Source organism: Emys orbicularis, chromosome 4 (genome assembly GCF_028017835.1).
Source record: "Emys orbicularis isolate rEmyOrb1 chromosome 4, rEmyOrb1.hap1, whole genome shotgun sequence".
Lineage (NCBI taxonomy): Eukaryota > Metazoa > Chordata > Testudines > Emydidae > Emys > Emys orbicularis.
In genome coordinates, this window is record NC_088686.1 from 150,959,936 (window position 1) to 151,028,879 (window position 68,944).

A 68,944-nucleotide genomic window follows, 5' to 3' on the forward strand; every position below is an offset into this window, starting at 1 on the left:
GAACCAGCTGGTCAGGTCACCGGGATCCTCTCTCCACAGTCCATTATCCTCCCACTGGCCAGAACTGGCTGTAGCGTCCGAGCTGGACCTCCTGGTCACTAGGTCACCAGTCGCTGGGGTATCCATTTTCCTGGCCATTGGCTGGGGTCCCAAGTTCTGTCGCTGGTCCTCTGTAACAACAACTCCCTCTCCCATCACCTTGTTAAACCAGTAACGCCCAGGGAAACTGAGTCCCACCCCCTCTCCATGCAAACCATAGAAAAAACCAAGAAAATCCCCCTGTTCGTCACATCTCTCCCTGCTTCAAGTCTGAACTGAGCGTTGTCACTTAGCCAGTGACCTAGGGAAGTTTAGGGGCCCCACTCCATGATGAAGCATCGACTATAACAGGGGTGGGCAAACTTTGTGGCCCTAGGGCCACATCCGATACAGAAATTGTATGGCGGGCTGGGTAGGGAAGGCTGGGGGAGGCTATGCCTCCCCAAACAGCGAGGCGTGGCCTGGCCCCCTATCCAGCCCCCCGGAACCTCCAACCCCATCCAACCCCCCGTGCTCCCCACTCCTGACCGCTCCCGGGATCCCCGCCCCTATCCAATCTCCTCTGCTCCCCACCCCCTGATCACCCCTCCTGGGGTCCCCATCCAACCCCCCCTGCTCCCCACTCCTGACCGCTCCCGGGATCCCCGCCCCTATCCGATCTCCCCTGCTCCCCACCCCCGGACCACCCCTCCTGGGGTCCCCATCCAACCCTCCCTGCTCTCCCTGCCCCACGTTACCTGTGGGGTGGGGGAAAGGGGGGCTCAGTCCTTTCCCTGTGCGTTTCCCCTGCTCGTCTGGCTGCTCTCCCTGGCAGTCGGGCAGGGCTCGCTCCCTGTCTGGGCTTGGCTGCTGGGGACAGGGGCCAAGCACGCTGGGGGCGGAGGGGGGCCCTGGTTTGCTCTGCCCCTGTCCCCGGCAGCAGGGCCCGGGCCCCTTGACAGCCCCCCTGCAACACCCCCCCCCCCCCCGGAACTCCCCCTGCTCCCCACCCCCTGACAGCGCCGCCCTGGAGCACCAGGTCTGGCGGTGCTATAGCCGTGCCGGCCCGCCGGAGCTGCAGCCACGCTGCCCAGGTGCTGGGGGAACTGTGACTGCGAGGGAGGCGGGGAGGGACGGGAGCAGAAGGGGAGGGGCCAGGCGCGGCCGGGGAGTTGGGCTGCTCCTCCACAAGCCTGTCCTGACCCCGCTCCCTGGCAGGAGCTTGGGGGCCAAAGGGAAGGGTCCTGCAGGCCAGATGTGGCCCGCGGGCCGTAGTTCGCCCCCCTCTGGGCTATAACATTGGCACTCCCCCTCTTATGGACCACCTCCATGTCATAATCCTGCAGGAGCAGGCCACATCTCAGGAGCTTGGCATTAGTCCCTTTCATTTGGTGTAGCCACGTCAGGGGTGAATGGTCAGTGTACACAGTGAAGCGTCACCCAAATAGATCCGGCTGTGGCTTTTTAAGGGCCCACACCATGGCCAGACATTCCTTCTCTATAGCCACATAGGGCTGCTCCCGGGGCAGCAGCTTCTTGCTCAAATACACAATGGGGTGTCTCTCCCCCTTAGTATCAGTTTGCATCAGCTCCGCACCCAGCCCGGTGTCTGAGGCGTCGGTGAACACCAGGAAGGGTTTGATAAAATCCGGGTTTACCAGCACCGGGCTTTGGATGAGTGCCCCCTTCAGTGCACAGAGAGCTTCTGGCACTGCTCGGTCCAGACCACCCTGTCTGGCTTTCCCTTCCTACACAGCTCCATCAGGGGAGCTGCCAGGGAGCTAAAGTGGGGCACAAACCTCCAGTAGTACCCCGCCATCCCAGTGAAAGCCTGGACCTGCTTCTTAGTCTGGGGAGTGGGCCAATCCTGGATTGCCTCCACTTTGGCCAGCTCCGGCTTCAGGTGGCTGCTGCCCACCTTGTGGCCCAGGTATGACACCTCTGCCCTCCCCACCTTGCACTTTCCAGCTTTTATAGTCCGTCCTGCATCCTGGAGGTGACCCAGCCCCCTCTTCACCTGGGACACATGATCCTCCCAGGTTTGGCTAAATACACAGATATTGTGAATATACGCTAGAGCAAAGTCCTCCATCCCCATTAGTAACTGATTCACCAGGCGCTGGAAGGTGGCAGGTACCCCCCCTCCCCCCCCCCGAGACCAAAAAGCAGGACCAGGAACTCGAAGAGCTCTATTGGGGTGGTGAAGGCGGACTTCGCCCTGGCCTCTGGTTCCAAAGGCACTTGCCAGTAGCCTTTGGTGAGATCCATGGTAGTGAGGTACCGGGCAGCCCTCAACTTATCTAGGATTTCGTCAGTCCTAGGCATGGGGTAGGCATCAGACACAGTGATGGCATTAAGCTTCTGATATTCCACACAGAACCGGATCGACCCGTCCTTCTTGGGGACCAGCACCACGGGAGAGGCCCAGGGGCTGGAGGACGGCTGGATCACGCCTAAAGCCAGCATGTCCCCGACATCTCTCTCCAGGTCCTGGGCTGCTTTCCCAGTGACCCTGAATGGGGAACACCTGATGGGAGGGTTGGCTCCTGTCCCCACCCAGTGAACAGCCAGGTTCGTGCGCCCAGGTCAGTTGGAAAACAGCTGCCAATATGAATGCAGCACCCCTCTGATCTCAGCCTGCTGGGCAGGGGTTAGCTGGTCTGAGAGGGGAATTGATTCCAGCGAGGGGTCAGCCCCAGCCTCAGGGAGGAGACCCACCAGGGGATCCTCTCCCTTCTCCCACTGCCCACACACAGCCAGCACCAACTTCTCCCTGTCCCGGTACGGCTTCATCATGTTACATGGTACACCCAGTGGCTGTGTGCCCAGTTGGACAGTTGCACTACATAGATCACCTATTTACCTGTCTGATGACCTTGAAGGGGCCATCCCAGGCAGATTATGCTTCCTCATGGGGATGAGAAGCATCACCTGGTCCCCGGTAGCATAGGAGCGGGCACGCGCTGAGCGGTCGTACCAGACCTTCTGCTTCCTTTGTGCCCTGGCTAGGTTTCCCCTGGCCAAGCCCATGAGCTCAGCAAGCTTTTCCCAGAAGGTCAGTACACACGCCACCACTGATTCTCCATCGGGAGAGGCCTTCCCCTCCGATTCTTCCCTCATCAAGTCCAGGGGTCCCCTCACTCTCCTCCCATACAGCAACTTGAATGGGGAAAACCCTGTGGATTCCTGCGGCACTTCTCTGTATGCAAACAGCAGGTGGGGTAAATACTTTTTTCAGTCCTGCGTGGAGCAGGCAAGGCCACCTGGAAAGATGCGCTGTGACCACTGCACACGTCACCCAGCAAACAGGAAGGGGACTTTCAAAATTCCAAAGGAATTTACGGGGTGGAGATGACGCTTGGTCACCTGAGGGCAGGGCAGTAGACTTTAAACCGATGACCAGAGAGGCGAGAACAGGAATTGTGGGACACCTCCCGGAGGCCAATCACAGTGTTGTAATCGATCACGGTGTCTACACTGGCACCGCAGCGCTGTAGCCCCGGCGCAGAAAGCTCTGCGCTTCTCGTTGGGGTGGTTTTTTTACAGCGCTACAGCTGCGCAGTTTCTGCGCACTAAGTGGCTTGGCAGTGTGTACACCTCGGGAGTTACAGCGCAGAAAGCTGCTTTACTGCGCAGAAACTTGCCAATGTAGACAGGGCCTTTGTAACTCTCCTACCTGCATCTACTCCAGACAGTAAACAGCAGCTGTCTCCAGGGGCGTCCCTTGGTCTCACATTGATTGGCTCAGCTCTCAGACCTCCCCTCTTCAGGTGCTAGGTTTCGCTCCCAGGTGTCAGATTTGGAACACAAGATCCGAGTGTTCCGTAACACTACAGGTGTTTCCTGAACAAACATCTCGCAATAACCATGGCAATCAGCTCGACCGTCGCTGTCGGCAGAGACCCCACACAATCTGCATTGGGGTAAGAGCGATAGAATCATAGAAATGGAAGGGACCTCGAGAGGTCATCTTGTCCAGTCCCCTACACTCAAGGCAGGACTAAGAATTATCTACAGCGGCGGCTCCAGGCAACAGCGCTCCAAGCGCGTGCCTGGGGCGGCAAGCCGCGGGGGGCGGCCTGCCGGTCCCTGCGAGGGCGGCAGTCAGGCAGCCTGCGGCGGCATGCCTGCGGGAGGTCCACCGGTCCCACGGATTTGGCAGCAACTGGGCGGCGGGTACGCCGGAGCCATGGGTCCGGCAGACGTCCCGCAGGCATGCCGCCGAATCCGCAGGTCCGGCGGACCTCCCGCAGGCAAGCCGCTGAAGGCAGCCTTCCAGCCGTGCTTGGGGCAGCAAAAAAGCTAGAGCCGCCCCTGATTATCTAGACCATCCCTGACAGGTGTTTGTCCAACCTGCTCTTAAAAATCCCCAATGATGGAGATTCCCACCTCCCTAGGCAATTTATTCCAGTGCTTAACCACTGTGACAGTTAAGAAGTCTTTCCTAATGTCCAACCTAAACCACCCTTGCTGCAATTTAAGCCCATTGCTTCTTGTCCTATCCTCAGAGGTTAAGAAGAACAAATTTTCTCCCTCCTCCTTGTAACAAGCTTTTATGTACTTGAAAACTTTTATCATGTCCCCTCTCAATCTTCTCTTCTCCAGACTAAAAAAAACCAATTTTTTCAATCTTCCCTCATAGGTCATGTTTTCTAGACCTTTAATCATTATTGTTGCTCTTCTCTTGACTTTCTCCAATTTGTCCACATCTATCCTGAAATGTGGCGCCCAGAACTGGACACAATACTCCAGCTGAGGCCTAATCAGCGCAGAGTAGAGCAGAAGAATTATTTCTCGTGTCTTGCTTATAATACTTCTGCTAATACATCTCATAATGGTGTTTGCTTTTTTTGCAACAGCGTTACCCTGTTGACACATATTTAGCTTGTGATCCACTATGACCCCCAGATCTCCTTCCACAGTACTCCTTCCTAGGCAGTCATTTCCCATTTTGTATGTGTGCAACTGATTGTTCCTTGTTAAGTGGAGTACTTTGCATTTGTCCTTATTGAATTTCATCCTATTTACTTCAGACCATTTCTCCAGTTTGTCCAGATCATTTTGAATTTTAATCCTATCCTCCAAAGCACTTGCAACCCCTCCCAGCTTGGTATCATCCGCAAACTTTATAAGCGTGCTCTCTATGCCATTATCTAAATCATTGATGAAGATATTGAACAGAACCGGACCCAGAACCAGTCCCTGAGGGTCCCCATTCATTATGCCCTTCCAGCATGACTGTGAACCACTGATAACTACTCTGGGAATTATTTTCCAGCCAGTTATGCACCCACCTTATAGTAGCTCCATCTAGGTTGTATTTCCCTAGTTTGTTTATGAGAAGATCATGCAAGACAGTATCAAAAGCCTTACTAAAGTCAAGATATATCACGTCTACTGCTTCCCCCCTATCCACAAGGCTTGTTACCCTATCAAAGAAAGCTATCAGGTTGGTTTGACACAATTTGTTCTTGACAAATCCATGCTGACTGTTATTTATACCTTATTATCTTCTAGGTGTTTGCAAATTAATTGCTTAATTATTTGCTCCATTATCTTTCTGGGTACAGAAGTTAAGCTGTCTGGTCTGTAATCCCCTGGGTTGTCCTTATTTCCTTTTTATAGATGAGCACTATATTTGCCCTTTTCCAGTCTTCTGGAATGTTTCCCATCTTCCATGACTTTTCAAAGATAATTGCTAATGGCTCAGATATCTCCTCAGTCAGCTCCTTGAGTATTCTAGGATGCATTTCATCAGGCCCTGGTGATTTGAAGAGATCTAATTTGTCTAAGTAATTTCTGACCTGCTCTTTCTCTATTTTAGACTCTGATCCTACTTCATTTTCACTGGCATTCATTATTTTAGACGTCCAATCACCACCAACCTTCTTGGTGAAAATCGAAAAAAAAAGAAGTAATTTTCACATTTTCTGTTATTGTCTTTCCCCCCTAGTTGAGTAACGGGTCTGCTCTGTCCTTGGTCTTCCTCTTGCTTCTAACGTATTTGTAGAATGTTTTCTTGTTTCCTTTTATGTCCCTAGCTAGTTTGATCTCGTTTTGTGCCTTGGCTTTTCTAATTTTGTCCCTACATACTTGTGTTATTTGTTTATATTCACCCTTTGTAATTTGACCAAATTTCCACTTTTTGTAGGACTCTTTTTTGATTTGTAGATCATTGAAGATCTCCTGGTTAAGCCAGGGTGGTCTCTTGCCATATTTCCTATCTTTCCTACGCAGTGGGATAGTTTGCTCTTGTGCCCTTAATAATGTCTCTTTGAAAAACTGCCAATTGTCTTCAATTGTTTTTCCCCTTAGACTTGCTTCCCATGGGATGTTACCTACCAACTCCCTGAGTTTGCTAAAGTCGGCCTTCTTGAAACCCATTGTCTTTATTGTGCTGTTCTCCCTCCTACCTTTCCCTAGAATCGTGAACTCTACCATTTCACGATCACTTTCACCCAAGCTGCCTTCCACTTTCAAATTCTCAACTAGTTACTCCCTATTTGTCAAAATCAAATCTAGAACAGCCTCTCCCCTAGTAGCTTTCTCCACCTTCGGACGTAGATGTAATATTCCTGCCAGCACACGTGTGGACATCTCTGTGTCCAGATCTGTGAGGCAGATCCGGTTTGCCTCATTTCCGTACATCATGTCACTAGCAGGGCACCGGGGCATCTTGCCATGGGGATTGTCAGCAGTGAGGTGGGAGCTGCGGGTGGGAGGTGGGGTTAATGACGGTTAAGTGAAGGTACAGTGGTAGATGGCATGGTGTGCATCAGGGAAAGGGCCAGTAAAAAAGGGTTGAAGGGGTTGTACAATTCAGCAGCTGTGGGATTCTTTCAATGGAGCAGGCTCAGTATTTGAGTGTAAGGGGCTCCTCTCTGGTACATAATAACGGCCATACTTGGTTAGACCAATGGTCCATCTAGCCCAGTATCCTGTCTTCCAACAGGGGCCAGCGCCAGGTGCTTCAGAGGGAATGGCCAGAACAGGACAGTTATCTAGTGATCCACCCCCTGTCGTCCAGTCCCAGCTTCTGGAAGTTGGAGGTTTAGGAACACCAGAGCATGGGGTAGCATCTCTGACCATCTTGACTAATAGCCATTGGTGAACCTATCTTCCATGAACTTATCTAGTTCCTTTTTGAATCTTGTTATATTTTTGGCCTTCACACCACCCCCTGGCAACGAATACCACAGATCAAAAGTGTGTTGTGTGAAGAAGTGCTTCCTTTTGTTTGTTTTAAACCTGCTGCCTTTGTTTTAAACCTGCTAATTTCATTGGGTGACCCCTGGTTCTTGTGTCGTGTGAAGGGGTAAATAACACTTCCCTATGCACTTTCTCCACCCCATTCGTGATTTTATAGATCTCTGTCATATCCCCCCCATTCATCTCTTTTCTAAACAAAGGGCAAAGGCAGAGTGTGAGTGCATGTTATGGGTGTTGTGGGGCATTGCTCAAAGACGGCAGAGTTAGGGTTACATGGCACATACCTTAACTCTGGATTTCCTCATTTTCAGAGGTTTGAGTTTTGCTGAACTCGCCATTCTAGAAGGGCACAGGTTACCAACAGGCAACGTTAACAAAGCTTTTTGCCATTTCAGTTCCTAGTTTTCTGAGCAGAAAGTGAAACATTGTTGGTAGGAGATAACGGTTCTTTAGGCAGTAGTAATTATTATGTGGATGTGCAGTTTGGTCACTTCTCTGTCCAGATCATGATACTAATACCAAGCTCTTACACAGCACTTTTCATCAGGAGATCTCAAGGAGGGAAACATCATTAACTCCATTGTACAGGTGGGGAAACTGAGGCACAGAGAGGCAAAGTGTCTTGGTGTGACAGGGCGGGGTCCCACTCCTGTCTCTTTTCAAGAAACAAACCGCTCGGAGACCTTCTGGTCAAATACCTCGTGTTCTCCCCACCATCCTATACAAACTGGTGCAGCCCTGTATTTACAATCTCATCCAATCCATAGTTCACTCGGCCAAGGATGGGGGAGACAGAAGGTATCTTCCCCCTGAGAGATCTCTCCTGGCTCTGAAAAACCTGCCAGGCGCACCCTTCCTGTGCCTTTTCTACCTCTTGCGTAATGGGTACATGAGCCTTTTGTGGTCTCCTCAGCCCATCCCAATCCACCAGTCAGGTCAGGTCTGCCGAATCAGGGCTCCTCCCGAGCAACTACTTGGAGCTGCAGTGACCAGCATCAGCTGCTGTTGCCCAGCCCTATCTCACATGTGGCCAAAGTCATCCCACGGGCCAGTGGCAGAGTCAGTAGCAGAGCCCAGGTTTCCTAGGCCCTGTCTGCCATTGTCCCCACTAGGCCACATAGTTGCTATGTGACCGCTATGCGCCCCCTCTCCCCCCACACACACACACATGCTCCCTCTGCTCACATTGTTACGGTGGGATGGAGATAATGGCCGTGCTTTGAAATGTTTGGCGTGTGTAACTGCTAACAGGCCAGTGAGAGAAATCTTAGACCCGGTCCATGGCCCAAGAATTTGACAGATTTATTACATGATCGTTACAGGAACTTTAAGCTTGTGAGAGAAGACTGGTGTGGCGCTCTCCTCTCTTCCCCACCCCCACAATCCCTCACAACATATACCCCCCTCCCCACAGTTTCAGTTCACCCTCCTCTGCCCGTCCCATTAAGCCATTAGCATTTGAGGAGTCAGGTGTGCACCAAAGAAGTTGGTAGAACTTTGTGAAATGCTCTTTTTTTGAGGGGGGGGGCTATATCTTGGGAACCTCTAGCTCAAAAGACTCCAAGTCCGGCTCACTAACCCTAGCCCTCGCCCACATGAGCCGCACCAAAGGTCAAGGCAATCTGACTAGCTGGGCAGATTTTAGACCACTTAGGAGAGTCAAGCTTTAAACTGAAAGCTGATCGCTGATAGACGTATACCTGGCAATTTACTATACTAGTGGGAGATCTGAGGGAAGGGGCTGTACACATCTCTCCACAGTATGGCAGGCTCAGAGCGGTGGGACGGGGCCCATCTCCCAATGCGACGCTCTCAAATGAAGGAGAACACCCTGTGGAGATGAAAACAGCCTGAAACAATAGCTCGGAGAGGTCTCAGCTGCTCCCTGCATGTTAGCAGGTGTTCCCATCCCCCTGCGCCAGGGCTGGAGAGCCTGTGATATGCATCAAGCGTCCCCAGTCTCAGCTCCTTAGCACTGTGTCCTTGGGGCATGCTCCCAGTTTGCCTGTTCACACCCAGAGGGACAGGGCATCCCCGATCCTGGCACACATGGGGGTTAGGGAGACAGGCTCAGACCCCCATAGAGGGACAAGATCCCCCAGATCCCAGATGACATGGAGGAGTAAGAGGACACCCCCAGAGGATCAGGGAACACTAAATGCCATGGGAGAGGCAGGGAGAGGGGCTCAGACACCCCAAGAGGGGCAAGTCTCCCTTATCCTGGCTCACATGAGGCAGGCATGGATGGGGGGGATCAGACCCCCCTACAGGGGATGGGGATCCCCAGATCCTGGGACACACACAAAGATAGGGAGAGATGACCAGACCCCCAAAGAGAGGTAGCCCCTATATCCTGACACCCATGGGAGGGTAATGGGGGGCTGGCAGCTGCCCCTATTCTCCTCCAGCCCCCTATCACTCACTCCCATGTCTACCTTCCCAGTGCCTGACCCCTCCCTTCCATCTCCACCTAACCCCCCTCCTCTCCCCTCCCCTGACCCACCAACTCTCTCCCACCCATCCAGCTCTATGTACCCCCCTTCCTAGAGTCCCTCCCTTCACTGAACCCCAAACCCTCTCCCACTATTCCCACCTATTCCTCCACCCCCAATCACCTCCCAGCCAACATTTGCATGTTTTGGGGGGGGGGGGAATCAAAAATAGTGCCAACACCTTCTGAATATTTAGCAGCCTTCCGATTACATTTCCCCCCCCAATCAAAACCCTGTGCCCATCTTGGAGCAAGGTGCCTCCTTTCTTCATTTCAGATTTCTGTCCGGGGCAGAGCTGAACTCTTAGTGCCTGGGTGACACTGAGATTTAGCAGCCACAACAGTCCCCCTTGAGCCACTCTCACACAACAGATCGCCGCCACATTTCCACCCCCTTAGCCGCTCTCTCCGCAAATGCACATCACTATCCATTTAGGCCAGGCCTACACTAGCATTTACGTCGGCAAAACTTCTGTCGCTCAGGGGTGTGAAAAACACACACACACACACCCCGAGCGACATAAGTGTTGCCGGCATAAGCACTCGTGTGCACAGTACTGTGTCGCCGGGAGATGCTCTCCTGCATCTAAGGTGCCACAAGTACTCCTGTTCTCCTGCAAACAATGTTACCGCTGCTCGTTGAGCTGGTTTTATGATGTCGACAGGAGAGCTCTCTCCTGTTGGCATAACACGGCTACATGAGCGCTCTGACAGTGGCACAGCGGTGTCGGTACAGGCAGCTGTGCCGCTGTACGCTTGTAAGTGTAGACATGGCCTTAGCCCTGCTAGGCATGCACCTAGCAGGAGAACCAAACCCTTTGACTCAGAACATTGTAATTTGATTCCCCCCCCCCCCCCAGGCCTGGGGGTACCGTGCACTCAGTTGGGGTAACTCTAGAGCATTTGAGACCCTGGTGTGATGATCTCAACTCTGGTTTGATCTCCAGCTATCTACAAAATTTTTTTTGACAAAACATGTCAACTTTAAGACAAGATTTTTTTGGGCTGTATCTCAGGACCCCCCAGGGTCAATCTGCCACCACATTGCCTTGTGATCTCCTCAGATCTCCTAAACTAACCAGCCATGGGCCTGGCTCTCCTGGAATGGCAAACCTCCAACAGGCGCTGGGAAATTGGAGAGGGGTTAGAGAAGAGCCCCAAGAATGATTAAAGGATTAGAAAACCTGCCTTATTAAATGTCTGCTGTATCACAACAGTTAGGTAGCAAGTGGTTAATATATTATGAGAAGTTTATGTATGTTTTGTGATGTTTGTTTTTTCTATACATTTTTCTAAAAAATAACAAAAACTTGAAAAGAAAAGAAAAGAAATTGTATAGTGGTAGACTGAAGGAGTTCAATATAGTTTAACAAAGAGAAGGTTAAGGGGTGACTTGATCACAGTCTCTAAGTATCTACATGGGGAACAAATATTTAACAATGAGCTCTTCAATCTAGCAGAGAAAGGACTAAGATAATCCAATGGCTGGAAGTTGAAACTAGACAAATTCAGGCTGGAAACAAGGTGTAAATGTTTAACAGGGAGGGTAATTACCCATTGGAACAATTTAGCAAGGCTCCTGGTGGATTCTCCATCGCTGACAATTTTTAAGTCAAGATGGGCTGTTTCCCTACAAGCTCTGCTCTAGGAATGATTTTGGGAAGCTCCCTGGCCTGTGTTATCCAGGAGGTCAGACTAGATGATCACAGTGGTCCCTTCTGGGCTTGGACTCTCTGAGTCTGAAATAACCCCCAATTTGGCTCAGTAACTGAACTCTGCACCACCACCACCCCAGGGGGACACCAAATTTCGAGGCAATCTGAGGATGTGTGGCCCTCAGAGCACTTACAAATGTTGAGCTGTAAATAGAATGCTGGTCTTAATCTTAACTACAGCAGCGCTGGTGCTCCACGACTGTCTGCCTGCCTATCTATTAAATAGCAAAACTCTTCGTTAATGCAGAGTGACGCATGCCCGGTGCTATCTCATGCCTTTGCAGAACTTCAAGTTCAGCTAAACTTAAATCTCAGAAAACCCGCAGCTACAGTGTGAAGGTAAACGCCCCTGCAACCATAACTCTGACCCCTGGAGCCAGCTGGAGTCACTGGCAATTCTCTGCCTGCGGTCACTGGGCTAGGTGTCGCTGTACTGAATGGCGAAGGGGTTGGCTGAAGCAGCTTGGCAGAGCTGTGATTGTGACGGGAGGTGCCCTGGGGGGCTGTGCCCCTCTGGGGGTGTATGTGAGCCCCTCTCCCTGCCCCCCATGTGTGTGATCACAGGAGTGGTGCATGTGCACCTGGGGAGATCTGATCTGCCTCATTTCAGGGCTGAGTTGTGTACGTCAGCAGTGAGGCAGGAGCTGTGGGGTTAATGAAGGTTAAGTGAGTGTATGATGTTAGAGAGCATCATGTGCAGTATCAGTCCACCGATCCATCTATCTCCATAGCTATCCATCAATCAATCTTTCTATCCAACTATCAGTCAAGTGCACATCTATCCATCCCTCCATCTCAAACACGACAATGAATCTACCTACCCCATACACACCTGTCTAGCTGTCTTTCTATATGACCTTCTAACTGTAGCATTCACCTCTTCCCCTTATACCACCTCTATCTATATTGATCTATCCCATACATGTCTGTCTGTCTCTGTCCAGCTCAGGTACTGGGGGACAGCTCACCTCATGTTGACACAGGGGTCAGAGGTCAGTGCCATGGATCCTTTCAGGGGCATTATCCCTCACCCCATGATCACAGAATCATAGAACACCAGGGTTGGAAGGGACCTCAGGAGGTCATCTAGTCCAACCCCCTGCTCAAAGCAGGACCAATCCCCAGGCAGATTTTTACCCTGGTTCCCTAAATAGCCCCCTTGAGGATTGAACTCACAACCCTGGGTTTAATAGGCCAATGCTCAAACCACTGAGCTATCCCAGGATATTGCACTTGGGCCTTTCCCATCCATGCAGAGACCATACCTGCCCTGGTGCCAGGGGAGTGGCTACAGTGCCAGAGGCTGCGGGTCCCCACCACCACATACTCCCCACCTTGCCCGTGGGGTGCCCAGCTCCACAGCCTGCTCCCCTCTGGGGGGCAGGAGGAAGACAGCATGAGGCTCTGCATGTGGGGGTGAGGACATCTCTGCCCCACACAAGGCTCCCAAAGGATGCTGGGAAGCAAGGGGATTTTATCTCTCACAAATAACCCATTGGGGGCCAGACATGGAATGGGGGTGTGTGGAGAGGGTGGGTAGCTATGTGGGGTGGGGGGCACAGTGGGGGTTGGGTATGCTGGAGGGGGTGGGTAGTTCTAGGGAGGGGGGCATAGTGGAACATTGGGTATGCTGGAAAAGGGGGCGTGGAGGGCATTGGGAAGCACCCAGCCTCTGCATGGCCCATCCCTGCTTGGGCCCCTGGTGCATTGTGGGTCCCCCTCGGGCACGGAGCACATGGCCAACAGCGGATGACAGCCCCCTGAGTCAGCGCCCACCGCCCACCCGCACCCGCAGCGTCTGTCTCTCCATCTTGTGATATTTCGCTCCCCGGGAGATGCGCCGGAGGCAGTGCAGCAAACAAATCCTGCGCCAGCTAGTGCCGCAGCAGCCTGGCATAGCCCACCAACCCAGCCCCCCGCCCCCCTGCCCAGCCCTGGGCAACATAGCCATGGGCAGCGAGGCACACAGCCCTACCAGCCACAGGGCACAGCTCATGGGCCATCAACCCCCCCCCCCCCCGGGGCATAGACTGCTGGGCTGGAGGGGGGGCTGGGACTGTGAATCCTGGTGCTGGTGCCACAGGGCATGGACCCCACTGGGGGCCTGGGAGTGTGAATCCTGGTAGGTGCCCCTGGGCATGGATCCCTCTACTTTCCGCTGGGCATATGGCTCCAGAACTGCCCCGACAGGAGAAGGGAGGCAGGGTGGGCACAGGGCCAGAGTTGCTGGTTGGTTTCCTGGGAGCGTGTTGCCTGTTGGCAGATGAGTCCCTGGCAACGCCAGCACCAGCTGGTACCCATTCCCAGTTCTCTGGCAGCGGCTTCTCCTCCCCCTCCCACCCAGCTCTGCTCCCAGATGTGCCCGTCAGAGACCCAGAGCAAGGGAGGGGTTGGACGGGGGGGGGGAATCCCTCTCTTGGCTACGCCCACTTCCCACCTTAAGCCCCGCCTTCAGCCCCCAGCTCCCTTGCCCTGCTAGACGGTGAGCCAGCCCGAGCCAGCCCAGCCCCCAGGATGGCTGGCTCAGGGGGGCAGGGAATGGGGCACGGGGCCTTTCCCCTCTCTGGGGCGCTGGCTCTGATCTCACCCAGAGCAGGGGACTGGCTGGCTCAGGGGGGTGGGGAATGGGACGTGGGGCCTTTTCCCTGTGGGAGCGCCGGCTCCCATCTGCCCCGCGGTGATGCCCCACCAAGGATGGGGAGGGGCTGGGGGGCGGTGTCCTGCCCCCCGATCTCGCCTGTTGCAAGGGGCACTGGCTGCCCCGCTCCCCGCCCTTTGTTGGCATCTGGAGCCCAGAGCCCTTGGGCTGCCCCCGGTGGGGCGGGGCGGGGCGGGGCGGAGCCCGGCCCTTCAAGGGTTAAGCGGCGGCCCCGCGGCAAGGGGAGGAGCCGCCGGGCCGGGATAAGGCTCCGTGGCGCGCAGGGCTCATTCCTCCCCGCGAGCGGCCGGGAGCGCAGCTCAACGCAGCGCAGGGAGCCCGGAGCGCAGCGCCCCCGCCCCGCCCCGTCCGCGCCCCCACCGGCATGAGGCCGCCGTGCGCTCGCTGTCGCCGGCGCAGCGGGGGCTAAGGCGGGACGGTGCCCTCCGAGGGCGCCGGGTGCCAGCGGGCTGAGCGCACCGGGCACCGGCATCGGAGAGGGCTGTGCGCTCAGCGCCCCTGCCCAGGCGCGGGCACCGGAGTGAGCGCACCAGGCACTGGCATCGGAGAGCGCTGTGTGTGGAGTGCCCCCTGCCCAGGCGCGGGCACCGGAGTGAGCGCACCAGGCACTGGCATCGGAGAGCACTGTCTGTGGAGTGCCCCCTGCCCAGGCGCGGGCACCGGAGTGAGCGCACCAGGCACCAGCATCGGAGAGCGCTGTGTGTGGAGTGCCCCCTGCCCAGGCACCAGCACCAGACTGGGTACTGGCACGGAACCGAGCGCCCCGGCACCGGCGAGAACTGTGGCCTGAGAACCCAACGCCCGGGCACCAGTGAGCCCTGCGGACTCGGCACTGGACTGTGTCCCCCGGGCATTGGTGTTGAGCCCCTGCAGGCTGGGCATTGGCAACCCCCCCCCCCCCTCCGTCCAGCTGGATCGGCGCTGGGCACCTGCGCGCTGCTGGCCGGGCGTCACTGAGGCTTGGATCTGCCCCTGCCCTGCTCCGTCCATCTGCCCTTCTCCTCTCACCTTGGCAACATGCTGCCCCGGCCGGTCCGCCTTCTGCACGGTAAGCGCCATTACCAGAGGGCACCTAGGATTCACCCCGGGGCCGGTGGGACCCGATGGGTCAGCTTGGGAGCCACTGCTGGCTTGGCAGCATGGGGAGGATGGGATGGTGCTGAGGGGTGGTTCCAGGTGGAGGGCAATGCTGGGGGGGGGGGGGCACAGATGGGGCGGTGTCGGGGTGGGAGGACACAGTGTCCTGGGTGAGGGGGACACAGACAGGCGAGTGCTGGCAGGGGGAGAAGGATAGTGCTGTGGGGGTACAGGTGAGACATTGCTGAGTGGGGGACACAGCACCCTTGGGGGGCACATGACAGGGATGGAGGTAACAGTGCCCAGGCACTGACAGCACAGCTTCCTGGGGTGGGGTCTGGGGGACACAAGCACCCTGGACGGGCATGGAAGGGGAGAGCGGGGCAGAGGATGGGAGGGTGTGGGGCAGCTGTGGACGAGAGGGTGCCAGGGGGCAGCAGGACACACAGCATTGGGTGCATGAGCAAGACAAGCCCTGGAGTGGGTGGGGATTGTTCGTGCCCAGGCCGGGGGGGTGCAGGGCAGTGTGATGGGGAGGGGGAAGCCAGAGCAGCTCAGGCCACACTCTGTCTCCCCCACCCTGCTAGCACAAGGACAGGGAAGGAGGGAGCTGAGCACCAGGGGTGGTGCCACCCTCCTCGCCACACACCCAGCTGCTTAGTTCCCTGGGGGAGGCAGGCCAGGGAATGGGACATGGGGCCTTCCCCTCTAGGGGGCACTGGCTCTGATTCAGCTGTGGAGATGAGGGGCTGGCTGGGGGGTGTTCTCCTCGACCCCCAAATGCACTGATCTGGTGGGGGGAGTTCCAGCTGTGCCCCCTGCGGGACAGGGCTGGGGTGGATGGGGGGCATGTTCTTCTCTGGGGTATTTGGTGCCCAGGGGCTGGTGACTCCAGCGCTGACTCAGCTGATGAGAGGGGGAGTGAAACAGATGGGTCGAGGGAGGGGGCAGATGGGGAGGGATTGGCGGGGGGATACGAGGGGGCGAAGCGAGGATCAGAGGTGCTGAGCACACAAGGGGTGGGTCTGGTGTTGCCGCTCCCCTGGCACTGGGGGGTGGGGGTAGGCTTGGCAGCGCTGCCCCCTGCTGGCTTGGTCCTGGTGCCCCAGGCGACTGATGCCATTTATAGCTGTTGCATTACGGAAGAGCTCCCAGCGCAGCCAGCAGCTTATTTTGGGGGTCTTAAATTATGGACAAGCACGGAGCAGCTCCCGGCAGCACGGAGCCCCCTCGCCTGCATCACTTGCTGCGTCACCACCCCACAGCCTCCCTGCCAGCCTTCGCCCTGCTGGGGAGGGGGGGCGGATGTTCCTGGGGTATTGCCCCCCTCCCCTTCTGCTCCCCAGAGCCTTCTTCCTCCCCACCACGCTCCTCTTCGGGGGGCCGCTCAGCTGTGGAACCTTCTTTGCCAGCCAGCTGCCTCCTCGTAGGGCTCCCCCCTCCACATCTGTCTGAGCATCTGATCCAATGGGGACCACCCCTCACCCTCCATCCCCACCATCCTCTTCTTCTGTGGGAGGCTGGACTGCTCCCCCAGGCCTTAGATCTGCAGTTTCTGCCCCTCCGTTTCCCCTCCCCTTTTTCTGATCCCCTTCACCCCAGGACTCACTGCCCTGGTGTTGAGCCCCCCCATGCCCAGCAGATTCTATACCCACCTCCCTGCTCCCCTCTTACCATGGCCAAGTGCCACATCCTGGGGACCCCGCTCCCCCAGTTCCGCTTCCTGGGTCGGTGGTTCCCCTGTTGGCTGGTCAGATGCTCAACTGGGCATGAGCTGGTGGGTCACAGATGCTGCCCCAGCCCTCAGCAGGGGAAAGAGGGGGATCGGACAGCCACATGGGAGCTACCTACAGTCACTGCAAAGAGCCAAGAAAGTGGCTGGAGGCCTGGAGATCTGGAAAGTCCTGGGGAAGGGCCTGGGGCATATGCCTGGGCAGGCATCTGGGGTGCTGGCATGGGGCCCACCGGGTAAACAGGAGGGGAGAGGTGGCAGCTGTGCCAAACCCCCACCCCACCCCGGGGCCAGGCGCTGATGAGGCAGGAAGGCTGGTGAAATGCAGACTGGGTGAGGGGTGCTATCCTGGCCTCCCTTTGAGGAGTGGAGTCGGACTCCAGTGAGGGACCCCTGCCCACTGGCTGGTAGCAGGGAGTGAATGGAGGGGGCAGCCCAACTAGGGCAGGTATGGGGGGTTGGGGCAGGGAGAGAGAATAGGGCAGGCCTTGAGGGAGAGGAGCCCAGGGGCACAGACCATGCTGATGGCCATACAGGAGTAGGGGGGGGGTAGGCTGAGAATCTTCCAGCCCTCCTCCCCCTCCTCCCTCCCTCGACCTGCACTTAGAGAGAGCCACAGGCCTGAATTATGGATGAGGCTCCTTGGGTTACAGCTGGCTGGCTGGGGGCGGGGGCCCAGAACAGCCCCCCCCAGGCACTGGGCATTGCTGGACTCCTGCCCAGCCCCAGAGGAGTGCTAAGGAGGCACTGCTGGACCAGTGCTAAGGGGACACTGCTTAATCCTCTGAGCAGGATTAAGAGATCAGAATTCGGCTCCTCAAATTCCCAGAGAGAGACAGGAAGTGCCCCATACAGGGCCTGGGGGAACTTTCTCAACACCCCTCAGTGAGAGACAGGGAGTGGAGTGGGCAAGGAATGCTCATAGGCACTACCACACTGGGCCAGACCAATGGTCCATCTAGCCCAGTATCCTGTCTGCTGACATGGGCCGATGCCAGGTGCTTCAGAGGGAATGAACAGAACAGGGCAATTATCGCGTGATCCATCCCCTGCTGTTCAGTCCCAGCTTCTGGCAGTCAGAGGCTAGGGACACCCAGAGCGTGGGGTGATTGGGGTTGTCCTTGGGGAGCTCTAGGACTGTCCTGTACCTGACTGAGCCTGGGGGGTCTGCGTGGGGGAGGTCCTGCCCGTGTGAGTGTGGGGATCTCCTCTTGAGTGAGCTATAGAGTCTCAGCCCAGCAAGGACACACACACTCTCTCTCTCTCTCTTCTCCCCCCCCCCCACCAAGCCCAGTGAGTGTGTGGCTGGAGCTGCCTTGTGGGGAGAGGAGCACGTGTGGGTCCTGAGTGGGGAAGGGGAGAGGAGGAGGCAGCGGAGGTGGTGTGAACAGGAATGGCAGCAGCTTGTCACTTGCTCTGGCATCAGCTGCCCACCTACACACGCTCTGGGCACATGCATTTGCACATGGGACACGCGCACAGAAGTGTTCACACGAGAACACACGGGCGTGTTTGCTGCCTGGGGTCAAGAGCACCCATGGCCCCAGGCCTGGGAATACCCACCCGTTCCCCCTGGGAACGGGAACTCTATATGGGAAGGTGCCCAAAGGACACACACACACACACACACACACGCGCACGGGATCACACGCTTGCTTGCTTGGGTAGGAGAGCATGTGGGGGGCAGGGACGTGGCCCCCTGCCGGGTGGGGGGTGGCCCTGGCTGGGTGGAGGGGGGGGGGGGCTCTGGTGCACTGGATGGTGCTGGTACAACAGCCCCTCTCACCTCCTGCCTCTCTGTTTTGCAGGCTCCGTCACTCCCCTCTTCTGTCTCCTGGTGCTGCTGGTGACCTTGCCCCCGGGGGCACCCACCTGCCCCATGTTGTGCACCTGCTACTTCTCCCCACCCACGGTCAGCTGCCAAGCCAACAACTTCTCGTCGGTGCCCCTGGTGCTGCCCCCCAACGCCCAGCGCCTCTTCCTGCAGAACAACCTGATTGGGGCACTGCGGGCTGGCACCTTCGGGCCCAGCACCGTCACCCTCTGGCTTTACTCCAACAACATCTCCTCCATCCAGCCCGGCACTTTCCGCCACCTGCCCGCCCTGGAGGAGCTGGACCTGGGGGACAACCGCAACCTGCGCAGCCTGGACCCCGACACCTTCCGGGGGCTGGAGCGTCTGCAGTCCCTGCACCTCTACCGCTGCCAGCTCGGCAGCCTACCCAGCACCCTCTTCCGCAGCCTCTTCAGCCTTCAGTACCTGTACCTGCAGGAGAACAACCTGCTCTACCTCCAGGTGGGTGGGGGCAGGGATCCCGGCCACAGGGATGGAGCCACTGCAGCCGGGAACCCAGCTTGGCCTGGGACACTGGCTGGCTCTGGGGGTGGGGAATGGGATATGGGGCCTTTTCCCCCTAGGGGGCACCAGCTCCAGTCCTGCTGAGCTGGGGCTTCGGCTGCGCTCCCCACCTGTCCTCTCTGGGCGTCCAGCTGCCCGGCGGATGCAGCTCCCCTCCCCCACTCTCCTGCAGGCAGGCCGGGGGGAGCAGAGGGGCTCTTTGGTGCCTTGCCAGCCAGCTACTCTCAAACCACAGTCCATCCGGCCCCGGGCGCTGCGGCTCCTCCACAGAAAGAAGCAGCCCGGCCCTGCAGCCTGCCCGAGCGGGGGGTGGGGGAGGCAAGGAGAGGAGAGGGAGTCCCTGCCAGACAGCACTGCCTCTAGCATAGCGTGCCCTGCCCTGCAGAGCTCACAGGGCTGGGAGCTGGGTGGTTAGGGGGCAAAGCTTGTGCCATGTCATCTGACTTAACTACCATCCCTCCCTCCCTCCCTCTCACTGTCACCTCGCCCCTCCTCCCTTCCTCCAACCCCTCTCTCTCTCCATCCCTCTGTGTCCTCTCTCTTCCTCTCCTCCTGCTTTCCTTCCACCTCCCTCCATCATCCCTGGCTCCTTCCTTCCATTCCTCCCCCTCTACTCCACCATCCACCCTTCCCTTCCTCCATCCACCTTCATCTATTCCTCCATCCATCCATCTCTACCCCTCCTCTCTCCCTTCTTCCTACCCCCTCTCTGTCCATCTGTCCTTCCTTCCATCCCTCCCCTCCTTCCTTCTACCCCCACTCCATCTATCCATCTCTACCCCTTCTCTCCTCCTCTCTCCCCTCCTTCCTTTCTTTTTTCTACTCGGCTCTCCATCCCTCCCACCTTGATCTCTCAGGATGACCTGTTTGTGGACCTGGCCAACCTGAGCCACCTCTTCCTGCACGGGAACAAGATCCGTGTGCTGTCGGAGCACGTGTTCCGGGGGCTGTGGGGGCTGGACCGGCTGCTGCTGCACGTCAACCGGCTGCACTCGGTGCACCGCTGGGCCTTCCGGGACCTGGCCAAGCTCACCATCCTCTACCTGTTCAACAACAGCCTGGCGACGCTGCCGGGCGAGACGCTGGCCGAGCTGCCCTCGCTGGAGTTCCTGCGCCTCAACAACAACCCCTGGGCCTGCGACTGCCGCGCCCGCTCCTTGTGGGCCTGGTTCCAGCGCGCCCGCGTCTCCAGCTCGGCCGTGGCCTGCGCCACCCCGCCGGAGCGCCAGGGTCGCGACCTGCGGCACCTGAGCCAGGCTGATTTCAGAGACTGCCCCCCGGCCAATCACGCCCCGGCCCGGCCTGCGGGGGGCACCAAGCCCAAGTGGGGTGGGGAGGCCGAGGCGGGCCGGCCCCGCAGCAACAGCTCCTCCAACCACCTGTACGGGCTGGGGGAAGCCGGGGCGCCCCCTGCCGACCCCTCCTCCTTCTACCGGGACCTGCCGGCCAGCGACATCCGCAGCCCCAAGTACGACTCCCCCACGGAGGTGGACTACTGGGCCGGCTATGGTAGTGAGGAGGGCCGGCTCAAGGAGGGCTGCGCCGGGCCCGGCTGCTCCCCGCTAGACTCTGGGGCCTGTCGGCCAGGTATACTGCCCGCAGCCCTCCCCCCACTTCTGCTGCTGCTGGGCCCTCTCCGGCTCTGACCCGGCCCCACCAGACTGAGCAAGGACAGCGACGATGGGAGGAGGGGAGAACAGGCCCTCAATAACCCCCCGTGGCACTGAGACTGAGGGGGGCAGCCCTGAGCCCCCCTTCCGGGCCTGAGCCTGCCTTGTTTCTCCCCACCCACCCCCCTGCCCTTGTGGGCAGCTGGCTCGTGGAAACGTGGACTTTGGGTAACGAGGGCTTTCCTGATGCCCAGCGGGTTCCTGCTGCTTGTCTGCTTTTGGATGGGAGCCCACCAGTGCAAACAGGACCCCCAAGGAACCCTCTGCTGGCACCCCCAACTTCCCTCCCCATTGGGCCCCCACACCTCCAGGGAACCCCACCCACCAACACCCCCATCTGATCCCCTACCCCTAATGGACCTTTCCATGCTAGCCCCCAACCCCGTTGATGTTGCTCACTGCCCCCCCCCCCCGCACCATCTCTCCACCCTGGGTAGAGCCCCCCCACTTCCTACCTGACAAGCTGTGCAAGAGGACCAGCTGTTGGATGCCTCCTCCCCCCAGGGGCCCACAGCATGGCCCTTAGGAGTTAGAGCCCCCCTCCTGCTGGAGAGAGAGGGGATCAGTGTCCTTCTAATCCCCCCCACTGTCCCCTCCAAGCCACACCACCCCCTGCTCCCACATGCCCACAACTGTCCCCCCAGCCCATTGCCTGCACCCCTATAATCCCCACTCCAAGCTACTGCCTCCCCCCCAACACCAACCCAGAGAGAGAGCGCAGTGTCCCCTCCCCCGCAGTGCACCTCTCCAACCCACTGCCCCCAGCCCCTTCTTTCCCTCTCCCACAGGACACCCCCAGCTCCATGTTCCTGGACTGGCCCTCAGGGCTGCAAGCTCGTTTCTTCTCCCCCCTCCCCTGAGTCTGGTGGGGTCCCCCCCAAACCCTGCTCTGTGGCTCTGACCCCCCCCCCTTTGCTGACACGTCTGATGCTGGATGTTTTTCTGCTGCTCGCCCCGCCCCCCTTCGAACAAGCAAAAAAAAAAGGGGGTTGGAAAATTATTTATTAAAAAAATTCTATTATTTTAGACCCGTTTGTCGGACTTAGTCACTCGGGCGCGTGGGCAGCAGCTGCTTCGGAGTCCAGTTCCTGAGCGTGGCCGCTCCTGCCCGGGCAGCACAGGGGTGTTCAGATTGCTGGCTCCCGGCTCGCTCTCTGGATCCCATCTCAGGCCAGGAGGGTGCCAAACCCAAGACTGGTGGGTCTGAGAACTGATGGGGTAGGTGCCCTCCTTACCAGTACCTCATGCCAGCTGGCACAGATTCCCCTCTCTTCCCCCCCCCCACCCCTCCAGAGCGGGAACAGACTCAGCAGGCAGAGGAGGGGAGCAGCTCTGGCAGCTTTTGGTCGCCTGCCCCCCAAAATCTCCACTCTCATTTCAAAACAGCAGCTTCTGTCTCCTGAAGCTGGTAATGATTTGGGGGGATCCTGGTGGCCCCCCACCAGTCCCTGCCCCTTCTGACTATCCCCATTGCAGGCTCTCGCTCTCAGCATTGTAGAGAGAACCTCAGAGTCGTGACACATGCGTGATGCTGCCTGAGTCTGCAGCCAGCCTGAGCCAATTGCCTTGGGGGTTTCCCTTTCAGCTGAGTAGGCTGTTAACTCTGGAACCCAATGATGGTGATCACACGGCAAATGACATGAACTTGGGGGTTGCTGCCCAAAGCCCCCTGCCAGGCATCCACCTTCAGGGGCCTGGCACACGTGGACCCCATGTTTGCTCATGTTCTCTTTCCCCACTGCACTTCTGTCTCCCCCATTATTGGGGTCGGGGCAGGGTGAGCATGAGGTGGAGGTGAGGGATGGGGTGGGGGTGGTCACATGGGGATGGGGGTTAGAGGTCAGTTGCTGGTGTGGAGTGAGGCGGGGTCTCTCTGGAGCCCTGGGCTGTGGAGGTGTAGGCAGGCCTGGCGCTGCACCAGAGGGTGGGCCTCTGCCTTTCCAGGTCATGTCATTCTCCTCATGAAATATTCAGGACCCCTCTTGCAGAACAACAGCACAAGCCCGGGAGCAAGGCTGCGTGAAAGACCCTTCCCCCAGGGCACCCCGGTGCTCCCTTCCCCCACCTGCAGCCAGGGGGCGCCTCATGTCCCACCCCTGCCCCTCACGTGGCTCAAGGGGGCCTGGCCAGCGATGGGGGGAGAACAGAGCCCAGCCCAGAGCAGCTAGCCAGGGGGGACGGGTCTGGCCTGGTACAGCAAGCGAAGGGGCACAGCTTTTGTGTTTACAAGAGAAGTTAAAGCTGCACGGGGCTGGGACCGGCTCAGCCTTCCCTCGCCAGCTGGCTGGTGTAAGCCACCGCGTGAGGGGCTCTAGCCCAGAGCTAGCTTCTCCCCTCCTTCCCCCTCCCGAAAAAACCCCACTTGGCTGAGGGGCACCTAAGGTAGCTCAGTGCATCTGTCTCTCTCAGCACGTCTCTGGCCCCCTCCCATCTTCATCTGTAATGTAGTTACCAGTTACCATGCAGCAGGGCTATCCTCCCCATCGTACAGAGGGAAACTGAGGCACAGCGAGGCTCTGTGTGCTGATGCAATTCCCCTCCCCCCAAAAGGAAAGTTTTCTGAAATAATGCCTCTGGGTGGGAAGCTAATGGGAACGGAGTCTAACCAGAGGGAGTGCTGCATGCCTGAGTCTTCAGGCAGCCTGAAACAACAGCCCTAGCATGGGTACTAGCCACCCTGATTCATCACATGGGAGCTGTTGACTCTGGAGCCTACTGATGACCCTTGTGGTGCCAACCCAATGAAACACGGCTCTGCTGATGATCAAAGTGAGTGAGGAAGCAGAGGAAGGATGGAGAGAGACTCGTTTTCCTGGGGGTGGGGCTTGGTTTGGGGGGCGGGGCTTGGGAGGATGCAGCTCAACCACAGTGCAGCGTGGTGGAGTGGTAAGCGAGGTCTGCCCAGCCCCTGCTTTGGCAGCTGCTGCCAGCCCCAAATTCACTCGCCCTGTCCCTCCCACAATGTCACACTCTCCTGCACAACAGCTGTGAACACACGTGCAGCTGAAGGTGGGGAGGCAGGCCCTTTAAATCAGGTGGGGGAGGAAGGCACCAGAAAGGCAATGTGGCTGGCCCTTTAAAGGGGGGAGGGCATGGGCGAGGCAGCTGGGAAGGATGGGGCTGGCCCTTTAAACCCTTTAAATCAGTGAGACAGGAGGCAGTAACGTAGCTAGTGGGGTTCAGGGGAAGCGGCCGCTTCCCCTGACCACATTCCCCAAAAGTGGCGCTGGCGGAACGGGGCCGCGGGCTGGCTCCTGGCGCTCCGGGCGGCCGGCAGAACGGGCCCGTGGGCTCCCGGCGCTCCGGCCGGGACTCTGGCCCTGAGAGTGTGGCCGGGGGTCTCAGTGCCCTGGACAGCGCTCTGGATGGGGAAGCGGGGTGGCCCTGCGCATGCGCCGCTCCGTCTTTCGGCGGCATTTCGGCACATGCGCAGGGCCGCCGAAATGCCACCGAAGGACCGGCGCCTTTTTTCTCCGCTGCTCCTCCTCGGCTGCAACCCTGGCTACGCCACTGACAGGATGGAGCTTGCACCTGGGGTCAAGGCCAGGCCCAGTGCCTGCCAGCAGGGAGCACAGCCACATACCATGGGGAGCAGCAGTGGGGATCTGGGATCCCTGTAGCACCCCAAAGCTGCCCCCAGCAGATCACATCGAACTCCCTGTCACTCAGCCACGCAGAGCCCGGCTCAAGCCAGTAACCACCCAGCTGGTGGCTCCCAGGCTGCTACCTTGTTCTCCAGAGACTGGGCCAGGCGCCGGCGGTGCAGAAACGCCTGGGAAATGTATCGGGGACAGGGAGACACATAACACAAGGGCCCAAGGCAGCTCTCCATGGCTATGTTCTCTGGCAGGCCAAGCCCCGGGAATAACGTCACCGCAGAGCCACGAGATGGGAAGGTGTGACTGAGCTGTGAGCATTCAGGATCAGCCCAATGGGCAACATGGCCCAGTGGCTAGAGCACTCAGGACTCCTGGGTTCTATTCCTGGCTCTTCTGCATGACTTCAGGCAAGTCACTTTCCCTTCTGGGCCTCAGTTTCCCCTCCCACTCCTTATCTATTCAGGCTGTGAGCTCCTTGAGGCAGGGGCTGTCTCTCATTGTGTGTCTGTGCAGCGCCTGGCACAAAGAGGACCCCGATCTTGGCTCAGGTCTGTGCAGCACCCAGCACAACAGGGACCCCAACCCTGGTGGGGGTCTGGGCAGCACCTGGCACAAGGGGGGCCCTGATCTCGGGGGGTGGTCTGCGGAGTGCCTGTCATTGCACGGTGCCCTGGCATGACAGGGGCCTGATTTTGGTTGCTGCCTTTAGGTGCTGCAAATAGTAATGTTCTCTCCCACTCCCTGTGACAGGAGAGAGCCGGGCAGCCTCTACCGGGGGTCATCAGGGAATTTGGCCTCCTTGCCACAACCCATTGGGCAGTCATGCGATCTCCCATTGGTGAAGTTCCAATTTAATGGCCTGAACAGCTGTTCGCTGGGGGGATCAGGGGGATTAAGCGGCAGGAAAGCAAAAGATAAACATCTTCAATGGTTTTATATCTTAAAGCCATAAGGCTATTAGAGAGTATGGGACACGATTCAGGGAGACAATGGCACTGTAGGGATCCCCTTAGCTGGTGGGACCGGCCAGGGGTGCTGATCAAAGCTACGGTCTCGCTGCCTGATGGGACCAACCCCCCTGTGATAATACCAGGGGGTAGATCCCCCCTGGTGGGGCTTGTGAGGGAACAAGAGCCGTAGCGCAGGCCCAGCCTAGCCAACGCCCCTCACGCCCCAGAACATCTCCTGTGAATGCAGCATGGTGCCTGCCCAGCATGCTGGCATGGGTCTCCCCTGCCCTATAGCACCAAGCCAAGGTGGTCTATAGGGGCCGGGGCCGAGGGATGACTCAAAGAAGGGGGAAGATGGGAGCCTCTTAGCCCGGCAGTGTGGGTCTGTGCTGGCAGCTGGGGGGGGGCGGAGGGGGGTGAGGAAAAATGGCCCATGCACCCAGATTCTGAGCTGGAGAGCAAGCACATGGGGCTGGGGGCAGCTGATGCCCATACAGGGGTGTGAGGAGACAGGCAAAGGAAGAGCAGGTATTTAGCTTAACAAAGAGCAGGTTATGGGGGTGACTTGATCACAGCCTAACTGTACTCATGTGGGGAACAGATATTTACTAATGGGCTCTTCAGTCTAGCAGGGAAAGATCTAACCCGATCCAATGGCTGGGAGCTGAAGCGAGACAAATTCAGCCTGGTAATGTTTAACAGAGACAGTAATTAGCCATTGGACCTTGTGCGGTGGGTTCTCCAGCCCTGGCAATTTTTCAAACAAAAGGGGCTGCTTTTCTCAGCTCTGCCCTGGGAATGATCTGGGGGCAGGTCTCTGGCCCATGTTTACACAGGAGATCGGACGAGAGGATCACAATGGTCCGGTCTGGCCTTGGCATCTAGGAGGGAGCCAGGAGTCCAGGGACCCAGGCCTTGGGATGATCAGGTATCAGAGTCTGGGCAGGAGAAGAAACCAACTGCAACTGGACAGCACATTGGGGCTGCCCATGTCTGGGCGTGCCATGCCCAGGGTAACAGGCTGAAGGGTAGGAAAGAGACAGGCCCCCGGGGGCAGACCGATCCCACCTCCCCCCACGACCAATTCACGCACTGCGATAAGAGTCAAGCCCCTGCTCCCAGTGATCCTCTCTGTGATCATGTGTCCCAGGACTGGGCCTGCTTCCCCCTCCTCACTTCTGGGGGAGAACCCCTTGGTTAGCCCACCACTGCCCTCCGCTGTGTGTCATGGGCCCCATACTTCTCCCACCGATTGACGAGGCCCGGATTGTCCCAGTGCCTGGGGTGTGGGAGGGGCAGTCTCTGGGCAGGGGGCACTGGCAGGGCAGGTTACAGCCACGCTCTCCCTGTGCCTGGCCCAGATTCCCAGGCCCCCTGTGCCCAGAGCACAGCACCGCCTGTGACATCACAGCAGCTCACTGACCCACTTTCCAGCCAGTCAGCGAGCCCCACAAGCGCCAGGTCCCTGGGACGCAGGGCACTTCCCGCACGCACCAATGCACACACACAATGATACACACTGACACACACACACAGTGACATGCACACACACACCGATGCACACGCACTCACGATACGCCCAGAAACATTAGATACACATGCCCACACACGAAGAGACACGCAATGGGCACTGCTGCGGGGAAGCTCGCAGCGCTGTGATCAGGCTGGCACTGCTGTGGGGAAGCTCACAGCACCATGGGCAGGCTGGCACTGCTGCGGGGGATGATCGCAGCACCATGGGCAGGCTGGCACTGCTATGGAGAAGCTCACAGCACTGTGGGCAGCTGGCACTGCTGCGGGGAAGCTCACAGCACCATAGGCAGGCTGGCATTGCTGCGGGGGATGATCGCAGGCAGCACCATAGGCAGGCTGGCACTGCTGTGGGGAAGCTCGCAGCTCCGTGGGCAAGCTGGCAGAGCTGAAGTCTGTAAGGTGACCCATGCCAGCGGCTGTGCAGACAATGCAGTGGGTCAGGTTACCAGCATGAATGTTTAATGCCCCACGGCCCTGTCAGACCTTCCGAAACCCTAGAGGTGCCACTCACCTTACACCCCCCACACACACTCCAGCTGGGCCCTTCCCCCCACAACCAAGCAGCTGAGCCCCCCCCGCCGCCCACCTCCAACTGCCTCCATGATTCATTGCCCCTCCTCCAGCTTCTGGGCTCTCCCGATCCTATCTCTGTGCCCCCCCACACTGCCTCTGTACCCCCCGATCTTGTCTCTGGCCCCCCTCCCCACAACCGCCCTACACAGGGACACAGAGAAACCATTTTGCCCCAAGTAATGGGGGGGGGGGCAGTAGGGCCCAGCCTGCCCAGAACATAGCCAAAGGCCCTCTATCCCCCCCTTTCCCTCTCTCTCCATCCCCCGTCTCTCTCCTGCCCCCCCCTTGCGGGGTGACCCCTGGTCTTGCGGGCTCAGCTCTTTCTCTTCCCCGGGGACAGTCCCTTCATCATCCTGCCCAGATCTGCACACCAAGCCTGGCCTGTCCTCCGCTGTCCCGCGCACACACCTGCCTGCCCTCCTCCCCCTGGGGAGCACAACGGACTGGCCCCGCACCCCCCACTCCAAAGGAGATGAGGGGGAGTTAACCCTTCCCATGCTGGTCGGGGCATACCAGGAAGAACCCTTCCCTCCAGGGGTGGGGGGAGCAGTCAAAGACGAGGCGATCCCTTTGGGGGGGGAGAAGACCAGCCTCAGTTATTGATACTATTGGATGCCTGACCCCGCCCCCCATGACCTCTGGTGCCCACCCCATGCACCCAGAACACCCCTTGCCAGTGTGCGCCTGCCTGCTCAGTGTGGGGAGGGCGGGAGGAGAGGCATAGGCTGGAGAAACGGGGGGCAGGCACATTGGGGAGGAGAGATGTCCCTAGGACACTGGAGTTTACACCCCACAGTGCCACCCTTCTCGGAGCGATCAGCTCAGGCTCTGTGCAGACTCAGGCAGTGTGTCAGTTACACACGGGGCTGTTCACACCCCTCCCAGTGATTGGCTCAGGCTCTGTGCAGCCCCAGGCAGGATCACTGCATCGCTCACACCGGGGTCACAATTTGATGCATTTCCCGAAGGCAAGGAACTTGCTTCTTTTTTTTTAACTGCCAGCGGAGCCGGATGCAAACCCAGGAATCCTAGGCTGGGGCTGGCTCCGCAGCACCTGGGCCTGAATCCAGAGGCCCTCACCTAAAGTGATGGACGGGGGGGGGGGGGGGCAGCTGAATCTCCTCCCTCCCCTGCCCTGTCACCCAAGACCCGGGCCTGGCTGGAGCTAAGGCAGGGCCATGCCGGGAGCCGCGCTGAGGTGGGTGCCCCCACCCAGGATCCCAGCCATGAAATGGGCAGGCTAGTGCAGGGTGTGCTGGGCAGGTGGGGTGAACCCAGGGCACGCTGGTGGGCACTCTCCTCCCCTCTCTTCCCCCCCATGGCCCCATGCGGGGTAGGAGGGGGTTGGCAGCCCCTGAAGTGCCCACCTGGCACACGCAGGCCCCTGCCCTCCTGCTGTGTTACTGCCTGCTCCCCATTGTCTCCCCTCCCCCCTTTTGTGCCCCTCCCCCTGCCCTCCCACCCCTCTATGGTCCCTTCCCCCAGCTCACGCCGCCCCCCTCCTGTGGTGCAAGCCCAACACCTTGCCAGGCGTTTGCAGCCCTGACTAAGCGAGAACCTCCCACTCGCAGCGTCTGGCCTGTGTTAACCCTTGCCTGACCCCACTCCAGCTGTGCTGCTGGGGGGGGTTCCCTTGCTGGGAAGGGGGTGCGATGACACAGAGAGCTCAGGGGAGGTGCTGTGCCCCCCTTCCCAACCAGGACAGGGTATGCTGGGGGGCACAGGCAGAAAGAGCCATGGAGGGAGCGGGGGGGGGGGGAGCCATGTGTATGTGGGGCAGAGTTTTCCCCCTGGCAGAGCTGCACCAGGGCCCCCCAGTGCCCACTGACAGGGCAGTGCCCAGAGGGCTCAGATCCCCTGCTCAGGGACCCCTATCTCGATGGCCTTGGGCAGTGAGGATGCTTAGAGGGGGCAGCCTCACCCCCTGGATTCTTGGGGGGGGGCGGCAGAAGTGTTGGGGGAGGGGCTCAGCCCTGCTCCCTGGCTTCAGTCCTCCTCGGTGATCCCTTTGCCATGGTCCACCCAACACGCAGCCCTTTTGCAGCATCTGTTAGCTGCAAAAATCCCCTTTCCCTTTTCTAGCCCCTCCCGGCGCCTTCATTTGCTCATCGCTGCCTCCTGCCCCCATGCCAACTTCGGGGGGAGGAGTCCAGCCCTCCCCCCTCTAACAACATCTGGGCTCTTCCCCACATGTCCAAGCCCCTCCTCCCCCAGCCAGCCCTCCCCTCCCAGCCCTGCAATGAGCAATCGGGAGTCCCTACGGGAATGGGGTCCCTTGCCGCACCAGGGTGTGGGTTGCAGGCAGACAGAGCGGGGTGTGGGGGGCATGCTGCTGTGAGGGAGACCCACCACCACGGCTGATCTGACCCCCAAGGGCACAGGGGCCTGTCCTGGTGCCCTAGGCATTAGTGCCCAGTGCTGCTCATCTCTCCCTGCCCTGACCGCAGACGGTGCCCATCTACACAGCAGCCAAGTGGGAGATGCCATTCCTGCTCCCTGCCTGCCAACATCCAGCTCTGCTGGGCCTGACCCCTCAAGGGTTAATACTGGGGGCTGCCTTCCCAGGGAACCAAGACAATCCGGGGGCGGGGCGGGGTGCCCTGTGGCCTGGGGACCCCAGCCCGATTGCCCCCTCCCCAGGAGGGTAAGTTTCCTTGTGCCCCTGCTTGGAGAGAGACCACACCACATATGTGGCTGTGCCAGCCCCAGATGGGGGGGGCTGGGGCCCCCACACTGACCCCCCCAGCCCCTCCCCACTAGGCCCATGGCCCCCCCTCGGGTGCTGGGATTAGAAGGGGCGCAGTCCGGCTTCTTCTAATAATCTTCCCGGCAAGGGGAATTACTTCCTCCTGCAGGGATTAGCATGGGTAGGGAGAGGGAAGTGAAGGGCTCTGGCTGGGCTGGGGGGGGGGGCGGTGTGGGAAGGGGGCCTACCCCGATTGCCTGCCTGCCTCCCCACGGCTCTGCTGCAGATCGGGGAGGTGTGGCACGGTGCCACGCCCCGGGGTGGTCTGTCCCCAACAAGCAGCGTGGTGCTTCCACTGCCAGGCGGGCGGCCCAGCTCTGACCACTTGGGCTGGGCCTAAGGCTGCCGGGTGAGACCCCCCTCACCCCTCCCCCAACTGGTGTCTGCGCTCCCCAGGGCTGCGGCATGGCAGCCCCCTGTGCCCATGGGAAGGTGGCCCACCCAGGATGGGCAGCATGGTCGGTCTGGTATGGTGCTGCAGCACCACCGGCATGACATGCACCCGCTGGCATCCACAGCTTCACCCATGGATTGACTGGGCACCAGCCAAGCCCCTGCCCCTGCCCAGCTGATGTTGTGGGTGGAGATCTCCCTGGACAACCAGCCACTCATGGCCCATTGCTCCTGTCCCCTGCTCCCGCTGCCCCCACGGGCAACGGGCTCTGTGCCCCATCCCCAATGGGCTCTGGGTACAACTGCTCTGGGAAGAACTGGGACAGGATCCTGGCCTCTCGGCACATGAAATAACCTCAGTGCGAGACAATGGTGAGAAGGGACGTATAACACAAGGGGTCACTGTGGGGGCAGCCAACCCTAGTGTGGGGGCACAAGGCCTAGTGAAACCCAACCAGTGAGAGAGGAGTGGTGTCTAGTGGGTACAGTGGGAGGAGGGGCTGGGAGCCAGGATTCCTGGGTTCTATCATTAGCTCTGGGAGGGGAGTGGGGTCTAATGGATAGAGTAGAAGTGGGACTGGGAGTCAGGACTTCCTGGTTCCGGCACTGACATGCTATCTGGCCTTGGGTAAGTCACTTCTCCTTTCTGGGCCTCAATTTCCCCATCTGGTCCATGAGGAGATCAATACTTGCCCACCCCACAGGCAGGATAGGGAGGCTCCTTTCATGGGTATTTGCCTTGGGCCCTTTGTGTAACCTGCCCTCCCTGCAGGTGAGTGCATTAAACCCAGCAGTGAAGCAGGCTTTGCCCTGGAGCCCATCCTTTAACCGCGAACATGGATCTCACCCCTGGACTTATTTCCTCGGAGCAGTGCCAGAAAGGGGAGCAGAGCGTTCCCTTCTTGTCCCTGTGGTTGGGGAAGCAGCCAAGGTGTTAGTGGGGCCTGTCCGTGCCCTCTTCCTGCCCAGCAAATAGGAGCACCCACCCCATCTGATGGAAGGCTACCTGCTGCATCTCCCTGCCATCCATTGGCATGAACTGAGATGGCAGCCACCAGCATGGTGCTGGATTAGAGAAAAGACGTGAGACAAGAACTTCAAAGAAAGAAAGAAAGAAAGAAACGCTGCATCTATTAACGTATAGAATCATAGAAGATTAGAAGATTACGGTTGGAAGAGACCTCAGGAGGTCATCTAGTCCAACCCCCTGCTCAAAGCAGGACCAACCCCAACTAAATCATCCCCGACAGGGCTTTGTCAAGCCGGGCCTTAAAAACCTCTAAGGAAGGAGATTCCACCACCTCCCTAGGGAACCCATTCCAGTGCTTCATCACCTTCCTAGTGAAATAGTGTTTCCTAATATCCAGCCTAAACCTCTCCCCCTGCAACTTGAGACCATTGCTCCTTGTTCTGTCATCTGCCACCACTGAGAACAGCTGAGCTCCATCCTCTTTGGAACCCCCCTTCAGGTAGTTGAAGGCTGCTATCAAATCCCCCCTCACTCTTCTCTTCTGCAGACCAAATAACCCCAGTTCCCTCAGCCTCAGTAGATGGCCTTTAGACTCAGCCCTAGCCGATAAATCATATTTCCCTTTGCCCCTCTCTAGCCTGTTCCAGCCCAAGAGCTCAAAGCTCTTTGTCATTAACAAATTAGCCACACGACCCTCCCATTACTCCCTTTCGACAAATGGAGAAACTGAGGAACAGAGCAGGGAAGGGACTTGCCCAGGGTCACCCAAAAGGTCAGAGCCAGGAATAGAACCCAGGAGTCCTGGCCCCCAGCCCAATGCTTTAATCTTCTTCAATGTATCACATCCTTGCTCCTAACCCTGATCCTCTTCTGCCAATGAGCAATGGGCAAGCCCCTCCCCCACCCCCTTTTTTTTTTAATTTAGTGTGTGCCGGAGGATTCGGTACCGGGCAGGAGAGGGGTCTGGGATTGCCATGGGCATAGGGTGAGGTGGTCTCAGGCCTAGGGAGACTAGATGTTCTGTTTTAAAGGGACAGTCCCATATTTAGGCCCTCCTGACTTTTTCTTTAAAATGGGCAAATTGTCCTGTATTTTCTGTCTCCCCCAAATCTGTACTGTCAGGTCCTGCTGCTGGTCAGATCTCTGCTCGCCAGCTGCCCAAAAACCAGTGGCGGGGAGGGGGGATCCAGTGGCCACGGATGTGGCTGCGTGTGCAAAGCTGGTGGTGGGGGCATGCGGGGCCGGCCACCCCCTCCTGCTGGTCCGTCAGCACAGCCCCCGCTGCGTGCTGGCTCTCAGCCAGCAGGGCTCCAGCCCCCGTCCCGTTGCCAGCTGACGCTAGCTGCACACTGCGAGCTGCAGTGGCTGGTGAGTGTGGGCAGGCGCTAGGCGGTGGCCAGTTACATGTCGCCTCTGCTGCCCACCCATTGGCCCTTTATATGCTCCCCTCTCACTGTCCTCTCCCTGCTTTGCCCCTTCACCCCCCACTTTCCTGGACCCTGTCCCAGGGGGCGCAGGCTGCTCCATCTCCTAGACACCTGCTGAGCCACCTCTCTGGCTGGGTTTGCTGAAGCCCCTGTAGTCAGGCTCCCTGGTCCCTGGTGCACAATGCATCCTTAGGGCTGTAGCCAGGGGGCAGGAAGGGGCTGGGTTATGTTGGTGGCCAGCAGCAGCCTGGAGGTGTTAGCTGCCTTTCGACAGTGTGCGGGCAGGAAGGGACAAGCTGCTTCCAGCCACAGGGGGAGGGGGAGAAGAGACAAAGACACAGGCCAGGGCATCCCTCCCCGCCCCTACCCTGTGGCTGGAAGCAGTTTTGATCCCTTCCCTCTTGCACAGAGCCGAAAGGCTGCTGCTGGCCACATTCTGGTGTGAACCCTGGCAGAAATCTGAAGAGCTGGGGCATGAGACCCTGCGTGTGTTCCCCCACCCCCCAGCCCCATGTGTTGCCTCGGGAAGATGTGGCGCCACGTACCAGGAGAGGCGGGTCCATCCCGGGTCTCCAGCCAAGCATGGAGGGTGGAGAGCACTGGGAAGGGAGCGTTGGGTCAGTCGGTCACCTCCACTGCGTGAGAGAGGTGTATAGGAGTGTGTGTGTCACCCCTCCCCATGTGAATCTTAAAGGCTTAAAGATAAGAAGAGAAATAAAAAGAATTCAACGATTCAGTATTTCTTTTTAACGGGCTCAGTCAGCTTGATGTTAATGTGAACGCTTGTACTGCATAGTTCTGATCGATTACTGTTGAACTCGCTTGAAGACGAATAATGTTTCCAGGTGTCCGGTATTCAGCACAGGGAAATATGCTGAAACCCTACTAAGGGCTGACTGTTCGGGTCACTGGGCCGAGGGCACGGCTGGTGTTACCTCACTGAATTCTCCTTTGATTTGGGGGAAAAAAGAAAAACGAAGGAAATTTTCCCCTCCCTCCCCCTAGGCAAAACTCCTGCTGTTAACCCAGATCTTCCTGCAGGGTTCGGCTGCTCTGACCAGGGCACCGTCCAGCCTGGCTTTGCATTGCAGGAGAGAGAGCGTGAGAGTATGTGAAAGAGAGACCCCAGCCCCCCGCATATGGCATCCAGCAGCTGGGGCCTGCAGCAGGGAAGGAAGGGGCCAGGGACCCCACACAGTGTGCACAGGCTAATAGGTAACTGACCCCAGCCCCGGCCCTGCTGCAGCTGGCTACTACGGAGACACAAGGGCACCAGTGTGTGTGTGTAGCTGCGGGGGTGGCTGGACCCACCAGAATCGCCACGGATGGCACAGGTGCTGGGATTTCCCCACAGAAGTTGGGGAGACAGAGGCTGGCGGCTGCACCCTGACACAGACCCCTGTGGTTGGAGCCTCACCCTCCACTTCCCCTTGCCCCCCAGCCATGAGCCCCTCTACCCACCCCATCCCAGAAGTCTCAGCTCGGGAGGGAGCCCCCTACCTTGCCCCCCCAAGTGCCTTACTCCCCCCACCCCGCTCCTTCCCTTACCCTGCCTGCTGGCAAGCCTCGCCCTCGGCCGGCGGGCCTATCGTGCTTGAGAGATGCAGCCCACCGTGCGGCAGAGTGGGATCCAGATGCCGCGCCTATCATGGCTGGGAGCGCACTGCGGCTACCAAGATATTGGGGGACAGAGTCCCTAAACACAACCCCAACTCTGGGCAATCACGTGGGGCTGGGCTTCAGCTCCACCAAGAGGGCCAGACCCCAAAGGGGATGGGGCAATAACATCCGTGTCACTGATACTGCAGGCCAAAGGACCCCCAACAGCACTTTCCAGGGGCTGCACGCCCTCGGCACGCAAATGCAGCCACCTCTGGGGGGAGGCCCAGCAGCTGTTATTAACACCACAGCAGAAGCATTTAGGCCAAGAAACAGACCAAAGGGCTGCCCAAATGAAACTCCAGGGGCAGTGAGGGGAGGCAGAAGGTGCAGACAGGGCTGGAGTTTGGGGGGCACAGTGCAGAAACGCCCCTGTGCTTTTGGAAAGTGCAACAGGCTCCTCCATTATTGCACTAGGCCAGGGCTCATTTTTCAGTCTCATCTGAAAGCTAGAACCTAAAACGGCACAGAGCCCCCTAATGCCACATTGGGGTCAGCGCTGACTGTGAGGGGAGCGCGCCCCCTCTCTAGTCACCCCAACCCACTCCCTGCAGCACAGCGCCCCCTAGTGCTGTGCTGGGGCATTGGGGGCTGCATGGGCTGTGAGGCGAGATCGAGCCCTACAGTGCCCATACCCTGCTCTTTGTAGAATGGCATGGCCAGCACCCCAGTAGGGCATTGGGGCCGGCCTGGAGTGGGAGGGAAGAGTGCTCCCTACTGAGCCCCCTGTGACAAATATAGGAATTTTTGTCATATTTGTATGACTCAATGCGTGCCTCAGTTTCCCTTGGTGCTCCATGCGGCTATGCATGGCATGTAAAGCACAGAAGACCCGAGGTGTTTGGCACGTGTAAGTGCATGGGGTGATCTGAAGGACTTGTAAGGGCAGACTGGCACCAGCGCCAACCACTGGCAGAGCCTACAGAGACAATGTCAAACCCAATGACCCCCCCCCACCACCACCACCACCAAAGAGCCGTGGTGGCCAGGTGTTTTGCTGCACACGCCGTCCCCGGCAAGTGAAGCTGAACGCCTCCCTGCAGAGGCAGCTGAACGTGTCAGCGAAGCCCGGTGCCGTCCAGAGCAGCGCGGTAGCAGGAACCTGTGGTGAGTATTGGCCTCCCAAAGACACTGGCGCTCGCCCCGGGGACCGAGCCGAAGCCGGGAAGCCAAGGACGGTTCCTAGAGCAGCACGGCGTGGACCAGGCTGAGCTCTGTCTCACCTGCTGCCCCACGTGGGGGGGCAGCTGAGTAATCACCCTGGAGATGGCGGCTGCGGTCACTGCAGTAAGTGTAGAGGCGCGCTGGTCACTGGCCAGGCGTCTGGCTCAACTGGACGCAGTTCGCGGGGTGAAGGAGGAGGGCTGGAGCCCAGAGGCTCGGTCTTGGAGGCGTTGAAGCCACATGGCCTGTCCTGGTGGAAAGGTCTGACCCTTTGGGGACCTGACGTGCTGACGGCGTCTTCCCAAGGGAGGGCTTCCAGGCCAGGGCGTAGCACAGAACCTGTAGATCCGTGACACCCCACCCGTGCTCCCTGCAGCACAGCGCCCCCTAGCACCGCGCTGGGGCATCGGAGCCAGCACTGACTGCGAGGGGACAGCACCCCCCACCACACTCCCATCCCAGCACTAACCAGACCCAACCCTGTTCTGACTGGGTGATCACAGGGTGGCATGAGGCTGCAGCAACTGGTACGGCCAGTCACCATGGAGGACACGGAGCCCAGCAGACCGGAGCAGGGCCCAGGGCCATCTAGCCCGGTTTCCCGTCTCTAATAGTAGCTGGAACCAGCGGCTGCCCTGGAAAATGTAAAAACCCTGCGGGGTCCGATGTGGGATAATCTGACACACACACACACACACACACACACACACACACTCATCCTCATCACTAGTAATCAGAGATTGGCTTAAACCTCACAGCCGGAGCTCTAATATCCCTGCCCCAATGCAGGCAGCATTCACTAAAACTCAGCCTACTCTTGTTACCCACAGAAATGGCCAGTCCCTCTTTGGAGCCCTGCTCTTGGCCTCACTGCAATCTTGCGGCAGGCAGTTCCCCCGGTTAACGGTGTGTTGTATTAAATAAGCCTTTCCACTCTTGTGGTGGGAATTTGCCCCCTTTCCACATCTCCAACTGTCCCCTTGTGTCAGGAGACAAGGAGAGGAGCAGCTCCAGCTCTCCCTTTGGTATTTTATAGACTTCCATCCCGTCCCCGCCCACATCCCCTCTCAGGTAACAATCCCCCATCTTTTCAATCTCTCAGCGCTGGAGCACGTTTCCAGGCCCCCGGATCATTCTGGTCACCCTTCTTTGAACCCCTCAAGATCTGCACCATCTTGCTGGAGATGGGCCGACTTGTGCGGCGCATGGTGTCCAGAGGAGACTGCGCCATCCACTGATATGAAAGCGCTATAATATCCTCACTATTATTCACCATCTCGTTCCTTCGGCATCCTCGCAGCTTTGCTGCTCTGACCGTGGCTGCGCATTGAGCAGAGCTCTCCACTGATCTGTCTGCAACGACACCCAGGCCCCTTTCTGAGCTGCAACAGTTATTTCAGACCCGTCAGGTGGGACGCAGGGTTCAACTTCTTCCATCTCCTTGCATTGGGCAGACACTGAATTCCAGCTCCCGGCATGCTGCCCGTTCCTGTCCCTCTGGGCTCCAGGGCCGGCGCAATCCATTAGGTAACCTAGGCGGTCGCCTAGGGCGCTACAATTTGGGGGGCGGTGACCGCGGCGGCATTTTGGGGCGGGACCTTCCACCGCCTAGGGTGGCAGAAGAGCTGGCAGCGCTCCTGCTGGGCTCCCTCGCTACACCTTGACTGACCTCCCGCACTGGGTGTGCTCTCCGTTGCAGCTGCTGCCGCTTTGCCACTCACCTTCTCTGCCAGCACGCGAAGAGCTTAGACACGGGAACCCGTGCAGAGCCGGCAGACCTGGCATTAACCCTCTGCCAGGATGGAACCTGCCTGGCTGATCTTGCTCTCCGATTCTTGCCTCTTGGCCCGTTTTTGATCTGGGGCAAGACTTGAGCCCCTGTTCTTTAGCCGACACCTCCTGAGGGGCCTTGTCCTGAGATTCCTGGAAGCCCCAAGAGAGCTGGGATATCACTGGGGTGGGGCCCAGATCCCCTAGACACAATCACTACCAGGCCTTATATTTGCCTTTTTATTTCCTCTGAAACATACAAACAGAACAATAAATTAAATCCCCCACTGGCTGGGGAGCACCGGCGACGGGGGAGGGGAGAGAGAGGGGCTTACAGAGAGGAGGGGGCAGGGGCCCATTCCCACCCCTTCCTGGCCAACCCCTTCGCTGGTCCCCGGGAAGGGGGGGCAACACCACCGAGAATGGATGCAACGATGTCACTGGAAGGTGGCCAACTGCGATTGCTCCCCAGCGCTGCCCGGAACGACAGATGTGATTTCAAGCACCTCCCTCCCGGCCCTTGCACCCATTCCCCGAGAGGTCCGCAGCCAGACTCAGAACTCACGGTCGGATCGGACCCACTCTTAGTACCATTTGTGGACATGCACGTTTGCGCCCTCCCAAATAAGAGACCAATCGGAGCACCTGAGAAATACGCCCCCCGCAGCCACTCGCCCCAGACACCTCCCAGGGCCTGGCTCTACTGGGGTGGGGTGGGATCCACAGCCACCATACACAGCGAGATAGCTTATAAAATAGGGAAGGGGAAACTGGATCAACACCTCAGTGTCAGGAGACAGAGAGTGTCTATAACAGAAGGAAACTTGATTGACATCCCAGAGTTAGCAGATAGAGGGTATCTTGGTGTGGGGTGGCCTGAGAAGGGAGGGGAAACTTAATCAACACCCCATATTGGCAGATAGGGGATGTCCTAGAAGAGAAAGAAACTTTATCGACATCCCAGCGTTGGCAGACAGGACATCCTAGAAGAGAATATAAGAACGGCTGTACAGGGTCAGACCAAAGGTCCATCTAGCCCAGTACCCTGTCTGTCGACAGTAGCCAAAGTCAGGTGCCGCAGAGGGAGTGAACAGAACAGGGAATCATCAAGTGATCCATCCCCTGTCGCTCATTCCCAGCTTCTGGCAAACAGAGGCTAGGGACACCATCCCTGCCCGCCCGGGCTAATAGCCATTGATGGACCTGTCCTCCATAAACTTATCTAGTTCTTTTTTTAACCCCTGTTAGTCTTGGCCTTCACAACATCCTCTGGCAAAGAGTTCCACTAGGCTGACTGTGTGGAGAAATACTTCCTTTCATTTGTTTTAAAGGAAACTTTATCGACAACCCAGCGTGGGCCAACGAGGGACGTCCTAGCAGGGTGAGGAAAGTTTGACCCCTCCATGTTAGCTGATAGGCAAAGGCTCAGGCAGGCAGGGCAGGGAGGGGGAAGTTACGATTCAAACCCAGGACTCGGCAGCTAGGCAGTTTCCCCATCTAGAACATGGTGTGGGGGGGAATTCTGATACTCACCCACCACAGTTTGACAGATGAAAGTGGCTAGGTAAGTGCTAGAAATTATTATCCTGAATGCCCTGATCCAGCACCAGCAGATCTTTATGGGAAGGGCGCGTCCTGACTTGGGGCTTAGGAGCGCACCCCGATCTTTGGTTAGTTATTTACAGCATAGAGCTTTATAAAGTTCCCTGCAAAAATATATAGATCTCTCTCTCTCTCTCTCGATATATATAAAAAAACTATTAGAAATTCGACGCAGCTCGGCTATTTCCATGGCTCCCGCGTATTGAAACCTACAAGTGTTTCTTTTTCCTGCTCTTAGTGTCTCATCCCATCTGTTCGGCAATCGTCTGATGAGCGGATCTGGCATTTTGTTCTATGTCACCCACGCTCTCCCCCCCCCCCCCGTTCTCCAGCCCCCCCTATGCCGCAGTGTCGTCAGCACTCAGCATGCCATTGAGGGCCACGCTGTCCTGGAGTTTGACTTGGGCGCCCTCAGCCAGGTCCGGGATCTCTCCCAGCGCCGGCTGGTCCCGGAGCAGGGCGCGCCGGAAGTAGCAGAGGTAGAAAGGCAGCAGGAAGCCCAGGAGAGAGAAGATCAGGAGGCCAAAATTGACCTGCGGGGGGTGGGGGGGGATGCAAGGCAAGTGGGAGAGATTTGGAGGGGGGAAATCAGTGATTTCATCTCACAGCTGAGCTACCCACTCAGTGATTCAGCCACCAAAATATGTTCCTTCTCCACCCCCTATTAACTGCACAGCATGCTGGGAAAGGGGCCCGCTCCACAGCCCTGCACTCCTCCCCCGGGGGGGCAACGAGCTCGGACTCCAAGACCTTTTTAGTGCCAACTGGGCAGCTTTGCCAATCTGCACACAGGCACCTGCCGCACCAGGGACTGTCCCACTCCCCAAGCCAGCCAGGCGCAGGGACCAGCGCTTCCTAGAGGGGAAAGACTCCCACTCCCCCCGGCCCCCGAGCCAGTCAGTGACCCCATCCTGGGGTCAGATCAGAGCCAGCGCCTCCTAGAGGGGAAAGGCCCTATGTCCCATTTCCCTCTTCCCTGAGCCAGCCTGTTCCTTCCCCCCCGTATACCAAAAGATGCTCCTTTTCTCCAAGGGCAGGGAGGTCCCTGTGACCCCTTTCAGGATGGTAGGAGGAGCCTGGGTCTAGCCCCACCCCTCATCTCTCCAATGTCAGCTAACGCATTCAACTGGGACAAATGGCAACCTCTGGTCTAACGGGGCCAGGGGCCTCCGCAGAGCCCCCTGCCCAGCCAGGGGAAGAGGCATCAGATCCATCCCCCCGACTCCAGCCTCCCTCACCCCTTGGTGGATCAGCCCCGGAGCGGGGCAGAGTCTAAGCCCTTGGGGGCGGGGTCAGGCACTGGTATTGCCCCGCCCCTTGCCATATGCTAGCTCCATGGGGTGGGGGCGGGGGCTCCCCAGCCTGAGGTCTGTGGGGAGGGGATCCCGGGATAGGGTTGGCCCGGGGTCACAGCCCTTTCACTTACCCAGAAGGGGTCGCCGGCCAGGGGCCCCACCACGACCATGAAGAGCGGCTGCTGCAGCAGAGCAAAGATGGCGCTGATCAGCGACTGCAGGCCAGTTAGCGTGCCGAAGTGACTGGACGGGTACCTGCCAACCACAGGCCAAGCGGCCAATGAGGGCTCTGCCCACCTGGCGCCCCTCTGGGTAACCAGGCCCCGCCCCCACCAAAGTCCTAGGAGTGAGCCCCCCCCTTGATTAGTGACCCCAAACCTCTGCCATGGCCCCAGCAGACAGGAGAACCGAATGGGATCGAAGGGGTCACCCCCCATCTCCCCTCCCGCCTGCCCCACATCCCAGCTGGTGTGTACCCCTCCCCCCATATATTTGGCCATCAAAAAGGACTGACCCTCACCCAACTCCATCAGCCTTGGCCAGCTGGGCTTGGCCCCCCAGGAAGATTAAGGAGGGAGGGAGATGGGGTCCCCGGCTGCTGGGTCACGCCCCTGTGGGCATCCCCAGCGAGCACTCCGGGCTCTGGGTGTGGCAGGGGCACGCAGGAAGGATGGGGCAAGCGTGGGGGGGGGGGGGACTCACACGGCGGCGTAGAGACCCCCGCAGGCAGAGTGGAAAAAGCCTCGTACCATGGTGTGAAGGACAAAGGTCAAAAACTGCAGAGAGAAGAGACGGGGGCATCAGAATGTGGGGGGGCACCACGGGGGATCAGCAGCAGACAATGACCATTGGGCCTGGGGCACATGGGAAAGGACAGGAGACTCAGGGCGGCACCAGCTCTGGCGGGCCATGTGGCAAGTGGGAGTGGGCCAGGGGTGGCACCTGCCTGGGGCACCGTGGGGGAGCAGAGCAGGGGGCCGGCAGTACCTGCAGAGGTAGGTTATTGATGAGGCAGGTGACCCCGAAGCCCATCAGCAGCAGGTTGGTGAAGGTGAAGGCCCGGATGGCGTTGGTGAGCTTCTGGATCTTGCGGTAACGGGGCCTAGCAGGCGACTTCTCAGCCCCGGCCCTGGTAACGGCAGGGGGAAGAGTCACCAGCCAGCCCAGCGGGGTCCGCGCCCCGGGGCCTGAGCACCAGGATTCACACACACACCCCAGTCCCCCCAGCGGGGTCCGTGACCCGGGGCACCAGCACCAGGATTCACACACACACCCCAGTCCCCCCAGCGGGGTCCGTGACCCGGGGCACCAGCACCAGGATTCACACACACACCCCAGTCCCCCCAGCGGGGTCCGTGACCCGGGGCACCAGCACCAGGATTCGCCCTCCCAGGCCCCCAAGCTGGATCCGTGCCCCGGACACACACTCTCACCCAGCTGCCGCAGTGGCGCCCGTGCCCAGCGGCCCGTCCACACAGTCCTTCATGCGCCAGTCCATCACGTAGCCGATGAAGGGGCAGGTTACGAGGCAGAGCAGCTGCATGACCCCGAAGATGGAGGCGTAGAACCCAACTGTCCGTCGGGGAGAGGGTGAGAACTCGGTGCCCAGGCCCCGTCCCCAACCCCACTGCCGGGGAGACTCCCAGGCCCTGTCCCCACCCCCATCAGAGCAGAGACCCCTGTGCCCAGTACCCACCCCCAGTCCCTGATCAGGGAGGAGACCCTTATGCCCATGCCCTTCCCCATCAGGGGGAGAACCCCACACCCAGGCCCCATCCCTCTGCCCTATAGCGGAGAGCACAGCGCCTGGGGAGGGCATCGCTCCATCGGCCACTGCATGTGGGAGACCCCACTCCCACTTCCTGCCCCATAGGGGACCGGGGCTCCCTAGTCTCTTGGCAGCTCCGGACATTGCCGGAGCTAGCAATGCTGGAAGGGCAGGGGGCAGGGCTGGCCTCGGCTACCCCGCAGCCGCTCCTACCTGTGTCCTCAACCTTCTCCATCAGCTCCTCTGGCACTGCGGTCAACGGGGGGGAGAGAGACACAGACAGGGGATAAAGGGCCTGGAGAGAAGGTCCCCGCCCCCATTCTAGCCTATGTCCCTCCAACACCTTCGCCCCCCCACACCCACACCCAGCTCCTCCTGCTGGCCTCTGCCTCCCCCCTCCTACCCCAGCTCCCCCCAACCCCCACCCCCAGCTCCCCTCGGTCTCCCTCTCCTACCCCAGCTCCCACACACACACACAGCTCCCCCCCCACACACACACAGCTTCCCCTGATGCCCTATGCCCTCCTGTGAGGAAGTGATGATTTTCTGAGATATTTTTATGCATTACTCAGTTTCCCTCTGTACTTTGCCTTGCTACTTGTGGGCACAAAAGGATTAAAAGCGGTTCTGGGGGCAGGAGGTGTTGGGTCCCGTAACAGTCTGGGGCCTGGATGGAGGGTCCGTAAAACCAGTGGGAGCCCCAGGCCTATGTCCCCTTGTGACCAAGTGGGAATTTTGGTACTATGTTTATGAGGCGTATGCGTGCCTCAGTTTCCCTCTGTGCTTTGCACTGCTCTGCACGCGAGTGCAAAGGGTTAACCAGCTGTTCTTGGGGCAGAGCAAGAGCCGCGAGGTGTGTGTCCCCCGTGGCTGGCTGGGGTGGAAGAAAGGTCGGCAAAGGACTGGCGTAAACCAACCCATCAATGGAGAATCCAGCAAGAGAGCGGGAACCCCAGTGGCCGGGCCGTTCACCCCTAGCAGCCACCAGCCAGGAGGAAGGAGACGTTCCCCCAGCCCTCAGCTGAGAAGCAACACAAAGGCCCCAGCGGGAGAACAAAGGGGAAAGGAGGCCGGTGGCCAGGCCTCGGGGCTGACAAGGAGCCAGATGGAGATAGAGACCATAACGGCTTGGCTGGCTAATTGCACCGGTGCTGGCCAGGCTGGACTATGGCTCAACCTTTGCCTCTCTGTGCTAACCCAAGGCCTTTCCGATCCCGTGGGCCAGGCAGCTAATGTTCCCCCCCCGTGTCTGGGAAGGCTGCTGCTGTCGCTGCAGATATCACTGACAGCACGGCGCCCCGAAGGGCACAAACCTCCCGGGAGCTGAGGAGACAGACAGGGATCGCTGGGGCCCTAGAGGCCATGGGCCTGCCCCTGTGGAACTGGGTGGGGCCTTGGGAGCCAGGGACTGGTGAGAGGCTGGGCATGGAGCAGAGCCAGTGGATCCAAGACACGCTCCCCACCGGGCCCTCACCGTCTTGGCTGCCGCCCGTCACCTGGAACTCCAGCATCTTGTTCATCGCTGCCATGTAGAAGATGACGCGCAGCTGGGTTATGCTCATGGTGATCAGGCTCCACAGGAAGATGGGGGAGCAGACGCTGCGGCGGAAGGGGATCGAGTCTGCAGGCAGGGGCGGGGGAGGGAGAAGGCAAGGAGGAGACGTCACTGTCAGCCCCAGACAACTCCCACATCTCCTCCACCAGACACGATAGTACCCCCACATCAGAGACACCATCCCCCCGACAGCCTCAGCCAGAGTCATCCCCAGGCTCCCCCCCAATCAGAGACCCCCATCCCCCCGACAGCCTCAGCCAGAGTCATCCCCAGGCTCCCCCCCCAATCAGAGACCCCCACCCCCCCCGACAGCCTCAGCCAGAGTCATCCCCAGGCTCCTCCCAATCAGAGACCCCACCCCCCCGACAGCCACAGCCAGAGTCATCCCCAGGCTCCTCCCAATCAGAGACCCCATCCCCCCGACAGCCTCAGCCAGAGTCATCCCCACGCTCCCCCCAATCAGAGACCCCATCCCCCCGACAGCCTCAGCCAGAGTCATCCCCAGGCTCCCCCCCAATCAGAGACCCCATCCCCCCGACAGCCTCAGCCAGAGTCATCCCCAGGCTCCCCCCCAATCAGAGACGCCATCCCCCCGACAGCCACAGCCAGAGTCATCCCCAGGCTCCCCCCAATCAGAGACCCCCCCCCCCCCGACAGCCTCAGCCAGAGTCATCCCCAGGCTCCTCCCAATCAGAGACCCCCATCCCCCCGACAGCCACAGCCAGAGTCATCCCCAGGCTCCCCCCAATCAGAGACCCCCATCCCCCCGACAGCCTCAGCCAGAGTCATCCCCACGCTCCTCCCAATCAGAGACGCCATCCCCCCGACAGCCTCAGCCAGAGTCATCCCCACGCTCCCCCCAATCAGAGACCCCATCCCCCCGACAGCCTCAGCCAGAGTCATCCCCACGCTCCCCCCCCAATCAGAGACCCCCACCCCCCCCGACAGCCTCAGCCAGAGTCATCCCCACGCTCCCCCCAATCAGAGACCCCATCCCCCCGACAGCCTCAGCCAGAGTCATCCCCAGGCTCCCCCCCAATCAGAGACCCCCATCCCCCCGACAGCCTCAGCCAGAGTCATCCCCACGCTCCCCCCAATCAGAGACCCCATCCCCCCGACAGCCTCAGCCAGAGTCATCCCCACGCTCCCCCCAATCAGAGACCCCCATCCCCCCCGACAGCCTCAGCCAGAGTCATCCCCATTCTCCCCCCCAATCAGAGACCCCATCCCCCCGACAGCCTCAGCCAGAGTCATCCCCACGCTCCCCCCAATCAGAGACCCCCATCCCCCCAACAGCCTCAGCCAGAGTCATCCCCAGGCTCCCCCCAATCAGAGACCCCATCCCCCCGACAGCCTCAGCCAGAGTCATCCCCAGGCTCCTCCCAATCAGAGACCCCACCCCCCCCGACAGCCTCAGCCAGAGTCATCCCCAGGCTCCCCCCAATCAGAGACCCCCATTCCCCCGACAGCCTCAGCCAGAGTCATCCCCAGGCTCCCCCCAATCAGAGACCCCATCCCCCCGACAGCCTCAGCCAGAGTCATCCCCACGCTCCCCCCAATCAGAGACCCCATCCCCCCGACAGCCTCAGCCAGAGTCATCCCCAGGCTCCCCCCCAATCAGAGACCCCCATCCCCCCAACAGCCTCAGCCAGAGTCATCCCCACGCTCCTCCCAATCAGAGACCCCACCCCCCCCGACACCTCAGCCAGAGTCATCCCCACGCTCCCCCCAATCAGAGACCCCATCCCCCCGACAGCCTCAGCCAGAGTCATCCCCAGGCTCCTCCCAATCAGAGACCCCATCCCCCCGACAGCCTCAGCCAGAGTCATCCCCACGCTCCCCCCAATCAGAGACCCCCATCCCCCCGACAGCCTCAGCCAGAGTCATCCCCAGGCTCCTCCCAATCAGAGACCCCCATCCCCCCGACAGCCACAGCCAGAGTCATCCCCACGCTCCCCCCCAATCAGAGACCCCATCCCGCCGACAGCCTCAGCCAGAGTCATCCCCAGGCTCCCCCCCAATCAGAGACCCCCATCCCCCCCGACAGCCTCAGCCAGAGTCATCCCCATGCTCCCCCCCAATCAGAGACCCCATCCCCCCGACAGCCTCAGCCAGAGTCATCCCCACGCTCCCCCCAATCAGAGACCCCATCCCCCCGACAGCCTCAGCCAGAGTCATCCCCAGGCTCCTCCCAATCAGAGACCCCATCCCCCCGACAGCCTCAGCCAGAGTCATCCCCACGCTCCCCCCAATCAGAGACCCCCATCTCCCCGACAGCCTCAGCCAGAGTCATCCCCAGGCTCCTCCCAATCAGAGACCCCATCCCCCCGACAGCCTCAGCCAGAGTCATCCCCAGGCTCCTCCCAATCAGAGACCCCCATCCCCCCGACAGCCACAGCCAGAGTCATCCCCACGCTCCCCCCAATCAGAGACCCCATCCCCCCGACAGCCTCAGCCAGAGTCATCCCCACGCTCCCCCCAATCAGAGACCCCCATCCCCCCGACAGCCTCAGCCAGAGTCATCCCCAGGCTCCTCCCAATCAGAGACCCCCATCCCCCCGACAGCCACAGCCAGAGTCATCCCCACGCTCCTCCCAATCAGAGACCCCCATCCCCCCGACAGCCTCAGCCAGAGTCATCCCCAGGCTCCTCCCAATCAGAGACCCCCATCCCCCCGACAGCCTCAGCCAGAGTCATCCCCAGGCTCCCCCCAATCAGAGACCCCCATCCCCCCGACAGCCACAGCCAGAGTCATCCCCACGCTCCCCCCAATCAGAGACCCCCATCCCCCCAACAGCCACAGCCAGAGTCATCCCCACGCTCCCCCCCAATCAGAGACGCCATCCCCCCGACAGCCTCAGCCAGAGTCATCCCCACGCTCCCCCCCAATCAGAGACCCCCATCCCCCCGACAGCCTCAGCCAGAGTCATCCCCACGCTCCTCCCAATCAGAGACCCCCATCCCCCCGACAGCCTCAGCCAGAGTCATCCCCAGGCTCCTCCCAATCAGAGACGCCATCCCCCCGACAGCCACAGCCAGAGTCATCCCCAGGCTCCCCCCCAATCAGAGACCCCACCCCCCCCGACAGCCTCAGCCAGAGTCATCCCCACGCTCCCCCCAATCAGAGACCCCCATTCCCCCGACAGCCTCAGCCAGAGTCATCCCCAGGCTCCCCCCAATCAGAGACCCCATCCCCCCGACAGCCTCAGCCAGAGTCATCCCCAGGCTCCTCCCAATCAGAGACCCCATCCCCCCGACAGCCTCAGCCAGAGTCATCCCCAGGCTCCCCCCCAATCAGAGACCCCATCCCCCCGACAGCCTCAGCCAGAGTCATCCCCAGGCTCCCCCCCCCCAATCAGAGACACCATCCCCCTGACAGCCTCAGCCAGAGTCATCCCCACGCTCCCCCCAATCAGAGACCCCCATCCCCCCGACAGCCACAGCCAGAGTCATCCCCATGCTCCCCCCAATCAGAGACCCCATCCCCCCGACAGCCTCAGCCAGAGTCATCCCCACGCTCCCCCCAATCAGAGACCCCCATCCCCCTGACAGCCTCAGCCAGAGTCATCCCCAGGCTCCTCCCAATCAGAGACCCCCATCCCCCCGACAGCCTCAGCCAGAGTCATCCCCAGGCTCCCCCCAGTCAGAGACCCCATCCCCCCGACAGCCTCAGCCAGAGTCATCCCCAGGCTCCCCCCCAATCAGAGACCCCCATCCCCCCGACAGCCTCAGCCAGAGTCATCCCCAGGCTCCCCCCCAATCAGAGACCCCCATCCCCCCGACAGCCTCAGCCAGAGTCATCCCCACGCTCCCCCCAATCAGAGACCCCCATCCCCCCGACAGCCTCAGCCAGAGTCATCCCCACGCTCCCCCCAATCAGAGACCCCATCCCCCCGACAGCCTCAGCCAGAGTCATCCCCACGCTCCTCCCAATCAGAGACCCCCATCCCCCCCGACAGCCTCAGCCAGAGTCATCCCCAGGCTCCCCCCAATCAGAGACACCATCCCCCCCGACAGCCACAGCCAGAGTCATCCCCACGCTCCCCCCCAATCAGAGACCCCCATCCCCCCGACAGCCACAGCCAGAGTCATCCCCAGGCTCCCCCCCAATCAGAGACCCCATCCCCCCGACAGCCTCAGCCAGAGTCATCCCCAGGCTCCTCCCAATCAGAGACCCCCATCCCCCCCGACAGCCTCAGCCAGAGTCATCCCCAGGCTCCCCCCCAATCAGAGACCCCCATCCCCCCGACAGCCACAGCCAGAGTCATCCCCAGGCTCCTCCCAATCAGAGACCCCCATCCCCCCGACAGCCTCAGCCAGAGTCATCCCCACGCTCCCCCCAATCAGAGACCCCCATCCCCCCGACAGCCTCAGCCAGAGTCATCCCCACGCTCCCCCCAATCAGAGACCCCATCCCCCCGACAGCCTCAGCCAGAGTCATCCCCACGCTCCCCCCAATCAGAGACCCCATCCCCCCGACAGCCACAGCCAGAGTCATCCCCAGGCTCCTCCCAATCAGAGACGCCATCCCCCCGACAGCCACAGCCAGAGTCATCCCCAGGCTCCTCCCAATCAGAGACGCCCATCCCCCCGACAGCCACAGCCAGAGTCATCCCCACGCTCCCCCCAATCAGAGACCCCATCCCCCCGACAGCCACAGCCAGAGTCATCCCCATGCTCCCCCCCAATCAGAGACCCCATCCCCCCGACAGCCTCAGCCAGAGTCATCCCCATGCTCCCCCCCAATCAGAGACCCCATCCCCCCGACAGCCTCAGCCAGAGTCATCCCCACGCTCCCCAGCCACGGCAGCTCCCATCACCCCCCTACACACAGACAGGGGCGTCTGTCACAGCCCACCTCTGCTCTCGCATGGGAAAGGTGAATCTCAGCACTGTTGGATTCCTGGCTTTTACCCCAGCTCTGGGAGGCGGGGGAGTGGGGTCTAGTTGGGAGGTGGAAGTCATGACTCCTGGTGGTAGCCCCGCTCTGGGAGGGGGAGGAGTGGGGTCTAGTTGCGGGGGGGAAGTCAGGACTCCTGGTGGTAGCCCCGCTCTGGGAGGGGGAGGAGTGGGGTCTAGTTGCGGGGGGGAAGTCAGGACTCCTGGTGGTAGCCCCGCTCTGGGAGGGGGAGGAGTGGGGTCTAGTGGGGGGGGGGGAAGTCAGGACTCCTGGTGGTAGCCCCGCTCTGGGAGGCGGAAGAGTGGGGTCTAGTTGGGGGGTGGAAGTCAGGACTCCTAGTGGTAGCCCCGCTCTGGGAGGGGGAGGAGTGGGGTCTAGTTGCGGGGGGGAAGTCAGGACTCCTGGTGGTAGCCCCGCTCTGGGAGGGGGAGGAGTGGGGTCTAGTTGCGGGGGGGAAGTCAGGACTCCTGGTGGTAGCCCCGCTCTGGGAGGGGGAGGAGTGGGGTCTAGTGGGGGGGGGGGAAGTCAGGACTCCTGGTGGTAGCCCCGCTCTGGGAGGCGGAAGAGTGGGGTCTAGTTGGGGGGTGGAAGTCAGGACTCCTAGTGGTAGCCCCGCTCTGGGAGGGGGAGGAGTGGGGTCTAGTTGCGGGGGGGAAGTCAGGACTCCTGGTGGTAGCCCCGCTCTGGGAGGCGGAAGAGTGGGGTCTAGTTGGGGGGTGGAAGTCAGGACTCCTGGTGGTAGCCCCGCTCTGGGAGGGGGAGGAGTGGGGTCTAGTTGCGGGGGGGAAGTCAGGACTCCTGGTGGTAGCCCCGCTCTGGGAGGGGGAGGAGTGGGGTCTAGTTGCGGTGGGGAAGTCAGGACTCCTGGTGGTAGCCCCGCTCTGGGAGGGGGAGGAGTGGGGTCTAGTTGCGGGGGGAAAGTCAGGACTCCTGGTGGTAGCCCCGCTCTGGGAGGGGGAGGAGTGGGGTCTAGTTGGGGGGTGGAAGTCAGGACTCCTGGTGGTAGCCCCGCTCTGGGAGGGGGAGGAGTGGGGTCTAGTTGCGGGGTGGAAGTCAGGACTCCTGGTGGTAGCCCCGCTCTGGGAGGGGGAGGAGTGGGGTCTAGTTGCGGGGGGGGAAGTCAGGACTCCTGGTGGTAGCCCCGCTCTGGGAGGCAGAGGAGTGGGGTCTAGTTGGGGGGTGGAAGTCAGGACTCCTGGTGGTAGCCCCGCTCTGGGAGGCGGAGGAGTGGGGTCTAGTTGGGGGGGGGGGAAGTCAGGACTCCTGGTGGTAGCCCCGCTCTGGGAGGGGGAGGAGTGGGGTCTAGTTGGGGGGGGGGAAGTCAGGACTCCTGGTGGTAGCCCCGCTCTGGGAGGCGGAGGAGTGGGGTCTAGTTGGGGGGGGGGAAGTCAGGACTCCTGGTGGTAGCCCCGCTCTGGGAGGCGGAGGAGTGGGGTCTAGTTGGGGGGGGGGGAAGTCAGGACTCCTGGTGGTAGCCCCGCTCTGGGAGGGGGAGGAGTGGGGTCTAGTTGGGGGGTGGAAGTCAGGACTCCTGGTGGTAGCCCCGCTCTGGGAGGGCAGTAGGATCTAGTGGTTAGAGCGGGCGGGGGTTCTTGGAGCCAGGACTCCTGGGTTCTCTCCAAACTCGAGCTCAGTCTAGCAGCTGCGCAGGAGGCTGGCCGCGTGGGGGCCTGCGTGCTCCGCTCCCCCATGGGTTAGGGCCGCCCCAGATCCCGCAGGTAGAATCCAGCGCGACGGGCCGGGGAAGGTGCAGCTCCCCGATCCCGCCAGCAGGTGGAGCAAGATCCCCAGGCAGCGCCCCGCGGCCTGCAGAGCCACTGCCAGATGCACGAGATACCCGGCCTTGCACGGAGCAGCTGCCGGCCATAGACCGGCCGGTCGGGGGCACGGCTAGCACCGCCCCCACACCGCCTGCTGCTCCAGACTGCACCCCCCTACATACCCCTGTACCCCCAGCCTAGGAGAGCCCTGCACCTCTCTACGGTCCCCTGTACCCCCAGCCTAGGAGAGCCCTGCACCCCCCTACATACCCCTGTACCCCCAGCCTAGGAGAGCCCTGCACCTCTCTACGGTCCCCTGTACCCCCAGCCTGGGAGAGCCCTGCACCCCCCTACATACCCCTGTACCCCCAGCCTGGGAGAGCCCTGCACCCCCCTACATACCCCTGTACCCCCAGCCTGGGAGAGCCATGCACTGCACCCCACAGTCTGACAGAACCCCCTCACACATACTGCTCCCCTGGGGGGGTATCAGACACCCTGAGCCCCTCAGATACTCTTGGGTGGCCCTGTCACACTGCTCTCCTCAGGAAGCTCTGCACCCCACCTTGGCAAAGCCCTTCCCCCTATACACCTTGAACCTCCCCCCCCACACACACACACTCTGGGGAAGCCCAGCAGCCCCCAAACCCTGCCCATCCAGGGCACACACAGCCCAGCAGGGGGCGCTGCAGCAGGACTTCCCCCACCCGGAGACCCTGCCCCCTGCAAGGTACCCTGAGCACTGCCCCCACGGATGCTGGGTCCAGCTGGCACCCTGAGCCCAGGGGGCATGTGGCACTCACACTCAGCAGGGACCGTGGCCCCGTGGCACAGGTCCTGCGTGGATGGGCAAAGCTCCTTGCCCTCCTGCGGGCACGGCCCCTTCTGGCTCAGGCGCTGCCCCACGGTGGTGACATGGGTGTAGAACCGATCGCCTGTCACCCTGTGATCCAGTGCCAGCTCGCTCAACTTGATCTTCTTCCTGACCCGGGAAAGGGGGGGGTGAGAGGAGAACCAGCGCCCCCTGCTGGGGGAGACCTGCCACTGCCCCCACAGCGCCCCCTGCTGGGGGAGACCTGCCACTGTCTGCTGGGAGCTCCCCCACCCTGCTCTCTACAGCGCCCCCTGCTGGGAAAGGCTGGAGCTCCCCCACCCTCACTCACGTGTAGTTGGCCTCCTCGGGCGCCGGGAAGGACTCCTTGGGCCAGTTGACCAGGCAATTGAGGAAGATGAGGCAGGCCAGGCCCGACCAGGTCAGCATTATGGTGCTGAAGGAGACGCCGGCATCGTAGATCAGCTGGGAGCAAGGGAGCAGGAGGTTAGTGGGGCAGATGTGGTCAGGGAGGGGGGCAGATGGGACAGGGAGGGTCTGGCTGGCATCTTGGGCAGGGGTCACCCTGATACCCTTCATTACTCCCCACGTAACCCAGAGGCGCTGATAGGCTCTCTGTGAGCCCCCCCCCCTCCCTAATCCAGCAGTCAAGGCCACCCACTGATCTGGGGCAGGAAAGGGGGGGGTTGAACCTGCCCCCACATCGAGAGGCCCCCGTACCTTGACTGCGGGGAAGGTGACGGCCGAGGAGGCGTAGGAGCCAATCATCAGCGCCATGAAGGTGGAGCGCAGGTTCCCAAACATGTTGGGCAGCTGGGGAGGACACAGAGCAGAGATGTTAGTGGGGGGAGAGGCGGCGGGGCGGGGTGGAGGGACAACCCTGGCGCCAGGACAGGCCCCTGGCCCTCCCCAATCTCTTCCCCCCTCCCCCCATCCCAGCCCATCGACACCACCTCTCCCTGCTGCAGGCCCCTCCCTGCTGCCCAGCTCAGGCTGACTTGCCCTGAGGGGCCCAGATCTACTCAGGCCTGGGGGCAGCCATTTCCCTTTGACCCCCACTGAGGGGGGGGTCTCACTAGAGGAGCAGTGGGTGGGGGAAGGGGAGAGGAGGCCTGGATTCCCTCTGGGGAGGGATCCTAGATACAGGGTTAGGGTGCCATGGGGGGAGGGTTAGGGCTGGATCCCAGCTCTGGACAGTGTTGGGGCCCCATGGGGGAGGGGATCAGGCCTGTTCCTCCCCTCCCCCAGATGCAGCCGCAAGCAACAGGGCACCTTGGTTTAGAAAACAGGCCAGCTCCAACACGTGCCCTGCCCCCCTCTCCCCTCCCAGCGCTGGGGCAGGGGGTGTGCTCCGAGATCCTGCCTTCCTATTGGCTGCCCAGCTACCTGCCCAGGTCACGTGACTGCTGGCAGGTTGGGTGGGGGGGCTGTGCCTGTGCCAAGATGCAACACGGGGGTGGGGAGGGTGTAACCCTAACCCCTCATGTGCTGGATGGAGAGATTTCCCCCTCCCTGCAGCGCTGCCCACTTTGCTCCGCCCAGCCCTTTGCCAAGGTCACCCGGCAGCCTGGCCCCGAGGGCTCGCTGGCACCCAGCGCTGGCACCCTTCCCGGCTCAGAGCGCTGCGTGCAGCATGTGCACAAGCCCTGGGTCAGACCCCATCACGGAGCGGGCGGTGTGCAGGATCACGCCCGGCCCTGCAGCTGGTATGGGGACATGGCCCCCAAGAACACCCCAGCCTGTCCTCCGGGGCCCAGCTCCACCAACTGGGGACCCAGCCCCGACGGAAACCCTGCAGTGACATTCCCGCCAACCGGCCTCCCCTGGGAGCCCAGGACTGCAGTGCCCAGCTACCCATCCCTCAGCAACCAACGCAGACAGGAGCATTCGGCGTGGGGCGAACACAGCCCCAGCTGTCACCTGACCCAAGCAGGCGCACAAGGCCCTCCTGTTCCAGGCTCAGAGCTTAGCCCTGTCCCTACCCCACAGGGCAACCAGCCCCACCCAGCCACGCTGGGCACCAGGCCAGTGCCCCCTCCCCCCCGCACCGTGCAAGCCGCCAGTCAGGCCCATGCAGAGGCAGCCAGGAGGCAGATGGCTCAGCGCCTGGCCCAGAGCAATGGAAGCCGTGGACGTGGAAGGCAGGCGAGTGGCACATCAGCCCAAAGCAAGGAGGGGAGAGCGTGCTCAGCCCTGGGAGCTGGTGAGAGACGGCACAGAGCCCCCTGCCAGCGAGCACCACACACCCCCACACAGCCCCCTCCCCACACACTGGGGACCCAGGCTGGGCCCGACCCTGAGAGCTGGGTGCTGCGCCATGCCCCTGGACCAACCCCCGCGTGGGGCAGGAGTGGCTGAGCAAGCTGTGACCCCCACTCTCGGGCGCAGGCCTCCTCGGCAGGGCAGGGCCCGGCAGGGAGCCGTGGGGACCCAGAAATAGGCAGGGGAGCTAGTCACTCCCCCGCCATGTGACTCCAGGCCAGAGTCCTGCCACGCCACCTGCCTCCTCGGTACTCAGCTGTGGGGTTCAGGCCCCCGCGGCCCAGGGCCGGGAAGAGACTAGGGCACTGACCCCTCTGGGCATCCAAGGGGGAGCCTTGGGACCAAAGATGTTTTGTGCCCCTGAGGAGGGCTGGCATGGTACCCCTTCCCCCACTCTGCTGCCCCCAGGGACATGCACAGCCCTTCCTCCACTCTGCTGCCCCCAGGGACAGGCACAGCCCTTCCCCACCTCTGCTGCCCCCAGCCTGCCCTCCCAAGGGGCTCAGCACTCCCTACTGCCCCACAGAGACAAGCACAGAACCTCCCCACCTCTGCTGCCCCCAGCCGGCCATCCCAAGGGGCTCAGTGCTCCCTCCTGCCCCACAGTGACAGGCACAGCCCCTCCCCCCAGGGGGCACAGGGCCCACACTCACCGTCAGCGAGGTGAACGTCAGGCAGATACCCCCAAAGCCATTCAGGGACAGGCCGAGGAAAATCAGTGGGGAGAGAACTGGGGGAGAGAGAGGCGGGGAGAGTAGATGAGTCTGAGCTGGGGGGATGGGAGATCAGAGGAGCGCAGGGCTGGGGGTTTGGCGGGATGGGAGAGCGGAGGAGCGCAGGGCTGGGGGTTTGGCGGGATGGGAGAGCGGAGGAGCGCAGGGCTGGGGGTTTGGGGACGGGAGAGCGGAGGAGCGCAGGGCTGGGGGTTTGGGGGGATGGGAGAGAGGAGGAGTGCAGGGCTGGGAGTTTGGGGGGACGGGAGAGCAGAGGAGCACAGGGCTCAGGGTTTGGGGGCACGGGAGAGCGGAGGAGCGCAGGGCTGGGGGTTTGGGGGGATGGGAGAGCGGAGGAGCGCAGGGCTGGGGGTTTGGAGATGGGAGAGGGGAGGAGCGCAGGGCTGTGGGTTTGCGGGGACGGGAGGGCGGAGGAGCGCAGGGCTGGAGGCTTGGGAGGACGGGAGAGCGGAGGCGCGCAGGGCTGGGGATTTGGGGCGATGGGAGAGCGGAGGAGCACAGGACTGTGGGTTTGGAGATGGGAGAGCGGAGGAGGGCAGGGCTGGGGATTTGGAGATGGGAGAGCGGAGGAGCGCAGGGCTGGGGATTTGGGGGGATGGGAGAGCGGAGGAGCGCGGGGCTGGGGGTTTGGGGGGATGGGAGAGCGGAGGCGCGCAGGGCTGGGGATTTGGGGCGATGGGAGAGCGGAGGAGCACAGGACCGTGGGTTTGGAGATGGGAGAGCGGAGGAGGGCAGGGCTGGGGATTTGGAGATGGGAGAGCGGAGGAGCGCAGGGCTGGGGATTTGGGGGGATGGGAGAGCGGAGGAGCGCGGGGCTGGGGGTTTGGGGGGATGGGAGAGCGGAGGAGCGCGGGGCTGGGGATTTGGGGGGACGGGAGAGCGGAGGAGCGCGGGGCTGGGGGTTTGGGGGGACGGGAGAGCGGAGGAGCGCGGGGCTGGGGATTTGGGGACGGGAGAGCGGAGGAGCGCAGGGCTGGGGATTTGGGGGGACGGGAGAGCGGAGGAGCGCAGGGCTGGGGGTTTGGGGGGATGGGAGAACGGAGGAGCGCAGTGCTGGGGGTTTGGGGGGATGGGAGAGCGGAGGAGCGCGGGGCTGGGGGTTTGGGGGGACGGGAGAGCGGAGGAGCGTGGGGCTGGGGGTTTGGGGGTATGGGAGAGCGGAGGAGCGCAGTGCTGGGGGTTTGGGGGGATGGGAGAGCGGAGGAGCGTGGGGCTGGGGGTTTGGGGGGACGGGAGAGCGGAGGAGCTTGGGGCTGGGGGGTTGGGGGTATGGGAGAGCGGAGGAGCGCAGTGCTGGGGGTTTGGGGGGATGGGAGAGCGGAGGAGCGCGGGGCTGGGGGTTTGGGGGGACGGGAGAGCGGAGGAGCGTGGGGCTGGGGGTTTGGGGGTATGGGAGAGCGGAGGAGCGCAGTGCTGGGGGTTTGGGGGGATGGGAGAGCGGACGAGCGCGGGGCTGGGGGTTTGGGGGGATGGGAGAGCGGAGGAGCGCGGGGCTGGGGGGTTGGGGGGACGGGAGAGCGGAGGAGCGCAGGGCTGGGGATTTGGGGGGACGGGAGAGCGGAGGAGCGCAGGGCTGTGGGTTTGGGGGAATGGGAGAGCAGAGGAGCGCAGGGCTGTGGATTTGGGGGGACGGGAGAGTGGAGGAGCACAGGGCTGGGGATTTGGGGGGATGGGAGAACGTGAGATAAGCAGTGGAGATTGAGGACTGTGTCAGTGGAGGTATGGATCAGGTTCAGGAAACAGGTTGAGGGAATTGTGGGGCTGCTGGGAAGACAAGGGGGTGCGGAGCTGTGGGCTGTGGGGAGGAGCCCTCACCTCACCTGGGGGGTCGTAGGCAGCCAGGGCCATCAGAGCGCAGGAGACAGCAAAGCTGAAACTACAGGGGCATAGGGCAGTAATCAGCACCCCCAGCCTATGGGCCCCTCCCCAACCCTGGGATCCCTCCATTCCCATGGACATCTCCCCCAGTGCCCACACCTTGAGATCTAGCCATCCTACGCATATCCCTGAGGCCCCCACCCCCACAAGACTCAGCCCCCGCCATGGGCACCTCCGGCACCCCCCACCTTGGGACATTCCCAGTGGACATCTCCCCCTCCCTTTACCTTGTCCCCCCACCCTCCCAGCCACCTCTCCCATCTTAGGACCCAGCCCTGTTTCCTCAGGGCCACAGCTTCCAATCCATGGCCTCCATCCCCATCTCCACACAACCCCTACTCCCCCCGGGGGTTCCTGACCCCCGGGCCGCCCCGCACCTGCCGAGGAGGCGGAGGGGCCGGGGCCCCAGACGGTCCATGAGCACCCCCAGGGGCAGGGTGGCGGCGCTCAGCAGGAAGGACCCGATGGTGAAGCCCAGGTTCAGCATCTCCTCCTGCTCCACGCAGCTAGGCCAGTGGTGGGGGGGAAGCCCCAGAGCCGAGCCATTGGTCCTGTTTTCACCTGGGGACATTCGCAGCGTCAGACCCTCCCCAGCCCTGGGGGGAGACCCCCACCCTGACCTCCCTTGCCCCGGGGGCCGTACCCACCTCTCACTCCATGGCTGGGCAGGGGCCCACGGGGGAAGCTATTGGGGGAGCACAGAGTCTCGTCAGGAGGCTCATGGGGGCCAGGGAAGCTCTCAGTGGGGGAACAGGGGTCCCATGGGGGTGAGGTGGGTCCCATGGGAGAGCAGGAGGCAAGAGGTTTCATTGGATTCAAGCGGGGCTCTCAGGGGGGGTCTCACTAGGGGTTGAGGGGGCCCCATGGGGGGGACAGGGGGCAAAGGAGGAGCAGGGGGCTCTCAGTGGAGGGTCAGGGTTCCCATGGGGGGACAGGAGGCAAGGGAGAGGAGGGGACTCTCAGGGGGAGGGTCAGGGTTCCTGTGATAAATAAAGTGGGGGGTGTAGCTCCCTTGGATGGACACCCAGCCAGCCAGTTAGCTGTAAAATCCCTCTTGGTAGCTGTTCTTTACTTGCTTTACCTGCAAAGGGTTAAAAAGTCCCCCAGGTAAAGGGGGGGAAAAGTGGGCACCTGACCAAAAGAGCCAATGGGAAGGTAGAACTTTTTAAAATTGGGAAAGAAACTTTGCCTTTGTCTGTTGTTCTCTGGGCTGGAGGGACAGAGCAGCCATGCTATCAGCAGCTAAGCCAGGTATGATCACAAATCATCAGATCATGCCTAGAACTACTTCTCTGAACTCCAAATGTGTAAGTAGATCAGAGTGTTTAGCTAGATGCGATCAGGTTTATTTTCTTTATTTTGGCTTGTGGATCTCCTCTGTGCTAACCCCAGATGCTTTTGTTTGCTTGTAACCTTTAAGCTGAACCCCCAAGAAAGCTGTTTTGGGTGCTTGATTTGTATACTTGTTTCTTTTAAGATCTAGCAAAAAGTCTAAGTTCCAGATGTATTTTTTCCCTTTTTGTTTTTAATAAAATTACCTTTTTTAAGAACAGGATTGGATTTTTGGTGTCCTAAGAGGTTTGTGCATGTTGTTTAATTAGCTGATAGCCACCGCTAATTTCCTTTGTTTCCTTTCTCAGCTCTTCCCTGGAGTGGGGGTGAAAGGGCTTGAGGGTGCCCCACAGGGAGGAATTCCCAAGTGCTCCTTCCTGGGTTCAAAGGGGGGTTTTGCATTTGGGTGGTGGCAGCATTTACTAAGCCAAGGTCAGGGAGAAGCTGTAATCTTGGGAGTTTAATACAAGCCTGGAGTGGCCAGTATTAATTTTTAAAATCCATGCGGGCCCCCATTTCTGCACTCGGAGTGACAGAGTGGGGATTCAGCCTTGACCGTTCCCATGGGGGGACAGGAGGCAAGGGGGGATGGGAGGGGCAGGGGTTCCCATGCGGGCAGTGGGATCCCATTGGGGGCAGGGGTGAGGCAGAGGAGTCCCTGAGGGTCTCCAGCCTCCCAGCCCTGGCTCAGGAATGCTGTATGGCGCCACACCTGGTGGGGTCTGTTGCAAGCGCCGGTCTCGCTGTCACACTGTCCATGGGCATGCTGCAGCCCCATGGGGTGGGTGTCAGGGGGGCCAAGGCAGGATGAGTCCCAGCACAGCCTGGCACGGGGCAGACGTGTACATCAGTGCCTGGGGCCCATTGAGGGGGGCCTGGCCCTAAGCAGCTGGGGTTGGTGGGAGGCACCAATGGCATGGTGCCTGTCAATCCCCCACAGGTCCATCTGTCCCTCTCCAGGCTGTGCGTGGCTGGCTGTCTCTCGCGGCAGGCAGAGCGACCCAGACCCTGTCAGACCCATCCACCCCGCAGGGCCTGTCCCACCCACCTGGGACAAGGGGCCAGAACCAGCCTGGCTGATCTGGGGAGGAACCCAGCTCTGTGGAGCCTCTGCAGGGTCTGAGCCCTGGCCATGCCCCAAATACACCCACATTCCCACACGTCCCCATTCCAACATCTTCCCATGGCTCTACCCACCCCATCTCAGGCTCCACCCCTCCCCTGCTTGGCCACGCCCCTCCTAATCTCGGTTCATCCCCTGATTGCCCACTCCCATTACTTCCCTTTGCCCTCCACTCCTCATATCATCCCCCACCCTTCTCCTGCTTGGCCCCTCCCATGTTATTGTCCTTCCCCTTTCATGTTTGGCCCCTCTCACTTTCTCTTTGACCTTCCCCTCTCCTCTCCAGCTTGGTCCCTCCCACTCTCTCTGTGCCCCGCCCTTCTCCCACTCAACCCCACTCACTTTCCCTTGCCCCGCTGTCTCCCTGGGCCCTTCCCCTCTCACCTGTGCACATGTTGGAGTAGAAGCCTTCATGCTTGAGCATGATGAGCAGGGAGCCCCAGCCCAGCAGCACGGCGGAGAAAAAGAGGTTCTCCAGGACGGCGGTGCACGCCATCCACCAGCGCCGATTGTACGCCTGATGCAGCGTCAGCGCCATCCCGGCTCCACAGGCTGGGGACACAGAGCGACTGGCTCATTCTTTGCCCTCCCATCTCCTGCTTGCCCCCTCCCACTTTCTCTCCTTGCCCCCTCCCCTCTCTAAATAAATGGCAAAGCATAGGAGGGTGGTGCTGCAGGGATCTGGTTTTATTTAACCTCTGCTGTACCAGTCTGGAAGAGGGAGTAAACAGCACAGTATCCATCTGTCTTACAGACTTACCTGGCCCATTGTGTCTGAGCCCCTCAATGCCTTTGTATCCTCACACAGACAAGCCAATTATCCCTATTGTACAGATGGGGAAACTGAGGCACGGAAAGGCCAAGTGACCTGCTCCAGGTCTGTGGCAGAGCAAGGAACTGAATCTAGGTCTACCCAGTCCCAGGCTAGCACCCTAACCCCTGGGCCATCCTTCCTCCTATTGAAAGTCACAGATGCTACAAGTGAGGCCAGGGAAACACCCCCCAGGGCCGGGAGAGCTAGTCCACCTGGGCAGGAAATGGAGACTGACTGTTTTTCTAGATCTGCTCTAGCTCAGCCGTGTTTGCAGGGTCACAGTAGCTGTGCTGGTCTCTGTAGAGCTGGAAAACTGGACAGAAGTCGGTCCAATGAGTGGGGTTACCTCACCCACCTGGTCTCTCTCTCGTTCAAACACGAACTCGGTCAGGGCAGCTGGAGGTCAGACGAGCTGGTCGCAGTGGGCTGGGCTGGCCTTGGGATCTCTCTCTCTGAAATACCAACACGGGATTTCACATGGGAAAGCCAGTGCTTGATTTGTAACGAAAGAGGTGCCGGGGCTCAAGCAATTGTTTTGCTTTCTTAACTGACAAGGCAAACTCAGAGGTGCGATGCGGGGGCCATGATCTGCCAAGCCCAGCGATGCGGGGGCCATGAACTGCCAAGCCCGAAGGTGCCAGGGCACAAATTAAGCACTGGGGGAAATTGAGCTCTGGCACAAATTAAGCACTGAGGAAAGCGACAGCCAATCCAGCTGGAGCAACCCGATCCCAGAGCCAGGCGCCCTCCGCCCCTCCCCCCCCCCGCTGGGGCTGGGGGCAGAGACTGTGAAGGAGACCAAGGTGGGGGAGTGGGGCAGCGCTCCCTGAAATGAGGCACAAGTTTGGAAGCTGGAGTGAAGAGGCCGGAGGGACATGGGGCTGGAAACCACACCATCCCGCCCAGGCTTGCCCTTGGCCCGGGGCTGATCCTACACGGGGCTCATTTCCAAGGGGAGATAAAATGTTTGGGGCTCTGTTGAGTTTGCAAATCTCCAAAGGTGGGATGAGAAAACGTTAAGAAAGAGGAATTTAGGTGGGAAAATGGCTTCAAAAGGGAATAGCCCCCGGGGGAAGGGCCAGGGGCCCCACTGTTCCCTCTCAGGGGGATGATCCAGCCAAAGATTTGTGCCCTGGGGGAAGATCAGCCCCGAGGGGCTTGCCCTGCCCCTGGGCTGTCCCACGACACCCTGGCGGGAGTGGAGGTGCTGGGCTCCAGCTGCCAGGATTCTCATGTCAAGCTTCTCTGACAGCTGACAGCACTCTGGGGTACCCCCATCGCAGGGGTCTCCCCTCCAGTGCCCCCATCCCTCCAACGTCCCAGCTCCGTAATCCACTCAAGCCCCCTCTCCAGCATGGCCTCCCCCCACCCAGCAGCCTCCGCGAGTCCCCCTCACCTTCTCTTCCTGTTCCAGCACAGCCAGCCACATGGCCCTACCCCTCCCCAAAAATAGCCCAGAATCAATACAGGGCTGGGCTGCGCCTGGCCTGGCTGCCCTGCCACGTGGGCTGCACAACGATCGCTTTGCCCCAGTCACACACATGTGACACACTCCAGTTCCCTTGGCCCAGCTGGCCCCATCCCCAGCCACCGCTCCCCCTTGCCAGATCTCCCCCAAACTTACCCTCCTGGTGAAAGGGGTCGGGGCCGGGGGCTCGGTGATCCGGAGGCAAGGAGGGATCGAGCAAACTCTCCCTCTGCCTCAAGCCACTGGCTAAGCAGTTTGTTTTTTTGCCTGCTGTTTGCCAACAGCTGGGGTTACAAACGGCTGAGCGGGAGTTGAAGAGCGCTTGTGTGTGCAGTGCAGGAAGTGAAAAGAGCATGTGTGGTCTGCTTTATAAGGGCATCAACTCTGAATGTATGTGCGAGAGAGAGCGAGAGCCAGGAGAGGGATATGAAGAATAAGGAAATATGAAGGAGCTAAAGAGGCAAAGAACAAAATAAAGAGGGAATTGAAGAATGAATTAAAGAATGAACAAGTTAAAGAAAGACTGGAAGAACGAATGAGCAAAGAAAGAGTGAATTAAAGAAAGACCAAATTAAAAAAAGAACAGGCAAAAAGTGAATTGAAGGAGGAAATAAAGAATCAGTGAAAGAATTAAAGAAGGAATGAAAGACGGAAGAAATGAAAGAACAAACTAAAGAAGGAAAGAGAGTGAGTTACAAAAAGAATGAAAGAAAGAACGAACTGAAGAAGGAAAGAATGTATGAGTGAAAAAATGAATTAAAGAAAGAACCAGCAACAAAGAACAAATTGAAGGAGGAAACACAGAATGAGCAAAAGAATTACAGAATGAATGAAAGAGAAGAAATGAAAGAACAAACTAAAGAAGGAAAGAATGAGTGAAAAAGAATGAATTCAGGAAAAAACAAGCAAAAAATGAATTGGAGGAAATTCAGTGTTGATAAATGCAAAATAATGCACATTGGAAAACATAATCTCAACTCTACATACAAAATGATGGGGTCTGAATAAGTTGTTACCACTCGAGGAAGACCTTGGAGTCATCATGGTAGTTCTCTGAAAATATCTGCTCCATGTGAACTGGCAGTCAAAAAAGCGAACAGTGTTAGGAACCGTTAGGAAAGGGATAGATAATAAGACAGAAAATATCATAATGCCGCTATGTAAATCCATGGCACGGCCACACCTTGAATACTGCATGCAGCTCTGGTCGCCCCATCTCAAAAAAGATACATTAGAATTGGAAAAGGTACAGAGAAGGGCAACAAAAATTATTAGGGGTATGGAACAGCTTCCGTATGGGGAGAGATTAAAAAGACTGGGACTGTTCAGCTTAAAAAAGAAACGATTAAGGGGGTACATGATAGAGGTCTATAGTATCAGGACTGATGTGGAGAAAGTGAATAAGGAAGTGTTCGCATAACATGAGAACCAGGGGTCACCTAATGAAAGGAAGTATTTTTTCACACAATGCACAGTCAACCTGTGGAAGTCGTTGCCAGGCGATGTTATGAAGGCCAAAACTACAACTGGGTTCAAAAAAGAATTAGGTAAGTTCATGGAGGATAGGCCCATCAATGGCTATTGTCCAAGATGGTCAAGGGTTCAACCCCAAGCTGTGGATGTCCCTAGATCTCCAACTGCCAGAAGCTGGGACTGGACGACGGGGGATGGATCACTTGATAATTGCCCTGTTCTGTTCATTTCCTCTGAAGCACTGAATACTGTTGGACAACAGGACACAGAGCTAGATGGGCCATTGGTCTGACCAAGTCTGGCCATTCTTGTGCTCTTGTGAAAGAATTAAAGAATGAACAAAAGACGGAAGAAACAAAATACAGAATGAACTAAAGAAGGAAAGAAAAATGAGTGAAAAAATGTTAGAAAAAACAAAGGAATGAAGGAAAGAACTAAAGGAGGAAAGAATGAATAAGTAAAAAAGAATGAAATAAAGAATGAGCAAAACAGAAAAGGAATTAAAGAAGGAAAGAAAGAACAAGTGAAAGATGGAATAAATGAAAGAAAGAAGGATTAAGGAAAGAAAACAAAGGAAAAAGAAATGAATGAGAAAAAGAATTAAAGAATGAACTATAGAAATAAAAGAATGCACTAGAGAAGGAAAGAAAGAACAAATTAAAAGGAGAAAGAAAGAAGAAAAGAATGAAAGAGTGATGGAAAGGAAAGAATGAACTGAAAAAAGGAGTGAGAGAAGGAAGGAGTGGTTAGAGGAGAGAGACTGGGAGAGAGCAGAGGGAGAAGGATGTGGGGAAGAACAGAGTGGAGATTTCCAAATGGGACAGAAGAGAAGAAAGTGGGGCAGGGAGAACAGAGGAAAAGACCAGGTTGGCTGGAGCATATACTGGGAGCAGGCAGATCTCACCAGTGTGGGTTGCCCTTGAGAAGCGCCAGGATCACACTGGGGAGGGGGGGGGGGGGTGTCTCACCCTTCCCTTTATGTCTCCCACAGCCCCCTGGTGCAGTTGGAGCCCTCCCCCCTCCCAGTTTCTCATTGGCCACTGACCAGCCTTTGGCTGCTGTGATGAGTCCAGCTGCGCAAACACAACCTACAGCTCAACCTTTAACTCCCCGGGTGCCACCCACAGGTGCCCCCTCCCCTGGCCGGCCTGTGTGGTTGTGCTGCATGTGCACATTCATGTGTGTGTATAGCTGTGCGTGTGATTGTGTGTGTGTACGTATGGTTGTGCATGGAGAGTGGGTGTATGTGTGGTTGTGCACCGTGGGTGGTTGTACATGGTGTTTGTGTGTAAACATGCATATGTGGCTTTGTGTGTGAGGTTGTGCATGTGCAGCTGTGCCTGGTGTGGTTGTGGTAGCATGTATGTGGCTGTGCAAGGTGTGTGTCTGTCCCTGTGTGGGTGCATGGGGTATCTGTGGTTGTGTGTGACACCGCATGGTGTGTGGTTGCATGTGTGGTTGTGCATGGTATGTGTCTGTCCCTGTGTGATGTGGATCCACAGGATCGGTGCTGCACCCCCAGCTTTGGAACAGTCTCTTGAAGGAACCCTTTAGTGTGCCAGACCCCCAAAGGGTCTCACCCTTCCTTAAGGGAAGGCCATCAGGCCTCACCGCCTCCTGGGACTGACCCTCCTTCCCCACCCTGTGAGCTCAGTTCAGTGAGCCCAGCTGGGACAGACTCCCGGCACAGACTTGTCTGCTCTTAATGCCCCTCATTACATATTTGTGGTGACACTCAGTGTTGTCAAAACAGCCGGGTTCAGCAGTCAGCTGTTGCACAGCACAGGAGGGCCGTAGGTGAGCACAGAGAAATGAAGGTTAAAGCACGGCCCAAGTCCGTCCTGCTCAGCCCAGAGCCCAGCCAAGCTGCGTTGAACACCTCTGTTCAGGCTCTGTCTCAGTCTAACCTCCGTTGTCAGTTCCCAGGTGAGAGCCCCGACTCCTTCCCACAGCCAGCTCCTAACCCCACCTTCCCAGCCCGTTGTTCTCCAGCTGGGGGGTTTGCTCAGCCTCCCTGCTGAGTGGTGGGGAAATCCATCCCCCTCTGGGGCGCAGGCTGCTAGGTGTCCGTGTCCTGGTGAGTGGATTTGCTGTCTTAGGGGGCCGCCCTCAGCCAGTCCTTCCTTTTTAATGACCCGCTCAGGCAGCCACATAACATTCACACTGATGTCTCCCAGCCTGTCCGGAGAGCAAACTGTCCTTTTTCCCCACTGGGTAACAATGCAACATAAAAGGGGGTGTTTGTGACATTCTATGCCTAGGGGGAGTGTGCTGTAACCCCCATATTCCTCGTTTTAATATAATCGTGATCTTACGTATAAAAGATGCCTTGTAAGGTATCAGGGGAAAGGTTATGATCTGCTGAAAGTCATTTCTCTATCCATATATGTATATCATTAATGCATATGAAGTTATGAGGACTGTGTAGTATGGTTGTCACCAAAACATGCTGTAAGTTGGGGGAATCAGCCAGATATTAGCTCCCCAGAGACAACAGCAAGGAAAGTAACCAGTGCCCAGGTGGGGTGTCAAACAACCATCAACAACCATTGTCCAGCAAGGGGGCCACAATGCAATGACTCACCTGCATGAGGCCACACCAGTGGAATTGTTCAACCTTGCTTGGAGAGACTCCAAGTAATGCTTACCTGACTCTGAAGGGGGTGGGGGCAAAGCGAAGAGGGAGGAAAGAACATGATAAAAGGAAGAGACGTTTGCCATGCTCTTCCGCTCTCTTCCACCTACATCTACAGCCATCACCACCAAGTGACTGAAGTGCTGATCAAAGGGGAGAGCCTGGCTGAAGAGCAACCAGCCAGCCTCTGGTGAGAAGCATCTAAGTTTGTAAGGGCATTGAGAGTGTCAAGATCAGCTTAGAATGCGTTTTGCTTTTATTTCATTTGACCAACTCGGACTTGTTATGCTTTGATTTATAACCACTTAAAATCTATCTTTGTAGTGAATAAATTTGTTTTGTTTATTCTACCTGAAGCAGTGCGGTTGGTTTGAAGTGTGTCAGAGACTCCCCTTGGGATAACAAGCCTGGTACATATCAATTTCTTTGTTAAATTGACAAACTCATATAAGCTTGCAGCGTCCAGTGGGCATTACTGGACACTGCAAGACGGAGGTTCCTAGGGTTGTGTCGGGGACCGGAGATATTGGCTAGTGTAATTTGGTTGCACAATCCAAGCAGCTTACACGCCAGAAGCTGTGCGTGAACAGCCCAGGAGTGGGGTTCTCACAGCAGAATAGGGTAAGGCTGGCTCCCAGAGTCAAGGACTGGGGTGACCTAGCAGATCACCAGTCCAGATAACTCCAGAGGGGAACGTCACAGTGTTTAAGGGCTATAGGGGGTCAGTTCCCCAGTCCTGTGACCAGAGACACTCAAGGGTATTAACTGCAAGGAAATAGGCAGCTGTCCTTCCCAAGACAGTCTGTGGAACTCCCCGCCACTGGATGCCAGAGGGTTAAACGCTGCGGTGGGGTTTGTGAAGGGGTTGGGGAACACTGGCATCATTCCTGCCGTGCCTCCTTCCCTGTCCCTCCCCACGGCTATTGCCCTCCTAGGCCGGCTCCTACACATCCCGGGAGAGAATAACCACAGCCACATGGCTGCCTGTATTGTTATACCAGCACCACCCTCAGAATGGAGAGGTGCCTTACAACAGTACAGCTTAGCCCCCTTCCTCTACAGCAGAGGTCCCTAAACTGTGGGGCGCAGCCCCTAGATGTTCGGGGGGGGGCACAGTGGGCTAGGCCAACCCCCACAGGGGGCAGTGAGGGAGGGCCACCCAGCCCTGACCTGTCCCCAGCTCCGCTCCTGCCCCACCCCAGCTCCATGCCTGACCCCGTCCCCAGCGCAAAGGGGCAACAGGGGTGTGTGCAAACAAGGCTGCTTCTGCTACCACTATGAATGCCCGGTTTGTCTGGCTGTCCCTCCATCCCAGCTGTGTCTGTCTGTCTGCAGACCGTGATCAAAGTAGGGATTGGACTATCCCTTCCTGAACGTCTGGGAAGCCCCCAGCACCCAGGGGTTACCACAACCTAGCAGCCAAAGATCTAACAAGGGGCAGTGGCTGGAAGTTGAAGCTAGACAAATTCAGACTGGAAACAAAGCACAAAATGTGACCAGCGAGGTGAATTAACCCCGGGAACAATCTACCAAGGGCTGCAGCAGATTCTCCGTCACTGACAATTCTTCAATCAAGATGGGATGTTTTTCTAACAGATCTGCTAGTTCAACCAGGAATTAATTCAAGGAAGTCCTCACGCCTGGAGATCAGACTAGATAAGCACAGCGGTCCCTTCTGACTTTATAATCTCTGACTCCTCATTATTACAGCCCATTCCTCTAGCATTTTCCCAAACGGAGAGGCCACCACCCAGCCAAGATGAACAAAACCTTCCAAAGTTCAAGTCAGGCAAATTAAAAGTAACTCCCAGCTGGTGCTTTTTAATCCAGTTCTGATCTCTAAGTAGCTGGGATGGGAGAATTCAGCCTCTGGCAAAACAGAGCTGCCACGTAATTAACCTGCGGTCAGCACTCTGAATGAGACAAAGGAAGGGAAACAACCCAATTAAGATTCTGGATTGTTAAACATGTACCACAGCCCGGAGCTGTTAACCCAACATGGTTATTAAGGGCCACGTGCTCTGCAGGGAGCAGCACGTCCCCTGGTGGGCACAAAATGCACCACCAGCCACCTGTACTTGCCAGGATGAGTTGGTTGAAATAAGAGACAAGCTCTTCACACAGGCATGCATGGATCTGCAGCCACCTCTGGGGTGGGAGGTGATTAAAGGGGAAGAGTGACATCCTTCCACTAGGAGTTTGGGAATGGAAGTGAAAAGATAATTGCAGGGGAGGGGAGGTTATCCAAACTTGATCAGGACCCTGCCATTCACAGACTGATCCCAGAGAAAGCACCAAGGGAATTTAGTGCGCGCAGCAGAAGAGGAGCTGAGCTTTACAGCCAGGGCCAGCGTCAGCTTTTTTGCCGCCCCAAGCGGTGAAAAAACAAACAAAAACAAAACCACAGCCGATCAGCAGCACTTCGGCGGCAGCTCGATTGCGCCGCTTCATTCTTCGGCAGCAAGTCCTTCATTCTTCGGCAGCAAGCAAGGACAGTGGGGCTGTGCTGTCCTCTTCGGCGGCATTTCGGCGGCAGCTCAAAGAGGAAGAGAAGGACTAAGGGACCCACCGCCGAAGACCCGGACGTGCCGCCCCTTTCTATTGGCCGCCCCAAGCACCTGCTTCCTGCGCTGGTGCCGGCCCTGTTTACAGAGCACCAGGAAGATATGCCCCTGCTCCAGCAGCACAGCGACCCCTAGAGCTACACTGGGGTACTCGCAGAGGAAAAAGCAGCCAGATGCCAACCTGGCCACGGGCAGAACTGCTCCCCATGCAGGACCTGACCTCGATTAACCTTTTCCTCCCATGAAGTGGTAAAAAGACAGAACTGGGCTCTTAGCCCCCCCCGGACTGGCCTGCTAAATGGGACGGTGAGCTGGACAGGGCAGAACTGGGATCCTATCCACTCGGGGATGGAGCAAGGCGGGGTGGGAGGGGGAAGCGGAACATCCCATTGGTGTATCCCAGCCCCAGCTCTTTGAAATGTCCTTGCAGGCAAAGACCTAGCTCATACACAACTGCAGAGGTTTTATTGATGGGGGGGCACAGGGTTGAGTCCGGAAGGCAATGGTGGGGCCACTGGGCCAATCATGCAGGCTGTCCATGTTCAAGAGGAAGTCCCTACACTGGCCCCGCCCCCTGCTGCATCCTCTTCATCAGCTCCTCATCCTGCATGGAAAGCTCCGTCAGTTTCTTGCCCATGCGCTCGTGGATGTCTAGGTACTTAGAGACGCAGCGGTCCAGGCACACAGACTCCCCCTTCGAGAGCTCTGCCTCCTTGTAGTGGGGCGGGACGCACTTCCGGTGACAGGCGTTGGTCATTCTGGGCCACAGAGGGGGAGAGCATGAGAATCCAGAGATGCCCCTGTGACCCCAGTCCTGCCTCCTCCCCACATACCCCCCTACTATCCCAGCCGTGAGTTCCCTCCACACCCTGCCCACAGTTCTGCCAGTGCCCCTGAATCCCAATCCACAGCCCTTGCTATTGCAGTTCTGGGCTCTGCCAATTCCTCTCAATCCCAACCCATGGCCCTTTAATGTTCCAGTCCTCAACTCCAGCACACCCACAGCCCACCAGTTACCCTTCATTGTGACCCACATCCCATCTTGATTTAAAACTCACCACTGATGGAGAATACACTATGACCCTTGGTAAGTTGTTCCAAAGGTTAATTACTCTCACCGTTAGAATCTGACGCCTTATTTCCAGTCTAAATTTATCTAGCTTCAACTTCCAGCCACTGGATCATATTAGACCTTTCTCTGCTAGACTGAACATCCCATTATTAAATATCTGTTT

General features: G+C 59.2%; 3 protein-coding genes across 3 annotated transcripts in view; 1 reads left to right on the plus strand and 2 right to left on the minus strand.

Annotated features, from left to right (window-relative positions):
- Positions 1-15,109: 15,109 nt before the first annotated feature.
- RTN4RL2 (reticulon 4 receptor like 2) lies at positions 15,110-20,906 on the plus strand. The gene is made up of 3 exons (XM_065404436.1): positions 15,110-15,140; positions 18,710-19,197; positions 20,118-20,906. The coding sequence occupies exons 1-3, from the start codon at positions 15,110-15,112 to the stop codon at positions 20,904-20,906; spliced, it is 1,308 nt and encodes a 435-aa protein (XP_065260508.1).
- An 18,748-nt stretch (positions 20,907-39,654) lies between these two features.
- On the minus strand, positions 39,655-59,293 carry SLC43A1 (solute carrier family 43 member 1). The gene is made up of 14 exons (XM_065404434.1): positions 59,140-59,293; positions 56,678-56,861; positions 56,243-56,298; positions 54,342-54,418; positions 52,147-52,239; positions 51,758-51,891; positions 51,398-51,576; positions 43,854-44,000; positions 42,593-42,628; positions 42,045-42,183; positions 41,599-41,740; positions 41,314-41,387; positions 40,743-40,866; positions 39,655-39,849 (listed from the first exon to the last, which is right to left on the minus strand). The coding sequence occupies exons 1-14, from the start codon at positions 59,291-59,293 to the stop codon at positions 39,655-39,657; spliced, it is 1,734 nt and encodes a 577-aa protein (XP_065260506.1).
- Positions 59,294-68,152: 8,859 nt separating this feature from the next.
- The window catches only part of TIMM10 (translocase of inner mitochondrial membrane 10), a 1,868-nt gene continuing 1,076 nt past the window's right edge, over positions 68,153-68,944 (minus strand). The window contains exon 3 of the mRNA XM_065404439.1: positions 68,153-68,467. Coding sequence (XP_065260511.1) covers positions 68,266-68,467 — 202 coding nt within the window. The 3' untranslated portion in view covers positions 68,153-68,265. The remainder of the gene's footprint in view (positions 68,468-68,944) is intronic.

Coding starts and splice junctions, on each gene's coding strand:
- SLC43A1 (XM_065404434.1), bottom strand. CDS start 59,293: ATGGCGCTGACGCTGCATCAGGCGTACAATCGGCGCTGGTGGATGGCG. Junction 42,184..42,592: donor GGAGAAGGTTGAGGACACAG/GTAGGAGCGGCT, acceptor CCCGACGGACAG/TTGGGTTCTACGCCTCCATC. Junction 41,741..42,044: donor GGCGCCACTGCGGCAGCTGG/GTGAGAGTGTGT, acceptor TGCCGTTACCAG/GGCCGGGGCTGAGAAGTCGC.
- RTN4RL2 (XM_065404436.1), top strand. CDS start 15,110: ATGCTGCCCCGGCCGGTCCGCCTTCTGCACG. Junction 15,141..18,709: donor GCCGGTCCGCCTTCTGCACG/GTAAGCGCCATT, acceptor TCTGTTTTGCAG/GCTCCGTCACTCCCCTCTTC. Junction 19,198..20,117: donor ACAACCTGCTCTACCTCCAG/GTGGGTGGGGGC, acceptor TTGATCTCTCAG/GATGACCTGTTTGTGGACCT.